Source organism: Dendrobates tinctorius, unplaced genomic scaffold (assembly GCF_039654945.1).
Source record: "Dendrobates tinctorius isolate UK_male_01 unplaced genomic scaffold, ASM3965494v1 ptg000293l, whole genome shotgun sequence".
Lineage (NCBI taxonomy): Eukaryota > Metazoa > Chordata > Amphibia > Anura > Dendrobatidae > Dendrobates > Dendrobates tinctorius.
In genome coordinates, this window is record NW_027361960.1 from 23714459 (window position 1) to 23786547 (window position 72089).

At 51.1% G+C, this 72089-nt stretch overlaps 1 long non-coding RNA gene across 1 annotated transcript; it reads left to right on the forward strand.

Annotated features, from left to right (window-relative positions):
• Positions 1-8569: 8569 nt before the first annotated feature.
• LOC141072922 (uncharacterized) lies at positions 8570-37688 on the forward strand. Its single transcript, XR_012226905.1, has 3 exons — positions 8570-10019; positions 36907-37149; positions 37563-37688. It is a non-coding gene; the product is annotated as an uncharacterized lncRNA (long non-coding RNA).
• The last annotated feature ends 34401 nt before the right edge of the window (positions 37689-72089 follow it).

Sequence of the window (72089 nt, forward strand, 5' to 3'; positions counted from 1 at the left end):
CACCCACAAAATCGGACCCTGACTGGCCCCGGCCACAAAATCGGACCCTGACGGGACCCGGCCACAAAATCGGACCCTGAGGGACCCCACCTACAAAATTGAACCCCGAGGGGCCCCAACCACAAAATCGGACCCTGAGGGGCCCCAACCACAAAATCGGACCCAGAGTGGACCTGCCCACCAAAATGGACCCAGTGGGCTCCACCCACAAAATCAGACCCTAAGGGGCCCCACCCACAAAATCGGACCCTGAGTAGACCCGGCCACAAAATCAGACCCTGAGGGGCCCCAACCACAAAATCAGACCCTGAGGGGCCCCGGCCACAAAATCGGACCCTGAGGGGCCCCAACCACAAAATCGGACGCTGAGCCACCCCGGCCTCCAAATCGGACGCTGAGCCACCCCGGCCTCCAAATCGGACGCTGAGCCACCCCGGCCTCCAAATCGGACGCTGAGCCACCCCGGCCTCCAAATCGGAGGCTGAGCCACCCCGGCCTCCAAATCGGAGGCTGAGCCACCCCGGCCTCCAAATCGGAGGCTGAGCCACCCCGGCCTCCAAATCGGAGGCTGAGCCACCCCGGCCTCCAAATCGGAGGCTGAGCCACCCCGGCCTCCAAATCGGAGGCTGAGCCACCCCGGCCTCCAAATCGGAGGCTGAGCCACCCCGGCCTCCAAATCGGAGGCTGAGCCACCCCGGCCTCCAAATCGGAGGCTCATCGACCCCGGCCTCCAAATCGGAGGCTCATCGACCCCGGCCTCCAAATCGGAGGCTCATCGACCCCGGCCTCCAAATCGGAGGCTCATCGACCCCGGCCTCCAAATCGGAGGCTCATCGACCCCGGCCTCCAAATCGGAGGCTCATCGACCCCGGCCTCCAAATCGGAGGCTCATCGACCCCGGCCTCCAAATCGGAGGCTCATCGACCCCGGCCTCCAAATCGGAGGCTCATCGACCCCGGCCTCCAAATCGGAGGCTCATCGACCCCGGCCTCCAAATCGGAGGCTCATCGACCCCTGCCTCCAAATCGGAGGCTCATCGACCCCTGCCTCCAAATCGGAGGCTCTTTGACCTCGGCCTCCAAATCGGAAGCTCAATGACCCCGGCCTCCAAATTGGAGGCTGAGCGACCCCAGCCTCCAAATCTTACCCAGAGTGGCCCCGCCCACCAAATCGGACCCTGTGGGGCCCCGCCCACCAAATTGGACCCAGAGTGGTCCCGCCCACCAAATTGGACCCAGAGTGGTCCCGCCCACCAAATTGGACCCAGAGTGGTCCCGCCCACCAAATTGGACCCAGTAGGGCTCCGCCCACAAAATCAGACCCAGAGGGGCCCCTGCCACAAAATCAGACCCTGAGGGGCCGCGGCCACAAAATCGGACCCTGATGGGCCCCAGTCACAAAATTGGACCCTGAGGGGCCCCAACCACAAAATCGGACCCTGAGGGGACCAACCACAAAATCGAACCCTGAGAGGCCCCGCCCACCAAATTGGACCCAGAGTGGTCCCGCCCACCAAATTGGACCCAGAGGGGCCCCACCCACAAAATCGGACCCAGAGGAGCCCCTGCCACAAAATCGGACCCTGAGGGGCCGCGGCCATAAAATCAGACCCTGAGGGGTCGCGGCCACAAAATCGGACCCTGAGGGGCCCCAACCACAAAATCGGACCATGAGGGGACCCAACCACAAAATCGGACCGAGGGGCCCCTGACTCAAAATCGGACCCTGAGGGGCCCCGGCCACAAAATCGGACCCTGAGGGGCCCAACCCACAAAATTAGACCCTGAGGGGCCCTTCCCACCAAATCGGACCCTGAGGGGCCCCGCCCACCAAATCGGACCCTGAGAGGCCCCACCTACAAAATCGGACCCTGACGGGCCCCACCCACAAAATTGGACCCTGAGGGGTTCCGGCCACAAAAATCGGATCCTGAGTGGCCCCACCCACAAAATCGAACCCTGAGGGGCCCCTCCCACAAAATCAGGCCCTGAGGGGCCCCACCCACAAAATCAGACCGTGAGGCCAAAGTGGCCCCTGAGAGGCACCCACAGTTAAATCGTATCCCGAGTTGAATGTCTTGCAGGGGCAGCAGGCAAGTCTCTCTTAAAGGGGCAGCCCGGGCACCATTTCAAACCACTATCTGTACTTCCTTCAGGAAATACACAACTAGTTCTTCTTCTTATTATTATTATTATTAAGTTGAATTCCGCAATTAATGCGGCCCGAACCGCTACACGCACAGACTCCGTTGAGGTGTCGTTTCGAAGCCAGCGTCCATGAGAGATGTGCTAAGTATTTTTCGTGTCGATCGGATTTGTAGTTTTTGCGCAATTTTCGTTTGAAAATTTTTTTTCCCTTCATTGGAATGCACTGTCTCCAATGCATTTGAATGGGGAAATGGCAAAACGTGCCCTGAGGCGATTGAAATGACAGTTGAGCTCATTGATATGCGCAGGCAGACCCAGTTACTATGCCAACGCCTACGAACTTCACTTGAACCCCAGCACAGAGCCTCTGCCACATAATATCAGCTCTTAAAGCGAAACCCACAGCACAAAGGCAAATCTAGCTTCATCACATGACACATGCCCCTGAGAGAGAATGTGTGCGCCAAAGTGGATTTAAAAGAAGCCCAGTGAGCCAAACTAGCTCTTAAAGGGCCAATGCGCCAAAGTGATTGCTAAAGGGCCAGCGCACTCAAATGAGTCTTAAAGGGCCGACACACCAGATCGGAGACTGAGCCACCCCGGCCTCCAAATCGGAGGCTGAGCCACCCCGGCCTCCAAATCGGAGGCTGAGCCACCCCGGCCTCCAAATCGGAGGCTGATCCACCCCGGCCTCCAAATCGGAGGCTGATCCACCCCGGCCTCCAAATCGGAGGCTGATCCACCCCGGCCTCCAAATCGGAGGCTGATCCACCCCGGCCTCCAAATCGGAGGCTGATCCACCCCGGCCTCCAAATCGGAGGCTGATCCACCCCGGCCTCCAAATCGGAGGCTGATCGACCCAGGCCTCCAAATCGGAGGCTGAGCCACCCCGGCCTCCAAATAGGAGGCTGAGCCACCCCGGCCTCCAAATAGGAGGCTGAGCCACCCCGGCCTCCAAATAGGAGGCTGAGCCACCCCGGCCTCCAAATCGGAGGCTGAGCCACCCCGGCCTCCAAATCGGAGGCTGAGCCACCCCGGCCTCCAAATCGGAGGCTGAGCCACCCCGGCCTCCAAATAGGAGGCTGATCGACCCCGGCCTCCAAATCGGAGGCTGAGCCACCCCGGCCTCCAAATCGGAGGCTGAGCGACCCCGGCCTCCAAATCGGAGGCTGAGCCACCCCGGCCTCCAAATAGGAGGCTGAGCCACCCCGGCCTCCAAATAGGAGGCTGAGCCACCCCGGCCTCCAAATAGGAGGCTGAGCCACCCCGGCCTCCAAATCGGAGGCTGAGCCACCCCGGCCTCCAAATCGGAGGCTGAGCCACCCCGGCCTCCAAATCGGAGGCTGAGCCACCCCGGCCTCCAAATCGGAGGCTCATCGACCCCGGCCTCCAAATCGGAGGCTGAGCCACCCCGGCCTCCAAATCGGAGGCTCATCGACCCCGGCCTCCAAATCGGAAGCTCATCGACCCCGGCCTCCAAATCGGAGGCTCTTTGACCTCGGCCTCCAAATCGGAAGCTCAACGACCCCGGCCTCCAAATTGGAGGCTGAGCGACCCCAGCCTCCAAATCTTACCCAGAGTGGCCCCACCCACCAAATCAGACCCAGAGAGGCCACACCCACAAAATAGGAGCCTGAGAGATCCCGGCCAACAATTCAAGCCCTGAGGGGCCCCACCCTCAAAATCGGACCCTGAGGGGCCCAATCAACAAAATCGGACCCTGAGGGGCCCCAGCCACAAAATCAGACCCTGAGGGGCCCCACCCACAAAATCGGACCCTGAGAGGCCCCACCCGCAAAATCAGACCCTGAGGGGCCCCGGCCATAAAATCAGACCCTGAGGGGCCCCGGCCATAAAATCGGACCCTGAGGGGCCCCGGACACAAAATCATACCCTGAGGGGCCCCACCCACAAAATCGGACCCTGAGGGTCCCCACCCATAAAATCGGACCCTGAGGGGACCCACCCACAAAATCGGACCCTGAGGGGCAAACACCCACAAAATCCGACCCTGAGGGGCCACACCCACAAAATTGGACCCTGAGGAATCCCGGCAACTAATTCAAATCCTGAGGAGCCCAGGCCACCGAATCGGATCCTGAGGGGCCCCACCCACCAAATCAGACCCTGAGGCCAAAGTGGCCCCTGAGAGGCACCCACATTTAAAACGGATCCTGAGTTGAAAGTCTTGCAGGGGCAGCAGGCAAGTCTCTCTTAAAGGGGCAGACCGGGCACCATTTCAAACCACTATCTGTACTTCCTTCAGGAAATACACATCTAGTATTATTATTACTATTCAGTTGATTTCCGCAATTAATGCGGCCCGAACCGCTACACGCACAGACTCCGTTGAGGTGTCGTTTCGAAGCCAGCGTCCACGAGTGGTGTGCTAAGTATTTTTCGTGTCGATCAGATTTGTAGTTTTTGCGTAATTTGCGTTTTAAAAAACATTTTCCTGTCATTGGAATGCACTGTCTCCAATGCATTTTAATGGGAAAATGTTGCCATAGTGAAAACACGGTGCAGTCGTGAGGTGGCAGTTATGCTGATTGATATGCGTAGGCCAGGGCCGGCGTCAGCACCCGGGCAAATGCCAGGGCCCTGGTGAAATGGGAGGGCCCACTCACGCTGTCTGGGATACCCGCTGGCCGCCGCCATGCCCCCATGTACTGACCCCAACCTGCGCCCTCCGCGAGGGACCCACGCAGTGACGCAGCCCCTTAGGCTGAGTGCAGACGACTTTTTGGTCCTGCGGATTTTTCCGCTCAGAATGGAATAAATCCACTGGTCAAATGACCTGCATTTTTCCTGCGGATTTCTTCCATTTTTCCTGCGGTTTTATTGCGGTTTTTGTACGGTTTTCCCCCTGCGGATTTGGAGACAGGGGAGATGGAAAACCGCACAAAAGAAGTAACATGCTGCGGATTTTGAACCGCAGGAAAACCGCGCGGAAAAATCCGCAGCGTCTGCACAGCGTTTTTTTTTCATTGATTTTAAGGCTACTGTACTTCACAATGCGGATATGCAGTGTTTCTGCGCGGTAAAATCCGCTGCGGATCCACTGGATATCTGCATCGTGTGCACACAGCCTTACTGCCAGCAATGATCATCGCTTCCTTCGGCTGTAATCTTGTGTGCGGTGCCGACACAGGACCTGTGATGAGGTCACAGGAGGGGAGGAGTCAGGGGTCACATGATCAGGGCGGCTGCAGGACTCTGCTGTGCTGGTCGCTTGTCATTATGGTGCTGGTCTGGATGGATGAGGTAACGTTTATGTGTGGGACAGTGGGCTCAGGGAGGGGTTTAACAAGGTGGATGTAGCAGAGCTGTTTGTGTACTTGTGTGGGGTCAGAAGGGGTTTACAAGGTGATGTAGCAGAGTCATGTGTGTACTTGTGTGGGGTCAGGAGGGGTTTACAAGGTGGATGTAGCAGAGCCGCGTGTGTACTTGTGTGGGGTCAGGAGGGATTTTACAAGGTGGATGTAGCAGTGCCGTGTGTGTACTTGTGTGGGGTCAGGAGGGGTTTACAAGGTGGATGTAGCAGAGCCGTGTGTGTACTTGTGTGGGGTCAGGAGGGGTTTACAAGGTGGATGTAGCAGAGCCGTGTGTGTACTTGTGTGGGGTCAGGAGGGGTTTACAAGGTGGATGTAGCAGAGCCGTGTGTGTACTTGTGTGGAGTCAGGAGGTGTTTTACAAGGTGGATGTAGCAGAGCCATGTGTGTACTTGTGTGGGGTCAGGAGGTGTTTTACAAGGTGGATGTAGCAGTGCCGTGTGTGTACTTGTGTGGGGTCAGGGAGGGGTTTTACAAGGTGGATGTAGCAGTGCCGTGTGTGTACTTGTGTGGGGTCAGGAGGGGTTTTACATGGTGGATGTAGCAGAGCCATGTGTGTACTTGTGTGGGGTCAGGAGGGGTTTACAAGGTGGATGTAGCAGAGCCGTGTGTGTACTTGTGTGGGGTCAGGAGGGGTTTACAAGGTGGATGTAGCAGAGCCGTGTGTGTACTTGTGTGGGGTCAGGAGGGGTTTACAAGGTGGATGTAGCAGAGCCGTGTGTGTACTTGTGTGGGGTCAGGAGGGGTTTACAAGGTGGATGTAGCAGAGCCGTGTGTGTACTTGTGTGGAGTCAGGAGGTGTTTTACAAGGTGGATGTAGCAGAGCCATGTGTGTACTTGTGTGGGGTCAGGAGGTGTTTTACAAGGTGGATGTAGCAGTGCCGTGTGTGTACTTGTGTGGGGTCAGGGAGGGGTTTTACAAGGTGGATGTAGCAGTGCCGTGTGTGTACTTGTGTGGGGTCAGGAGGGGTTTACAAGGTGGATGTAGCAGAGCCATGTGTGTACTTGTGTGGGGTCAGGAGGGGTTTACAAGGTGGATGTAGCAGTGCCGTGTGTGTACTTGTGTGGGGTCAGGGAGGGGTTTTACAAGGTGGATGTAGCAGTGCTGTGTGTGTACTTGTGTGGGGTCAGGAGGGGTTTTACATGGTGGATGTAGCAGAGCCATGTGTGTACTTGTGTGGGGTCAGGAGGGGTTTACAAGGTGGATGTAGCAGAGCCGTGTGTGTACTTGTGTGGGGTCAGGAGGGGTTTACAAGGTGGATGTAGCAGAGCCGTGTGTGTACTTGTGTGGGGTCAGGAGGTGTTTTACAAGGTGGATGTAGCAGTGCCGTGTGTGTACTTGTGTGGGGTCAGGGAGGTGTTTTACAAGGTGGATGTAGCAGTGCCGTGTGTGTACTTGTGTGGGGTCAGGGAGGGGTTTTACAAGGTGGATGTAGCAGTGCCGTGTGTGTACTTGTGTGGGGTCAGGAGGGGTTTTACAAGGTGGATGTAGCAGTGCCGTGTGTGTACTTGTGTGGGGTCAGGGAGGGGTTTTACAAGGTGGATGTAGCAGTGCCGTGTGTGTACTTGTGTGGGGTCAGGAGGGGTTTACAAGGTGATGTAGCAGAGCTGTTTGTGTACTTTGTGTGGGGTCAGGAGGTGTTTTACAAGGTGGATGTAGCAGAGCCGTGTGTGTAATTTGTGTGGGGTCAGGAGGTGTTTTACAAGGTGGATGTAGCAGAGCCATGTGTGTACTTGTGTGGGGTCAGGAAGGGTTTACAAGGTGATGTAGCAGAGCCGTGTGTGTACTAGTGTGGGGTCAGGAGGGGTTTTACATGGTGGATGGTGTAGTGCCGTGTGTGTACTTGTGTGTGGTCAGGAGGGGTTTACAAGGTGGATGTAGCAGTGCCGTTTGTGTACTTGTGTGGGGTCAGGAGCGGTTTACAAGGTGATGTAGCAGAGCTGTTTGTGTACTTTGTGTGGGGTCAGGAGGGGTTTACAAGGTGATGTAGCAGAGTCATGTGTGTACTTGTGTGGGGTCAGGAGGGGTTTACAAGGTGGATGAAGTAGAGCCATGTGTGTACTTTGTGTGGGGTCAGGAGGTGTTTTACAAGGTGGATGTAGCAGTGCCGTGTGTGTACTTGTGTGGGGTCAGGGAGGGGTTTTACAAGGTGGATGTAGCAGTGCCGTGTGTGTACTTGTGTGGGGTCAGGAGGGGTTTTACATGGTGGATGTAGCAGAGCCGTGTGTGTACTTGTGTGGGGTCAGGAGGGGTTTACAAGGTGGATGTAGCAGAGCCGTGTGTGTACTTGTGTGGGGTCAGGAGGGGTTTTACATGGTGGATGTAGCAGTGCCGTGTGTGTACTTGTGTGGGGTCAGGAGGGGTTTACAAGGTGATGTAGCAGAGCTGTTTGTGTACTTTGTGTGGGGTCAGGAGGTGTTTTACAAGGTGGATGTAGCAGAGCCGTGTGTGTAATTTGTGTGGGGTCAGGAGGTGTTTTACAAGGTGGATGTAGCAGAGCCATGTGTGTACTTGTGTGGGGTCAGGAGGGGTTTACAAGGTGATGTAGCAGAGCCGTGTGTGTACTAGTGTGGGGTCAGGAGGGGTTTTACATGGTGGATGGTGTAGTGCCGTGTGTGTACTTGTGTGTGGTCAGGAGGGGTTTACAAGGTGGATGTAGCAGTGCTGTTTGTGTACTTGTGTGGGGTCAGGAGCGGTTTACAAGGTGATGTAGCAGAGCCGTGTGTGTACTTGTGTGGGGTCAGGAGGTGTTTTTCAAGGTGGATGTAGCAGAGCCGTGTGTGTACTTGTGTGGGGTCAGGAGGGGTTTACAAGGTGGATGTAGCAGAGCCGTGTTTGTACTTGTGTGGGGTCAGGAGGGGTTTTACAAGGTGGATGTAGCAGAGCCGTGTGTGTACTTGTGTGGGGTCAGGAGGGGTTTTACAAGGTGGATGTAGCAGAGCCGTGTGTGTACTTTGTGTGGGGTCAGTAGGGGTTTACAAGGTGGATGTAGCAGAGCCGTGTGTGTACTTGTGTGGGGTCAGGAGGGGTTTACAAGGTGGATGTAGCAGTGCCGTGTGTGTACTTGTGTGGGGTCAGGAGGTGTTTTACAAGGTGGATGTAGCAGAGCCGTGTGTGTACTTGTGTAGGGTCAGGAGGGGTTTACAAGGTGGATGTAGCAGAGCCGTGTGTGTACTTATGTGGGGTCAGGAGGTGTTTTACAAGGTGGATGTAGCAGAGCCGTGTGTCTACTTGTGTGAGGTCAGGAGGAGGGGGTTTTACAAGGTGGATGTAGCAGAGCCGTGTTTGTACTTGTGTGGGGTCAGGAGGGGTTTAACAAGGTGTATGTAGCAGAGCCGTGTGTGTACTTGTGTGGGGTCAGGAGGGGTTTTACATGGTGGATGTAGCAGAGCCGTGTGTGTACTTGTGTGGGGTCAGGAGGGGGTTTTACAAGGTGGATGTAGCAGAGCCGTGTGTGTACTTGTGTGGGGTCAGGAGGGGTTTTGCAAGGTGGATGTAGCAGAGCCGTGTGTGTACTTGTGTGGGGTCAGGAGGGGTTTTTACAAGGTGGATGTAGCAGAGCCGTGTGTGTACTTGTGTGGGGTCAGGAGGGGTTTACAAGGTGGTTGTAGCAGAGCCGTGTGTGTACTTGTGTGGGGTCAGGAGGGGTTTTACAAGGTGGATGTAGCAGAGCCGTGTGTGTACTTGTGTGGGGTCAGGAGGGGTTTACAAGGTGGATGTAAAAGAGCTGTGTGTGTACTTGTGTGGGGTCAGGAGGGGTTTTACAAGGTGGATGTAGCAGAGCCGTGTTTGTACTTGTGTGGGGTCAGGAGGTGTTTTACAAGGTGGATGTAGCAGAGCCGTGTGTGTACTTGTTTGGGGTCAGGAGGGGTTTTGCAAGGTAGATGTAGCAGAGCCGTGTGTGTACTTGTGTGGGGTCAGGAGGGGTTTTACAAGGTGGATGTAGCAGAGCCGTGTGTGTTGTTTGGTGGGGTCAGGAGGGGTTTACAAGGTGTACGGAGCAGAGCCGTGTGTGTACGAGGTGTACGGAGCGGAGCCGTGTGTGTACGATGTGTACGGAGCGAAGCCGTGTGTGTACGAGATGTACGGAACGGAGCCCTGTGTGTACGGAGCTGAGCCGTGTGTTTATGGAGCGGAGCAGAGCCGGGGGTGTACGGAGCGGAGCCGTGTGTGTACGAGGTGTATGGTGGGGAGCATTTATACCTCCCGAGTCCCAACCATCCCGGATCCAGCGAGACAGTCCTGATTTTGAGAGAGAGACTGCCCCAGCCGGGAGCATACTTTCCCCGCGTCACACAGGAGTACACAGTGGAGCCCCAAGGAGCAATTTAAAACTTGCACGTAACGTTCTACCGGAAGTGACTTGCTGGAAGCTGACCAGAAATTAGGTAATTTCAGTAGGAGATTGTGACGGAACCAGGAATGCTTCAGATCCATCACCGTGTCCTCCTCTGACAGAGCGGACAGCGGGATCGCCTTGGAATCGGGGATGTCGGGCATGTGAGCGGATCATGATATGTCCTGCACCAGGAGGCTCAGGTGGGCACTACAATGGGAGCTGGGCTGCTATAGTATCTTTATAGAATTTTTCTTTCTCTGTTTCTTTCTCTCTCTGTTCTTTCTCTCTAATCTTTTTTTCTCTCTCTCTGTTCTCTTTCTTTCTTTCTCTTTCTTTCTTTCTGTCTCTGTTCTTTCTCTCTCTCTCTGTTCTCTCTTTCCTCTTTTTCTTTCTCTCTCTCTGATCTTTCTTTCCATCTGTTCTTTCCCCTCTTTCTTTTTCTCTCTACCTCTATGTTCTTTCTTTCTTTCCCCTCCTTCTTTCTCTCTCTCCCTGTTCTTTTTTTCTGTTGACGCTTTTTCTCTGTGTTCTTTCTCTCTCCGTTCTTTCTTCCCCTCTTTTTTTCTCTCCCTCTCTGTTCTTTTTTCCCGTCTTACTTTCTTTCTTTCTCTTTCTTTCTTTCTTTCTTTCTTTCTTTCTTTCTTTCATTCTTTCTTTCTTTCTTTCTTTCTTTCTCTCTCTGTTCTTTTTTTCTGTCCACTCTTTCTTTCTTTGTTCTTTTTCTTTCTTTTTTCTTTCTCTCTGTTCTTTCTTTCCACTCTTTCTCTATCTGTTCTTTCTTTCTTTCCCCTCTTTCTTTCTCTTTCTCTCTGTTCTTTTCTTTCTCTTTCTCTCTCTGTTCTTCCTTTCTTTCTCTTTGTTGTTTATTTTCTTTCTTTCTCTGTTCGTTCTTTCTATGTTCTTTCTTTCTCTCTCTCGCTCTCTGTATCTTTCTCTCTCTGTTCTTCCTTCCATTCTTTCTCTCTTTCTTTCTCTGTTCTTTATTTCCCCTCTTTCTTTCTGTTCTCTCTCTGTTCTTTCTCTCTTTCATGCGTACACTACTAATCAGTAGCCTCCTTCACATGAACGTGTTTTGCCACAGAGCGAGTGTCTGTGTGGATCACATGCGTGTCCGTGTGATCCATGCGGAGACAAGTCCGTTTTTGGCGGTCACCACGGATGTCACACGGCATGAGTCGTGGTATGTGTTAAGGGGGGGCCCACTGAGACTTTTTCGCCCGGGGCCCTCAAAAACCTGGAGTCGGCCCTGGCGCAGGCACACCCAGTTACTATGCCAACGAATACGAACTTTACATGACCCCAGCAGGACACAGTTTCTGCCAGATAATATCAGCTCTTAAAGCGAAACCCAAAGCACAAATGCAAATCTAGCTTCATCACATGATGCATGCCCCTGAGAGAGAATGTCCGCCAAAGTGGATTTAGAAGCCCAGTGCGCCAAACTAGCTTTTAAAGGGCCGATGCGCCTAAGTGATTCTTAAAGGGCTGATGCACCGAAATGAGTCTTAAAGGGCCGGCGCGCCAAATTGAAAGCTGAGTGACCCCACGCTCCAAATCGGAGGCTGAGGCACCCCAGCCTCCAAATCGGAGGCTGATCGACCCTTGCCTACAAATCGGAGGCTGAGCCACCCTGGCCTCCAAATCGGACCCAGAGTGGCCCCGCCCACCAAATCGGATCCTGAGGGGTCCCACCCACCAAATCAGACCCTGAGGGGCCCCACAGACCAAAGTGGCCCCTGAGAGGCACCCACAGTTAAATCGGATCCTGAGTTGAAAGTCTTGCAGGGGCAGCAGGCAAGTCTCTCTTAAAGGGGCAGCCCGGGCACCATTTCAAACCACTATCTGTACTTCCTTCAGGAAATACACATCTAGTATTATTATTACTATTCAGTTGATTTCCGCAATTAATGCGGCCCGAACCACTACACGCACAGACTCCGTTGAGGCCTCGTTTCGAAGCCAGCGTCCACGAGTGGTGTGCTAAGTATTTTTCGTGTCGATCGGATTTGCAGTTTTTGCGCAATTTGCGTTTGAAAAAACATTTTCCTCAATGCATTTCAATTGGAAAATGTTGCCATAGGGAAAACATGGGACAGTCGTGAGGTGGCAGTTAAGCTCATTGATATGCGCAGGCTCACCCAGTTAGTATGCCAATGCCTAGGAACTTCAAATGACCTCTCCAGGACAGAGTTTCTGGCAGATAATTTCAGCTCTTAAAGCGAAACCCAGAGCACAAATGCAAATCTAGCTTCATCACATGATGCATGCCCCTGAGAGAGAATGTACGCCAAAGTGGATTTAGAAGCCCAGTGAGCCAAACTGGCTCTCAAAGGGCCGACGCAACAAAGTGATTCTTAAAGGGCCGGCGCACCGAAATGAGTCTTAAAGGGTCGGCGCGCCAAATCGAAAGCTGAGTGACCCCAGGCTGCAAATCAGAGGCTGAGCCACCCCGGCCTCCAAATTGGACCCAGTGTGGCCCCGCTCAAAAAATCAGACCCTGAGGGGACCCACCTACAAAATAGGACCCTGAGGGGCCCCACCCATAAAATCGGACCCTGAGGGGACCCACCCACAAAATCGGACCCTGAGGGGCCTCACCCACAAAATCGGACCCTGAGGGGCCCCACCCACAAAATTGGACCCTAAGGAATCCCGGCCACTAATTCAAATCCTGAGGAGCCCAGGCCACCGAATCGGATCCTGAGGGGCCCCACCCACCAAATCAGACCCTGAGGCCAAAGTGGCCTCTGAGAGGCACCCACATTTAAAACGGATCCTGAGTTGAAAGTCTTGCAGGGGCAGCAGGCAAGACTCTCTTAAAGGGGCAGCCCAGGCACCATTTCAAACCACTATCTGTACTTCCTTCAGGAAATACACATCTAGTATTATTATTACTATTCAGTTGATTTCCGCAATTAATGCGGCCCGAACCGCTACACGCACAGACTCCGTTGAGGCCTTGTTTCGAAGCCAGCGTCCACGAGTGGTGTGCTAAGTATTTTTCGCGTCGATCGGATTTGGAGTTTGCGCAATTTGCGTTTGAAAAAACATTTTCCTCAATGCATTTCAATGGGAAAATGTTGCCTTAGGGAAAACATGGGGTTGTCGGGTGAGGTGGCAGTTAAGCTCATTGATATGCGCAGGCTCACCCAGTTACTATGCCAACGCCTATGAACGTCACATGACCTCTCCAGGACAGAGTTTCTGGCAGATAATTTCAGCTCTTAAAGCGAAACCCACAGCATAAATGCAAATCTAGCTTCATCACATGACGCATGCCCCTGAGAGAGAATGTGCGCCAAAGTGGATTTAGAAGCCCAGTGCGCCAAACTGGCTCTTAAAGGACCGACGCGCCAAATTGATTCTTAAAGGGCCGGCGCACCGAAATGAGTCTTAAAGGGCCGGTGCGCCAAACCGAAAGCTGAGTGACCCCAGGCTCCAAATCGGAGGCTGAGCCACCTTGCCCTCCAAATCGGACCCTGAGGGGCCCTGCCTACCAAATTGGACCCTGAGGGGCCCCGCCCACCAAATTGGACCCTGAGGGGCCCCGCCCACCAAATTGGACCCTGAGGGCCCCACCCACAAAATCAGACCCTGAGGGGCCCCAACCACAAATTCGGACCCTGAGGAGCCCCACCCACCAAATCGGACCCTAAGGGGCCCCAGCCACCAAATCGGACCCTGAGGGGACCCGACCACAAAATTGGACCCTGAGGGGCCCCGGCCACAATATCGGACCCTGAGGGGCCCCAGCCACAATATCGGACCCTGAGGGGTCCCGGCCACAATATCGGACCTTGAGGGGCCCCACCCACCAAATCGGACCCTGAGGTGCCCCGGCCACAAAATCGGACCCTGAGGGGCCCCGGCCACAAAATCGGACCCTGAGGGCCCCACCCACCAAATCAGCCTCTTATGGGCCCCGGCCACCAAATCGGACCCTGAGGGGCCCCACCCACAAAATCGGACCCTGAGGGCCCCACCCACCAAAGCAGCCCCTGAGGGGCCCCGGCCACCAAATCAGACCCTGAGGTGCCCCACCCACAAAATCGGACCCTGAGGCCAAAGTGGCCCCTGAGAGGCACCCACAGTTAAAACAGATCCTGAGTTGAAAGTCTTGCAGGGGCAGCAGGCAAGTCTCTCTTAAAGGGGCAGCCCGGGCACCATTTCAAACCACTATCTGTACTTCCTTCAGGAAATACACATCTAGTATTATTATTATTATTCAGTCGATTTTCCGCAATTAATGGGGCCTGAACCACTACATGAGCAGACTCCGTTGAGGTGTCGTTTCGAAGCCAGCGTCCACGAGAGGTGTGCTAAGTATTTTTCGTGTCAATCGGATTTGTAGTTTTTGCGCAATTTGCGTTTGAAAAAATGTTTTCCTCAATGCTTTTCAATGGGAAAATGTTGCCACAGTGCTGAGGCGATTGAAATAGCAGTTAAGCTCATTGATATGCGCAGGCACACCCAGTTACTATGTCAACGCCTATGAACTTCACTTGACCTCTCCAGGACAGAGTTTCTGGCAGATAATTTCAGCTCTTAAAGCGAAACCCACAGCACTAATGCAAATCTAGCTTCATCACATGACGCATGCCCCTGAGAGAGAATATGCGCCAAAGTGGATTCAGATGCCCAGTGCGCCAAACTTGATCTTAAACGGCCGACGCACCTAAGTGATTCTTAAAGGGCCAACGCACCAAAATGAGTCTTAAAGGGCCGGCGTGCCAAATCGAAAGCTGAGTGACCCCAGGCTCCAAATTGGAGGCTGATCGACCCTGGCCTACAAATCGGAGGCTGAGCCACCCTTTCCTCCAAATCGGACTCAGAGTGGCCCCGCCCACCAAACCAGACCCAGTGTGGCCCCGCCCACCAAATCGGACCCCGTGTGGCCCCGCCCACCAAACAAGACCCAGTGTGGGCCCACCCACCAAATCGGACCCGGTGTGGCCCCGCCCACCAAATCGGACCCGGTGTGGCCCCGCCCACAAAATTGGACCCAGTGTGGCCCCGCCCACAAAATCGGACCCTGAGGGGCCCCAGCCACAAAATTGGACCCAGAGTAGCCCCACCCACCAAATTGGACCCAGATGAGCTCCGCCCACCAAATCAGACCCTGAGGGGCCCAGCCCACCAATTCGAACCCTGAGGGGCCCCACCCACCAAATCAGACCATGAGGGGCCCTGCCCACCAAATCGGACCCTGAGGGGCCCCGGCCACCAAATCGGACCCTGATGGGCCCCACCCACCAAATCAGACCCTGAGGGGCCCCGGCCACAAAACTGGACCCTGAGGGGCCCCACCCACAAAATCGGGCCCTGGGGGGCCCCACCCACAAAATTGGACCCTGAGGCCAAAGTGGCCCCTGAGAGGCACCCACAGTTAAAATGGATACGAAGTTGAAAGTCTTGCAGGGGCAGCAGGCAAGTCTCTCTTAAAGGGGCAGCTCGGGCACCATTTCAAACCACTATCTGTACTTCCTTCAGGAAATACACATCTAGTATTATTATTACTATTCAGTTGATTTCCGCAATTAATGCGGCCCGAACCGCTACACGCACAGACTCCGTTGAGGCCTTGTTTCGAAGCCAGCGTCCACGAGTGGTGTGCTAAGTATTTTTCGCGTCGATCGGATTTGGAGTTTTTGCGCAATTTGCGTTTGAAAAAACATTTTCCTCAATGCATTTCAATGGGAAAATGTTGCCTTAGGGAAAACATGGGGTTGTCGGGTGAGGTGGCAGTTAAGCTCATTGATATGCGCAGGCTCACCCAGTTACTATGCCAACGCCTATGAACGTCACATGACCTCTCCAGGACAGAGTTTCTGGCAGATAATTTCAGCTCTTAAAGCGAAACCCACAGCATAAATGCAAATCTAGCTTCATCACATGACGCATGCCCCTGAGAGAGAATGTGCGCCAAAGTGGATTTAGAAGCCCAGTGCGCCAAACTGGCTCTTAAAGGACCGACGCGCCAAATTGATTCTTAAAGGGCCGGCGCACCGAAATGAGTCTTAAAGGGCCGGTGCGCCAAACCGAAAGCTGAGTGACCCCAGGCTCCAAATCGGAGGCTGAGCCACCTTGCCCTCCAAATCGGACCCTGAGGGGCCCTGCCTACCAAATTGGACCCTGAGGGGCCCCGCCCACCAAATTGGACCCTGAGGGGCCCCGCCCACCAAATTGGACCCTGAGGGCCCCACCCACAAAATCAGACCCTGAGGGGCCCCAACCACAAATTCAGACCCTGAGGAGCCCCACCCACCAAATCGGACCCTAAGGGGCCCCAGCCACCAAATCGGACCCTGAGGGGACCCGACCACAAAATTGGACCCTGAGGGGCCCCGGCCACAATATCGGACCCTGAGGGGCCCCAGCCACAATATCGGACCCTGAGGGGTCCCGGCCACAATATCGGACCTTGAGGGGCCCCACCCACCAAATCAGACCCTGAGGTGCCCCGGCCACAAAATCGGACCCTGAGGGGCCCCGGCCACAAAATCGGACCCTGAGGGCCCCACCCACCAAATCAGCCTCTTATGGGCCCCGGCCACCAAATCGGACCCTGAGGGGCCCCACCCACAAAATCGGACCCTGAGGGCCCCACCCACCAAAGCAGCCCCTGAGGGGCCCCGGCCACCAAATCAGACCCTGAGGTGCCCCACCCACAAAATCGGACCCTGAGGCCAAAGTGGCCCCTGAGAGGCACCCACAGTTAAAACGGATCCTGAGTTGAAAGTCTTGCAGGGGCAGCAGGCAAGTCTCTCTTAAAGGGGCAGCCCGGGCACCATTTCAAACCACTATCTGTACTTCCTTCAGGAAATACACATCTAGTATTATTATTATTATTCAGTCGATTTTCCGCAATTAATGGGGCCTGAACCACTACATGAGCAGACTCCGTTGAGGTGTCGTTTCGAAGCCAGCGTCCACGAGAGGTGTGCTAAGTATTTTTCGTGTCAATCGGATTTGTAGTTTTTGCGCAATTTGCGTTTGAAAAAATGTTTTCCTCAATGCTTTTCAATGGGAAAATGTTGCCACAGTGCTGAGGCGATTGAAATAGCAGTTAAGCTCATTGATATGCGCAGGCACACCCAGTTACTATGTCAACGCCTATGAACTTCACTTGACCTCTCCAGGACAGAGTTTCTGGCAGATAATTTCAGCTCTTAAAGCGAAACCCACAGCACTAATGCAAATCTAGCTTCATCACATGACGCATGCCCCTGAGAGAGAATATGCGCCAAAGTGGATTCAGATGCCCAGTGCGCCAAACTTGATCTTAAACGGCCGACGCACCTAAGTGATTCTTAAAGGGCCAACGCACCAAAATGAGTCTTAAAGGGCCGGCGTGCCAAATCGAAAGCTGAGTGACCCCAGGCTCCAAATTGGAGGCTGATCGACCCTGGCCTACAAATCGGAGGCTGAGCCACCCTTTCCTCCAAATCGGACTCAGAGTGGCCCCGCCCACCAAACCAGACCCAGTGTGGCCCCGCCCACCAAATCGGACCCCGTGTGGCCCCGCCCACCAAACAAGACCCAGTGTGGGCCCACCCACCAAATCGGACCCGGTGTGGCCCCGCCCACCAAATTGGACCCGGTGTGGCCCCGCCCACAAAATTGGACCCAGTGTGGCCCCGCCCACAAAATCGGACCCTGAGGGGCCCCAGCCACAAAATTGGACCCAGAGTAGCCCCACCCACCAAATTGGACCCAGATGAGCTCCGCCCACCAAATCAGACCCTGAGGGGCCCAGCCCACCAATTCGAACCCTGAGGGGCCCCACCCACCAAATCAGACCATGAGGGGCCCTGCCCACCAAATCAGACCCTGAGGGGCCCCGGCCACCAAATCGGACCCTGATGGGCCCCACCCACCAAATCAGACCCTGAGGGGCCCCGGCCACAAAACTGGACCCTGAGGGGCCCCACCCACAAAATCGGGCCCTGGGGGGCCCCACCCACAAAATTGGACCCTGAGGCCAAAGTGGCCCCTGAGAGGCACCCACAGTTAAAATGGATACGAAGTTGAAAGTCTTGCAGGGGCAGCAGGCAAGTCTCTCTTAAAGGGGCAGCGCGGGCACCATTTCAAACCACTATCTGTACTTCCTTTAGGAAATACACATCTAGTTCTTCTTCTTATTATTATTATTAAGTTGATTTCCGCAATTAATACAGCCCGAACCGCTACACGCACAGACTCCGTTGAGGTGTCGTTTCGAAGCCAGCGTCCATGAGAGGTGTGCTAAGTATTTTTCGTGTCGATCGGATTTGTAGTTTTTGCGCAATTTGCGTTTGAAAATTTTTTTTCCCGTCATTGGAATGCACTGTCTCAATGCATTTGAATGGGGAAATGTTGCTATAGACAAAACATGCCCTGAGGATTGAAATGGCAGTTGAGCTCATTGATATGCGCAGGCAGACCCAGTTACTATGCCAACGCCTACGAACGTCACATGACCTCTCCAAGACAGAGCTTCTGCCATATAATATCAGCTCTTAAAGCAAAACCCACAGAACAAATGCAAATCTAGCTTCATCACATGACGTATGCCCCTGAGAGAGAATGTGCGCCAAAGTGTATTTAGAAGCCCAGTGAGTCACCCTGGCTCTTAAAAGGCCGACGCGCCAAAGTGATTCTTAAAGAGCCGGCGCACTAAAATGAGTCTTAAAGGGCCGGCGCGCCAAATCGAAAGCTGAGTGACCCAAGGCTCCAAATCGGAGGCTGATAGACCCTGGCCTACAAAAAGGAGGCTGAGCCACCCTGGCATCCAAATTGGACCCAGGGTGGCCCCGCCCACCAAATCGGACCCAGAGTGGCCCAGCCCACCAACTCAGACCCAGAGTGGCCCCACCCACCAAATTGGACCCTGAGGGGCCGCACCCACAAAATCGGACCCTGAGGGGCCCCGGCCACAAAATCGGACCCTGAGGGGCCCCACCCACAAAATCGGACCCTGAGGGGATCCGGCCACAAAATCAGACCCTGAGGGGCCCCGGCCACAACATCGGACCCTGAGGGGCCCCACTCACAAAATCGGACCCTGAGGGGCCCCACCCACAAAATCGGACCCTGAGGGGCCCCGCCCACCAAATTAGACCCTGAGGGGCCCCACCCTCAAAATCAGACCCTGAGGGGCCACAGCCACAAAATCAGACCCTGAGGGTCCCCAGCCACAAAATCGGACCCTGAGGGGCCCCACCCACAAAATCGGACCCTAAGGGGCCCCACCCACAAATCCAGACCCTGAGGGGCCCCAGCCACAAAATCGGACACTGAGAGACCCCGGCCACAAAATCGGACCCTGAGGGGCCCCAACCACAAAATCGAACCCTGAGGGGCCCCACCCACAAAATCAGACCCTGAGGGACCCCAGCCACAAAATCAGACCCTGAGGGGCCCCAGCCACAAAATCGGACCCTGAGGGGCCCCACCCACAAAATCGGACCCTGAGGGGCCCCGCCCACCAAATTAGACCCTGAGGGGCCCCACCCTCAAAATCGGTCCCTGAGGGGCCCCGGCCACAAAATCGGACCCTGAGGGGCCCCGGCCAAAAAATCGGACCCTGAGGGGCCCCAACCACAAAATCGGACCCTGAGGGGCCCCAACCACAAAATCGGACCCTGAGAGACCCCGGCCACAAAATCGAACCCAGAAGGGCCCCACCCACAAAATTGGACCCTGAGGGGCCCCGCCCACAAAATCGGACCCTGAGGGGCCCCGCCCACAAAATCGGACCGAGGGGCCCCGCCCTCAAAATCGGACCCTGAGAGGCCCCGCCCACCAAATCGGACCCTGAGGGGCCCCGCCAACCAAATCGGACTTGGAGGGGCCCCACCCACAAAATCGGACCCTGAGGGCCCCCAACCACAAAATCGGACCCTAAGAGGCCCCGGCCACAAAATCGGACCCAGAGGGGCCCCGCCCACAAAATCGAACCCAGAGGGGCCCCGCCCACAAAATCGGACCCTCAGGGGCCCCGCCCTCAAAATCGGACCCTGAGGGGCCCCGCCCTCAAAATCGGACCCTGAGGGGCCCCGCCTACCAAATCGGACCCTGAGGGGCCCCGCCAACCAAATCGGACCCTGAGGGACCCCACCCACAAAATCGGACCCTGAGGGGCCCCACCCTCAAAATCGGACCCTGAGGTGCCCCGCCCTCAAAATCGGACCCTGAGGGGCCCCGCCTACCAAATCGGACCCTGAGGGGCCCCGCCAACCAAATCGGACTCTGAGGGGCCCCACCCTCAAAATCGGACCCTGAGGGGCCCAACCAACAAAATCGGACCCTGAGCGGCCCCAGCCACAAAATCGGGCCCTTAGGGGCCCCGGCCACAAAATCGGACCCTGAGGGGCCCCAGCCACAAAATCGGACCCTGAGGGGCCCAGACCACAAAATCGGACCCTGAGGGGTCCCGGCCACAAAATCGGACCCTGAGGGGTGCCACCCACAAAATCAGACCCTAAGGGGCCCCGGCCATAAAATCAGACCCTGAGGGGACCCGGCCATAAAATCGGACCCTGAGGGGCCCCACCCACAAAATCGTACCCTGAGGGGCCCCACCCACAAAATCAGCCATGAGGGGCCCCACCCACAAAATCGGACCCTGAGGAGCCCCACCCACAAAATCGGACCCTGAGGGGACCCACCCACAAAATCGGACCCTGAGGAATCCCGGCCACTAATTCAAATCCTTATTAGCCCAGGCCACCGAATCTGATCCTGAGGGGCCCCACCCACCAAATCAGACCCTGGGGCCAAAGTGGCCCCTGAGAGGCACCCACATTTAAAACAGATCCTGACTTCAAAGTCTTGCAGGGGCAGCAGGCAAGTCTCTCTTAAAGGGGCAGCCCGGGCACCATTTCAAACCACTATCTGTACTTCCTTCAGGAAATACACATCTAGTTCTTCTTATTATTATTAAGTTGATTTCCGCAATTAATGCGGCCCGAACCGCTTCACGCACAGACTCCGTTGAGGTGTCGTTTCGAAGCCAGCGTCCATGAGAGGTGTGCTAAGTATTTTTCGTGTCGATCGGATTTGTAGTTTTTGCGCAATTTGCATTTGAAAAATTTTTTTCCCGTCATTGGAATGCACTGTGTCAATGCTTTTCAATAGGAAATGGCAAAACGTGCCCTGAGGCGATTGAAATGACAGTTGAGCTCATTGATATGCGCAGGCAGACCCAGTTACTATGCCAACGCCTACGAACTTCACTTGAACCCCAGCACAGAGCCTCTGCCACATAATATCAGCTCTTAAAGCGAAACCCACAGCACAAATGCAAATCTAGCTTCATCACATGACACATGCCCCTGAGAGAGAATGTGTGCGCCAAAGTGGATTTAAAAGAAGCCCAGTCAGCCAAACTAGCTCTTAAAGGGCCAACGCGCCAAAGTGATTGTTAAAGGGCCAGCGCACCCAAATGAGTCTTAAAGGGCCGACACACCAAATCGGAGACTGAGCCACCCCGGCCTCCAAATCGGACAATGAGCCACCCCGGCCTTCAAATCGGACAATGAGCCACCCCGGCCTCCAAATCGCAGGCTGATCCACCCCGGCCTCCAAATCGGAGCCTGATCCACCCCGGCCTCCAAATCGGAGCCTGATCCACCCCGGCCTCCAAATCGGAGGCTGATCGACCCAGGCCTCCAAATCGGAGGCTGAGCCACCCCGGCCTCCAAATCGGAGGCTGATCCACCCCGGCCTCCAAATCGGAGGCTGATCCACCCCGGCCTCCAAATCGGAGGCTGATCCACCCCGGCCTCCAAATCGGAGGCTGAGCGACCCCGGCCTCCAAATCGGAGGCTGATCCACCCCGGCCTCCAAATCGGAGGCTGATCCACCCCGGCCTCCAAATCGGAGGCTGATCGCCCCGGCCTCCAAATCGGAGGCTGATCGACCCCGGCCTCCAAATCGGAGGCTGATCGACCCCGGCCTCCAAATCGGAGGCTGATCGACCCCGGCCTCCAAATCGGAGGCTGATCGACCCCGGCCTCCAAATCGGAGGCTGAGCCACCCCGGCCTCCAAATCGGAGGCTGAGCCACCCCGGCCTCCAAATCGGAGGCTGAGCCACCCCGGCCTCCAAATAGGAGGCTGATCCACCCCGGTCTCCAAATAGGAGGCTGATCCACCCCGGCCTCCAAATAGGAGGCTGATCCACCCCGGCCTCCAAATAGGAGGCTGATCCACCCCGGCCTCCAAATAGGAGGCTGATCCACCCCGGCCTCCAAATCGGAGGCTGATCCACCCCGGCCTCCAAATCGGAGGCTGATCCACCCCGGCCTCCAAATCGGAGGCTGAGCGACCCCAGCCTCCAAATCTTACCCAGAGTGGCCCCGCCCACAAAATCGGACCCTGAGGGGCCCCAACCACAAAATCAGACCCTGAGGGGACCCAACCACAAAATCGGACTCTGAGGGGCCCCTGACACAAAATCGGACCCTGAGGGGCCCCGGCCACAAAATCGGACCCTGAGGGGCCCAGCCCACAAAATCGGACCCTGAGGGGCCCAGCCCACAAAATTGGACCCTGAGGGGCACCGCCCACCAAATCGGACCCTGAGAGGCCCCACCCACCAAATCGGACCCTGAGAGGCCCCACCCACAAAATCGGACCCTGACGGACCCCGGCCACAAAATCGGACCCTGATGTGCCCCGGCCACAAAATCGGACCCTGATGGACCCCACCCACAAAATCAGACCCTGAGGGGCCCCGGCCATAAAATCAGACCCTGAGGGGCCCCGGCCATGAAATCGGACCCTGAGGGGCCCCGGCCACAAAATCGTACCCTGAGGGGCCCCGGCCACAAAATCGGACCCTGATGGGCCCCACCCACAAAATCAGACCCTGAGGGGCCCCGGCCATAAAATCAGACCTTGAGGGGCCCCGGCCATGAAATCGGACCCTGAGGGGCCCCGGCCACAAAATCGTACCCTGAGGGGCCCCGGCCACAAAATCGTACCCTGAGGGGCCCCGGCCACAAAATCGTACCCCGAGGGGCCCCGGTCACAAAATCGTACCCTGAGGGGCCCCACCCACAAAATCGGACCATGAGGGGCCCCACCCACAAAATCGGACCCTGAGGGGACCCACCCACAAAATCGGACCCTGAGGGGCCCCATCCACAAAATTGGACCCTGAGGAATCCCGGCCACTAATTCAAATCCTGAGGAGCCCAGGCCACCGAATCGGATCCTGAGGGGCCCCACCCACCAAATCAGACCCTGAGGCCAAAGTGGCCCCTGAGAGGCACCCACATTTAAAACGGATCCTGAGTTGAAAGTCTTGCAGGGGCAGCAGGCAAGTCTCTCTTAAAGGGGCAGCCCAGGCACCATTTCAAACCACTATCTGTACTTCCTTCAGGAAATACACATCTAGTATTATTATTACTATTCAGTTGATTTCCGCAATTAATGCGGCCCGAATCGCTAAACGTACAGACTCTGTTGAGGTGTCATTTCGAAGCCAGCGTCCACGAGTGGTGTGCTAAGTATTTTTCGTGTTGATCGGATTTGTAGTTTTTGCGCAATTTGCGTTTGAAAAAACATTTTCCTATCATTGGAATGCATTGTCTCAATGCATTACAATGGAAAAATGTTGCCATAGGGAAAACATGGGGAAGTCGTGAGGTGGCAGTTAAGCTCATTGATATGCGCAGGCACACCCAGTTACTGTGCCAATGCCTACGAACTTTACATGACCCCAGCAGGACACAGTTTCTGCCAGATAATATCAGCTCTTAAAGCGAAACCCAAAGCACAAATGCAAATCTAGCTTCATCACATGATGCATGCCCCTAAAAGATAATGTGCGCCAAAGTGGATTTAGAAGCCCAGTGCGCCAAACTGGCTCTTAAAGGGCCGATGCGCCTAAGTGATTCTTAAAGGTCCGGCGCACCAAAATGAGTCTTAAAGGGCCGGCGCGCCAAATCGAAAGCTGAGTGACCCCAGGTTCCAAATCGGAGGCTGAACCACCCCAGCCTCCAAATCGGAGGCTGAGCCACCCTGGCTTCCAAATCGGACCCAGAGTGGCCCCGCCCACCAAATCGGACCCAGAGTGGCTCCGCCCGCCAAATCGGATCCTGAGGGGCCCCACCCACCAAATCAGACCCTGAGGGGCCCCACAGGCCAAAGTGGCCCCTGAGAGGCACCCACAGTTAAAACAGATCCTGAGTTGAAAGTCTTGCAGGGGCAGCAGGCAAGTATCTCTTAAAGGGACAGCCTGGGCACCATTTCAAACCACTATCTGTACTTCCTTCAGGAAATACACATCTAGTTCTTCTTATTTTCCAGTAGATTTCCGCAATTAATGCGGCCCGAACCGCTACACGCACAGACGCCGTTGAGGTGTCGTTTCGAAGCCAGCGTCTATGAGAGGTGTGCTAAGTATTTTTCGTGTCGATCGGATTTGTAGTTTTTGCGCAATTTGCGTTAGAAATTTTTTTTTCCCGTCATTGGAATGCACTGTCTCAATGCATTTGAATGGGGAAATGGCAAAACATGCCCTGAGGCGATTGAAATGGCAGTTGAGCTCATTGATATGCGCAGGCAGACCCAGTTACTATGCCAACGCCTACGAACTTCACATGACCTCTCCAAGACAGAGCTTCTGCCACATAATATCAGCTCTTAAAGCGAAACCCACAGCACAAATGCAAATCTAGCTTCATCACATGACACATGCCCCTGAGAGAGAATGTGCGCCAAAGTGTATTTAGAAGCCCAGTGAGCCAAACTGGCTCATAAAGGGCCGAAGCGCCAAAGTGATTCTTAAAGGGCCGCCGCACCGAAGTGAGTCTTAAAGGGCCGACGCACCAAATCGAAAGCTGAGTGACCCCAGGCTCCAAATCGGAGGCTGAGCCACCCCGGCCTTAAAATCGGAGGCTGAGCCACCCTGGCCTCCAAATCGGACCCAGAGTGGCCCCGCCCACCAAAAACGGACCCAGAGTGGCACAGCCCACCAAATCGGACACTGAGGGCCTCCGCCCACCAAATCAGACTCAGAGTGGCCCCACCCACCAAATCGGACCCTGAAGGGCCCCACCCACCAAATCGGACCCAGAGGGGCCCTGCCCACCAAATCGGACCCTGAGGAGCTCCGTCCACCAAATCGGACCCAGAGTGACCCCGCCCACCAAATCGGACCATGAAGGGCCCCTCCCACCAAATCGGAAGCAGAGGGGCCCCGCCCACCAAATCGGACCCTGAGGGGCCCCGCCCACCAAATCGGACCCTGAGGGGCACTGCCCACTAAATCGGACCGAGAGAGGCCACGCCCACCAAATCGGACCCTGAGGAGCCCCGCCCACCAAATCAGACCCTGAGGGGCCTCGGCCACAACATCGGACCCTGAGGGGCCCCAAACACAAAATCGGATCCTGAGGGGCCCCACCCACAAAATCGGATCCTGAGGGGCCCCAACCACAAAATCGGACCCTGAGGGGCCCCACCCACAAAATTGGACCCTCAGGGGCCCCAGCCACAAAATCGGACCCTGAGGGACCCCGGCCACAAAATCAGATCCTGAGGGGCCCCAACCACAAAATCGGACCCTGAGAGGCACCGGCCACAAAATCGGACCCTGAGGGGCCCCGGCCACAAAATCGGACCCTGAGTGGCCCAACCCACAAAATCAGACTCAGTGTCCCCGCCCACCAAATTGGATCCTGAAGGGCCCCGTCCACCAAATCGGACCCAGAGTGGCCCCGCCTACTAAATCATCAGACCCAGAGTGGCCCCGCCCACCAAACCGGACCCTGAGGGGCCCTGCCCACCAAATCGGACCCTGAGGGGCCCCGCCCACCAAATTGGACCCTGAGGGGCCATGCCCACTAAATCGGACCCTGAGGGGCCCCACCCACTAAATCGGATTCTGAAAGGCCCAACCACTTAATCGGACCCTGAGGGGCCCCACCCACAAAATCGGACCCTGAGGGGCCCCGCTGACCAAATTGAACTCTGAGGGGCCCCGCCCACCAAATCGGACCCAGAGTGGCCCCGCCCACCAAATCGGACCCCGAGGGGCCCCACCCACCAAATCAGACCCCGAGGGGCCCCGCCCACCAAATCGGACCCCGAGGGATCCCGCCCACCAAATCGGACCCCGAGGGTCCCCGCCAACCAAATTGGACCCTGAGGGGCCCCGCCCACCAAATCGGACTCTGATAGATCCCGCCCACCAAATCAGACCCTGAGGGGCCCCGCTCACCAAATCGGACCCTGAGGGGCCCCGCTCACAAAATCGGACCCTGAGGGGCCCCGCTCACAAAATCGGACCCTGAGGGGCCCCACCCACAAAATCGGACCCTGAGGGGCCCTGTCCACAAGACTGGACCCTGAGGGGCCCCACCCACCAAATCGGACCCTGAGGGGCTCCGGCCACAAAATCGGACCCTGAGGGGCCCCACCCACAAAATCGGACCCTGAGGGGCCCTGTCCACAAGACTGGACCCTGAGGGGCCCCAACCAGCAAATCAGACCCTGAGGGGCCCCGGCCACAAAATCGGACCCTGAGGGGCCCCACCCACCAAATCAGCCCCTGAGGGGACCCGGCCGCCAAATCGGACCCTGAGGGGCCCCACCCACCAAATCGGACCCTGAGGTGCCCCGGCCACCAAATTGGACCCTGAGGGGCCCCGCCCACCAAATCGGACCCTGAGGGGCCCCGTCCACTAAATCGGATTCTGAAAGGCCCCAACCACAAAATCGGACCCTGAGGGGCCCCACCCACAAAATCGGACCCTGAGGGGCCCCGCTGACCAAATTGAACTCTGAGGGGCCCCGCCCACCAAATCGGACCCAGAGTGGCCCCGCCCGCCAAATCAGATCTAGAGTGGCCCCGCTCACCAAATCGGACCCCGAGGGGCCCCACCCACCAAATCGGACCCCGAGGGGCCCCGCCCCCCAAATCGGACCCCGAGGGATCCCGCCCACCAAATCGGACCCCGAGGGTCCCCGCCAACCAACTTGGACCCTGAGGGGCCCCGCCCACCAAATCGGACTCTGATAGATCCCGCCCACCAAATCAGACCCTGAGGGGCTCCGCTCACCAAATCGGACCCTGAGGGGTCCCGCTCACCAAATTGGACCCTGAAGGGCCCCACCCTCCAAATCGGACCCTGAGGGGCCCCAGCCACAAAATCAGAACCTGAGGGGCCCCGGCCACAAAATCGGACCCTGAGGGGTCCCGGCCACAAGATTGGACCCTGAGGGGCCCCAACCACCAATTCAGACCCTGAGGGGCCCAGGCCACAAAATCGGACCCTGAGGGGCCCCACCCACCAAATCAGCCCCTGAGGGGACCCGGCCACCAAATCGGACCCTGAGGGGCCCCACCAACCAAATCGGACCCTGAGGTGCCCCACCCACCAAATCTGACCCTGAGGGGCCCCGGCCACAAAATCGGACCCTGAGGCCAAAGTGGCCCCTGAGAGGCACCCACAGTTAAAACGGATCCTGAGTTGAAAGTCTTGCAGGTGCAGCAGGCAAGTCTCTCTTAAAGGGGCAGCCCAGGCAGCATTTCAAACCACTATCTGTACTTCCTTCAGGAAATACACATCTAGTTCTTCTTCTTATTATTATTTTCCAGTTGATTTCCGCAATTAATACAGCCCGAACCGCTACACGCACAGACTCCGTTGAGGTGTCGTTTTGAAGCCAGCGTCTGAGAGGTGTGCTAAGTATTTTTCGTGTCGATCGGATTTGTAGTTTTTGCGCAATTTGCGTTTGAAAATTTTTTTTCCCATCATTGGAATGCACTGTCTCCAATGCTTTTCAATGGGAAGCTTAAAACGTGCCCTGGGGCGATTGAAATGGCAGTTGAGCTCATTGATATGCGCAGGCACCCAGTTACTATGCCAATGCCTACGAAAGTCACATGATGCCCCCAGGAGAGAGCTTCTGCCACATAATATCAGCTCTTAAAGCGAAACCCACAGCACAAATGCAAATCTTGCTTCATCACATGACACATGCCCCTGAGAGAGAATGTGCGCCAAAGTGGATTTAGAAGCCCAGTGAGCCACCCTGGCTCTTAAAGGGCCGACGCGCCAAAGTGATTCTTAAAGAGCACAAAATCGGACCCTGAGGGGCCCCGGCCACAAAATCAGACCCAGAGTGGCCCCGCCCACCAAATCAGACCCAGAGTGGCCCCTCCCACCAAATTGGACCCTGAGGGACCCCGCCCACCAAATTGGACCCTGAGGGGCCCCACCCACAAAATCGGACCCTGAGGGGCCCCACCCACAAAATCAGACCCTGAGGGGCCCCAGCCACAAAATCGGACCTCGAGGGGCCCCGGCCACAAAATCAGACCCTGAGGGGCCCCGCCCACCAAATTGGACCCTGAGGGACTCCGCCCACCTAATCGGACCCTGAGGGAACTCATCCACCAAATCGGACCCTGAGGGTCCGCACCCACAAAATCGGACCCTGAGGGGCCCCACCCACAAAATCAGACCCTGAGGAGCCCCACCCACCAAATCGGACCCTTAGGGGACCCGCCCACCAAATCAGACCCAGGGGGCCCCACCAACAAAATCGGACCCTGAGGGGCTCCGGCCACCAAATCGGACCCTGAGGGGCTTCGACCACAAAATTGGACCCTAAGGGGCCCCGGCCACAAAATCGGACCCTGAGGGGCCCCACCCACAAAATCAGACCTTGAGGGGCCCCGGCCACAAAATCGGACCTTGATGGGCCCCACCCACCAAATCGGACCCTGAGGGGCCCTGGCCACAAAATCGGACCCTGAGGGACCCCGGCCACAAAATCGGACCCTGAGAGGCTCCGGCCACAAAATCGGACCCTGAGGGGCCCCGCCCACCAAATCGGACCCTGAGGGGCCCCGCCCACCAAATCGGACCCTGAGGGGCCCCGTCCACCAAATCGGATTCTGAAAGGCCCCAACCACAAAATCGAACCCTGAGGGGCCCCACCTACAAAATCGGACCCTGAGGGGCCCCGCTGACCAAATTGAACTCTGAGGGGCCCCACTCACCAAATCAGACCCTGAGTGGCCCCGCCCTCCAAATCGGACCCTGAGTGGCCCCGCCCACCAAATCGGACCCTGAGTGGCCCCGTCCACCAAATCGGACCCTGAGTGGCCCAGTCCACCAAATCGGACCCTAAGGGGCCCCACCCACAAAATTGGATCCTGAGGGGCCCCGGCCACAAAATCGGACCCTGAGGGGCCCCGGCCACAAAATCGGACCCTGAGGGGCCCCAACCACAAAATCGGACCCTGAGGGGCTCCGCCCACCAAATCTGACCCTGAGGGGCCCCGCTGACCAAATCTGACCCTGAGGGGCCCCACTGACCAAATCGGACCCTAAGGGGCCCCGCTCACCAAATCGGATCCTGAGGGGCTCCGCCCACCAAATCGGATTCTGAGTGGCCCTGCCCACCAAATCGGACCCTGAGGGGCCCTGCCCACCAAATCGGACCCTGAGTGGCCCCGCCCACCAAATCGGTCCCTGAGGGGCCCCACCCACAAAATCAGACCCTGAGGAGCCCCACCCACCAAAATCGGACCCTTAGGGGCCCCACCCACCAAATCGGACCCAGGGGGCCCCACCAACAAAATCGGACCCTGAGGGGCTCCGGCCACCAAATCGGACCCTGAGGGGCTTCGACCACAAAATTGGACCTTAAGGGGCCCCGGCCACAAAATCGGACCCTGAGGGGCCCCACCCACCAAATCAGACCCTGAGGGGCCCCACCCACAAAATCAGACCTTGAGGGGCCCCGGCCACAAAATCGGACCTTGATGGGCCCCACCCACCAAATCGGACCCTGAGGGGCCCCGGCCACAAAATCGGACCCTGAGGGACCCCAGCCACAAAATCGGACCCTGAGAGGCTCCGGCCACCAAATCGGACCCTGAGGGGCCCCGCCCACCAAATCGGACCCTGAGGGGCCCCGCCCACCAAATCGGACCCTGAGGGGCCCCGTCCACCAAATCGGATTCTGAAAGGCCCCAACCATAAAATCGAACCCTGAGGGGCCCCACCTACAAAATCGGACCCTGAGGGGCCCCGCTGACCAAATTGAACTCTGAGGGGCCCCACTCACCAAATCAGACCCTGAGTGGCCCCGCCCACCAAATCGGACCCTGAGTGGCCCCGCCCACCAAATCGGACCCTGAGTGGCCCCGCCCACCAAATCGGACCCTGAGTGGCCCCGTCCACCAAATCGGACCCTGAGTGGCCCAGTCCACCAAATCGGACCCTAAGGGGCCCCACCCACAAAATTGGATCCTGAGGGGCCCCGGCCACAAAATCGGACCCTGAGGGGCCCCAACCACAAAATCGGACCCTGAGGGGCTCCGCCCACCAAATCTGACCCTGAGGGGCCCCGCTGACCAAATCTGACCCTGAGGGGCCCCACTGACCAAATCGGACCCTAAGGGGCCCCGCTCACCAAATCGGATCCTGAGGGGCTCCGCCCACCAAATCGGATTCTGAGGGGCCCTGCCCACCAAATCGGACCCTGAGGGGCCCTGCCCACCAAATCGGACCGTGAGTGGCCCCGCCCACCAAATCGGTCCCTGAGGGGCCCCGCCCACCGAATCGGACCCTGAGGGCCCCACCACCAAATTGGACCCAGAGTGGACCCGCCCACCAAATCAGACCCAGGGGGCCCCACCCTCAAAATCGGACCCTGAGGGGCCCTGCCCACCAAATCGGACCCTGAGTGGCCCCGCCCACCAAATCGGACCCTGAGTGGCCCCGCCCACCAAATCGGACCCTGAGGGGCCCCGACCACAAAATCGGACCCTGGGGGCCCCGACCACAAAATCGGACCCTGAGGGGACCCACCCACCAAATCGGACCCTGAGGGGCCCCTCCCACAAAATCGGACCCTGAGGGGCCCCGGCCACAAAATCAGACCCTGAGGGGCACCACCCACCAAATCGGACACTGAGGGGCCCCGGCCACAAAATCGTCCCCCGACGCGCCAAAGTGATTCTTAAAGAGCCGACGCACCAAAATGAGTCTTAAAGGGCCGGCGCGCCAAATCGAAAGCTGAGTGACCCAAGGCTCCAAATCGGAGGCTGATAGACCCTGGCCTACAAAAAGGAGGCTGAGCCACCCTGGCATCCAAATTGGACCCAGAGTGGCCCCGCCCACCAAATCAGACCCAGAGTGGCCCCGCCCACCACATTGGACCCTGAGGGGCCCCACCCACAAAATCAGACCCTAAGGGGCCCAACCCACAAAATCGGACCCTGAGGGGCCCCAACCACAAAATCGGACCCTGAGGGGCCCCACCCACAAAATCAGACCCTGAGGGGCCCCAGCCACAAAATCGGACCTGGAGGGGCCCCGGCCACAAAATCAGACCCCCACCAAATTGGACCCTGAGGGACTCCGCCCACCTAATCGGACCCTGAGGGATCTCGTCCACCAAATCGGACCCTGAGGGTCCCCACCCACCAAATCAGACCCTAAGGGACCCCGCCCACCAAATCGGACACTGTGGGGCCCCGCCAACTAAATTGTACCCAGAGTGGTCCCGCCCACCAAATTGGACCCAGAGTGGTCCCGCCCACCAAATCGAACCCAAAGTGGTCCTGCCCACCAAATTGGACCCAGAAGAGCTCCGCCCACAAAATCAGACCCTAAGGGGCCCCAACAAAATCGGACCCTGAGGGGCCTCGGCCACAAAATCGGACTCTGATGGGCCCCAGTCACAAAATCGGACCCTGATGGGCCCTGGCCACAAAATCGGACCCTGAGGGGCCCCAACAAAATCGGACCCTGAGGGGCCTCGGCCACAAAATCGGACCCTGATGGGCCCCAGGCACAAAATCGGACCCTGATGGACCCCGGCCACAAAATCGGACCCTGAGGGGCCCCGGCCACAAAATCGGACCCTGAGGGGCCCCGCCCACCAAATCAGACCCTGAGGGGCCCCGCTCACCAAATTGGACCCTGAGGGGCCCCGCCCACCAAATCGGACCCAGAGTAGCTCCACCCAACAAATCGGACCCAGAGTGGCCCCACCCACCAAATCGGACCCAGAGTGGCCCCACCCACAAAATCGGACCCTGAGGGGCCCCAACCACAAAATCGGACCCTGAGGGGCCCCGGCCACAAAATCGGACCCTGAGGGGTCCCACCCACAAAATCGGACCCTGAGGGGCCCCGGCCACCAAATCGGACCCTGAGGGGCCCCGGCCACCAAATCGGATTCTGAAGGGCCCCAACCACAAAATCGGACCCTGAGGGGCCCCACCCACAAAATCAGACCCTGAGGTGCCCCAGCCACAAAATCGGACCTGGAGGGGCCCCGGCCACAAAATCAGACCCTGAGGGGCCCCGCCCACCAAATTGGACCCTGAGGGACTCCGCCCACCTAATCGGACCCTGAGGGAACTCGTCCACCAAATCGGACCCTGAGGGTCCCCACCCACCAAATCAGACCCTAAGGGACCCCGCCCACCAAATCGGACCCTGAGGGGCCCCGCCCACCAAATCGGACCCTGAAGGGCCCCCCACCAAATTGGACCCAGAGTGGCCCTGCCCACCAAATCAGACCCAGGGGGCCCCACCCACAAAACTGGACCCTAAGGGGCCCCACCCACAAGATCGGACCGAGAGGCCCCGGCCACAAAATCTGACCCTGAGGGATCCTGTCCACCATTTCAAGCCCTGAGGAGCCCAGGCCACCGAATCGGCTCCTGAGGGGCCCCACCCACGAAATCAGACCCTGAGGGGCCCCGCCCACCAAATCGGACACTGTGGGGCCCCGCCAACTAAATTGTACCCAGAGTGGTCCCGCCCACCAAATTGGACCCAGAGTGGTCCCGCCCACCAAATCGAACCCAAAGTGGTCCTGCCCACCAAATTGGACCCAGAAGAGCTCCGCCCAAAAAATCAGACCCTAAGGGACCCCACCCACAAAATCAGACCCTGAGGGGCCCCTGCCACAAAATCAGACCCTGAGGGGCCCCAACAAATTCGGACCCTGAGGGGCCTCGGCCACAAAATCGGACCCTGAGGGGCCCCGCCCACCAAATCAGACCCTGAGGGGCCCCGCTCACCAAATTGGACCCTGAGGGACCCCGCCCACCAAATCGGACCCAGAGTAGCTCCGCCCAACAAATCGGACCCAGAGTGGCCCCACCCACCAAATCGGACCCAGAGTGGCCCCACCCACCAAATCGGACCCAGAGTGGCCCCACCCACCAAATCGGACCCAGAGTGGCCCCACCCACCAAATCGGACCCTGAGGGGCCCCACCCACAAAATCGGACCCTGAGGGGCCCCAACCACAAAATCGGACCCTGAGGGGCCCCAACCACAAAATCGGACCCTGAGGGGCCCTGGCCACAAAATCGGACCCTGAGGGGTCCCACCCACAAAATCGGACCCTGAGGGGCCCCGGCCACCAAATCGGACCCTGAGGGGCCCCAACCACAAAATCGGACCCTGAGGGGCCCTGGCCACCAAATCGGATTCTGAAGGGCCCCAACCACAAAATCGGACCCTTAGGGGCCCCACCCACAAAATCAGACCCTGAGGAGCTCCACCCACCAAATCGGACCCTTAGTGGCCCCGCCCACCAAATCAGACCCAGGGGGCCCCACCCACAAAATCGGACCCTGAGGGGCTCCGGCCACCAAATCGGACCCTGAGGGGCCCCAACCACAAAATTGGACCCTAAGGGGCCCCGGCCACAAAATCGGACCCTGAGGGGCCCCACCCACCAAATCAGACCCCGAGGGTCACCGCCAACCAAATCGGACCCCGAGGGTCCCCGCCAACCAAATTGGACCCTGAGGGGCCCCGCCCACCAAATCGGACCCTGAGGGGCCCCACCCACCAAATCGGACCCTGAGGGGCCCCGGCCACAAAATCGGACCCTGAGGGGCCCCACCCACCAAATCAGACCCTGAGGGGCCCCGGCCACAAAATCGGACCCTGAGGGGCCCCACCCACAAAATCCGGGCCCTGAGGGCCCCACCCACAAAATCGGACCCTGAGGCCAAAGTGGCCCCTGAGAGGCACCCACAGTTAAACCGGATCCTGAGTGGAAAGTCTTGCAGGTGCAGCAGGCAAGTCTCTCTTAAAGGGGCAGCCCGGGTAGCATTTCAAACCACTATCTGTACTTCCTTCAGGAAATAGACATCTAGTTCTTCTTATTATTATTATTCAGTTGATTTCCGCAATTAATGCGGCCCGAACCGCTACACGCACAGACTCTGTTGAGGTGTTGTTTCGAAACCAGCGTCCACGAGAGGTGTGCTAAGTATTTTTCGTGTCGATCGGATTTGTAGTTTTTGCGCAATTTGCATTTGAAAATTTTTTTTCCCGTCATTGGAATGCACTGTCTCCAATGCTTTTCAATGGGAAGCTTAAAACATGCCCTGAGGCGATTGAAATGGCAGTTGAGCTCATTGCTATGCGCAGGCACACCCAGTTACTATGCCAACGCCTACGAACACCACATGACACCCCCAGGAGAGAGCTTCTGCCACATAATATCAGCTCTTAAAGCAAAACCCACAGCACAAATGCAAATCTAGCTTCATCACATGACGCATGCCCCTGAGAGAGAATGTGTGCGCCAAAGTGGATTTAGAAGCCCAGTGAGCCACCCTGGCTCTTAAAGGGCCGACGCGCCAAAGTGATTCTTAAAGAGCCGACGCACCAAAATGAGTCTTAAAGGGCCGGCGCGCCAAATCGAAAGCTGAGTGACCCAAGGCTCCAAATCGGAGGCTGATAGACCCTGGCCTACAAAAAGGAGGCTGAGCAACCCTGGCATCCAAATTGGACCCAGAGTGGCCCCGCCCACCAAATCGGACCCAGAGTGGCCCCTCCCACCAACTCAGACCCAGAGTGGCCCCGCCCACCAAATTGGACCCTGAGGGGCCCCACCCACAAAATCGGACCCTAAGGGGCCCCACCCACAAAATCGGACCCTGAGGGGCCCCGGCCACAAAATCGGACCCTGAGGGGCCCCACCCACAAAATCGGACCCTGAGGGGCCCCGGCCACAAAATCGGACCCTGAGGGGCCCCACCCACAAAATCGGACCCTAAGGGGCCCCACCCACAAAATCGGACCCTGAGGGGCCCCGGACACAAAATCGGACCCTGAGGGGCCCCACCCACAAAATCGGACCCTGAGGGGATCGGGCCACAAAATCAGACCCTGAGGGGCTCCGGCCACAACATCGGACCCTGAGGGGCCCCACTCACAAAATCGGACCCTGAGGGGCCCCACCCACAAAATCGGACCCTGAGGGGCCCCAACCACAAAATCGGACCCTGAGGGGCCCCGGCCACAAAATCGGACCCTGACGGGCCCCGGCCACAAAATCGGACCCTGAGGGGCCCCGGCCACAAAATCGGACCCTGAGGGACCCCACCTACAAAATCGGATCCTGAGGGGCCCCAACCACAAAATCGGACCCTGAGGGACCCCACCCACAAAATTGGACCCTCAGGGGCCCCGGCCACAAAATCGGACCCTGAGGGACCCCGGCCACAAAATCAGATCCTGAGGGGCCCCAACCACAAAATCGGACCATGAGAGGCTTCGGCCACAAAATCGGACCCTGAGGGGCCCCAACCACAAAATCGGACCCTGAGAGGCACCGGCCACAAAATCGGACCCTGAGGGGCCCCGGACACAAAATCGGACCCTGAGGGGCCCCGGCCACAAAATCGGACCCTGAGGGGCCCAACCCACAAAATCAGACTCAGTGTCCCCACCCACCAAATTGGACCCTGAAGGGCCCCGTCCACCAAATCGGACCCAGAGTGGCCCCGCCCACCAAATCAGACCCAGAGTGGCCCCACCCACCAAATCGGACCCTGAGGAGCCCCGCCCATCAAATTGGACCCTGAGGGGCCCCGCCCACCAAATCGGACCCTGAGGGCCCCGCCCACCAAATCGGACCCCGAGGGGCCCCACCCACCAAATCGGACCCCGAGGGGCCCCGCCCACCAAATCGGACCCCGAGGGGCCCCCCCACCAAATCGGACCCCGAGGGGCCCCGCCCACCAAATCGGACCCCGAGGGATCCCGCCCACCAAATCGGACCCCGAGGGTCCCCGCCAACCAAATTGGACCCTGAGGGGCCCCGCCCACCAGATCGGACTCTGATAGATCCCGCCCAACAAATCAATCAGACCCTGAGGGGCCCCGCCCACCAAATCAGACCCTGAGGGGCCCCACCCACCAAATCGGACCCTGAGGGGCCCCACCCACCAAGTCGGACCCTGAGGGGCCCCACCCACAAAATCGGACCCTGAGAGGCCCCACCCACAAAATCGGACCCTGAGGGGCCCCGGCCACAAAATAAGACCCTGAGGGGCCCCACCCACAAAATCGGACCCTGAGGGTCCCCGGCCACGAGATTGGACCCTGAGGGGCCCCAACCACCAAATCAGACCCTGAGGGGCCCCGGCCACAAAATCGGACCCTGAGGGGCCCCACCCACCAAATCAGCCCCTGAGGGGACCCGGCCACCAACTCGGACCCTGAGGGGCCCCACCCACCAAATCGGACATTGAGGTGCCCCGGCCACAAAATTGGACCCTGAGGGGCCCCACCCACAAAATCGGGCCCTGAGGGCCCCACCCACAAAATCGGACCCTGAGGCCAAAGTGGCCCCTGAGAGGCACCCACAGTTAAAACGGATCCTGAGTTGAAAGTCTTGCAGGTGCAGCAGGCAAGTCTCTCTTAAAGGGGCAGCCCGGGCAGCATTTCAAACCACTATCTGTACTTCCTTCAGGAAATACACATCTAGTTCATTTTGTACTCCCATTCTGTTTTCTTATACATTGACTGCACGGCCTGCCCTGCTACCAAGTCATACTGTATGCACCCCATTAAGCCTTTAAACCCACATACTGGATGAGCACAGGAAAATCCACTTTACATTATTAATTTTGTACTCCCATACTGCTTTCTTATGCATTAACAGCAAGGCCTGTCCTGCTATCAATGAAGCTGGAGCAGACTCGACCTCCGGTAATTGAATAACATTATTTTGTTTCCATCATGTTGGAAATGATATTTTGTGTGTTTAAGAGCTGTCGACTTAATTTATTTATTTATTTATTTTTCTAGTACGCATTGCCACTCGATCTGGAAGGCCTGTTATCGCCTCATCGGACGAATGAGTGGAACAGGCTGCCACGAGAAGTGGTGAGTTCTCCTTCAATGGAAGTCTTCAAACAGAGGCTGGACAGACATCTAACTGGGATGATTTAGCGAATCCTGCTTTGAGCAGGGGGTTGGACCAGATGGCCCAGGAGGTCCCTTCCAACTCTACGATTCTATGATTCTATGAGTCAGATGCGGCACAAAACTGTAAGTGTTTGACCGGAAAAAAGAACCATATGCCCCCATATGCTGCCACATAACTATGCCTCCATATTCCAACCCATAGGATATGGCCCCATATGCTACGCCACATAGATTATGCCACCATCTGCTGCCCCATACACTATGCCCCCATATGCTGCCACATAACACAATGGCCCCATATGCTGCCACATAACACTATGCCCCCGTATTCAGACCCATTGGATATGGCCCCACATGCTACGCCACATAGATTATGCCACCATATGCTGCTCCATAGAATAAGCCACCCATATGCTGCACCGCATAAAATGCCCAATATATTATGCCCCCCCTATGCAGCATCAAAAAAAAAAAAAAAAGCACTGCGGAATGTAAATCCTATATACTAATCTAAAAACTCTCAATTTCCTATACAGAAATACCAACATTACCGGATCTGATGGCAGCACACAGGAGGGCGATGTCAGCGTTGAACGAATTGGGAGTGATGCTGGACCGATTTGTGGCAGCACAACCCCAGGGTGGAAACCAGTAAATTAATTTTTTTTTTTTTTTTAATTTTTCTTGTACCTTAATTTTTTTTTTCGTTAAAATGACTATATATCTTGTGTATAGAAATATTTAAAAAGATAGGTTTTGTTAAAAAATGTTTAAAAAAGGAAAAGAAAATTTTTTTTTATAACCTTACAATATATGGTTAACATTAAAAAAGGTGTTTTTTTAAATACAATTTAAGATCTCATGTGTCACCTATTTTTTTGCATCCTAACCGAATGAATATTAATGTAATAAAAGAACAAACTGTTTTGTTGGGAAGATTAAACGTTGAGGGCAAATTGCAGGCTTTCCTTTACTACACACCAGCCAATGAACCCCAACTTTTCGCAGCCAATGAAGAAATGGAAACAGGGATCAAGTGTTATGGAAAAAGTATAATTTTATTACATTATATAAAACGAAGAAGAAAACAAAACAGAAAGGGGTTCATAAAACTACAAGTTAACCATAAAACTATAATTGAGTGTAATAACAGTTTGAGTCATTCAGTTGCTGTCTTGCAGGATTTAAGAACGGGGCAGGCTGATATTGGGGGGGTCCCAAAGTTCATGGTCAGTATTGGCTGAATCACCCTTCTTGGAGTGCTGGTTACATGGTCTTGCATCTGCGGCCATGAGTTTTGTGACATAGACTGGGCATCCACAAGAGTATAAGTGTCAGTAAGTTTGCCGACAGCAGCTTTATTTAACGTTTCAAAGATTAGCCTCTCGGCCTGTAGCCTTTGCGTTGCGTCAAGTGACCGAAGTCTATCGTCTACCATGTGTGCAAAGCCACCAATCGGTTGTTTGTCCTGCTGTACTAAAATCTTCTTAGCTAAATCATCAAACTCTGGAAATGGCGGAGCGGTGGCATTTCTTTTTCGACTCATTGGGAGACGCCTTTGTACAGTGTACGGTCCAGCTGCTTCACTTGCCTCCTCTGCAATGATGGTCATCCTGTCGTCGGTACCGTTTGATGTAGTTGGGGTGTCCTGAATGACACATGCTGTAGGTGACAGATCTTCTGTAGTATGCTGCAAGAACAGGAAAAACAGGTTAAAACACAGAAAAATAAAATAGTGTTGTATAAATTGATAAGAGGGTATACTTACATCGCCAAGAGGGGAGTCTGGCCGTGTCACAGTTTCTTCCTCTTCAAGAAGCGTCATTGAACAATGCATAGGCCGGGGGATTTCCTGGTCTCGTGTAAACTCCATCATGTGGTAATACTACAACTTTGGAACATACACATCATCAGTCCTCGCCCCCGACCTGGTTGACTTCTCAACCTTGTTTAATTCTTTCTTGTACACAGTCCGTAGTGCCTGTATTTTTTTTTTTAATAACAGCTTCATCAACCGTTTCGCTGGGATGATGTTCTTGATATAGTTGCACAAGTTTCTCATATGCCACTTTCTTTTTGTACTTATTACTGTAGTCCGGCGACTTCACCTTCCATAGGCAGGGCATGGACCGATACAAGTCAATGAATTGGCAAATGAAATCTTGGCTACTTGCAGACATCTGGAAAAAAGTAAAACAAAGGAAATGGTGAGAACGTTTCATTACAGGCCAGTGCTATAAAAGTGTAACGCAAAAAAAAAATTGTAATGGGGCAGGCGCGGTGTAAAAACTAAAATGGCTGCCCTGACCTATGCGTACGGACACAATGGACAAATAATAGGTAAAAAATAGTTTGAATTGCAGATACATGTTTGCTGAACTTTAAAAGTATCACGCTCAAAAATTTCAAGAATGGGGGCAGGCGCGGGGTCAAAACTAAAATGGCTGCCCAGGCCAGTGCGTATACACACAATGGACATACAATAGGTAAAAAAGAGTTTGAATCGAAGACACATGGTCGATGTGCTAAAAAAGTATTTTGCTCAAAAATTGCAAAAATGGGGGCGGGCGCGCTGTAAAAACTAAAATGGCTGACCTGACCTGTGCGTATGGACACAATGGACATTGAAGAGGTAAAAAATAGTTTGAATTGCAGATACATGCTCGCTGAACTATAAAAGTATCACGCTTCAAAATTGCAAGAATGGGGGCGGGCGCGGTTTGAAAACTAAAATGGCTGCTCAGACCTGAGCGTATAGAAAGAATGGACATACAATAGGTTAAAAAAAAGTGTGAATAGAAGACACATGGTCGCTGTGCTAAAAAAGTATCACGCTGAAAATTGCAAGAATGGGGGCGGGCGTGGTGTCAATACAAAAATGGCTGCCCTGACCTGTGCGTATGGACGCTATGGACATACAATTGGTAAAAAAGAGTTTGAATCGCAGATACATGGTCGCTGACCTTTAAAAGGTATCACACTCAAAAATAGCAAGAATAGGGGCGGGCGCGGCCTGAAAAATAAAATGGCTGCCCAGACCAGTGCGTATAGACACAATGGACATAAAATAGGTATAAAAGAGTTTGAATCGAAGACACATGGTCTCTGTGCTAAAAAAGTATCACGCTCTAAAATGGGGGCGGGCGCGGTGTGAAAACTAAAATGGCTGCCCTGACCTGTGCTCTAAAACTAAAATGGCTGCCACGTCGCTGAGCTCTTTAAGTATGACGCTCAAAAATTGCAGGGATGGGGCCGGGCGCGGTCTGAAAACAGAAATGGCTGACCAGGCCTGTGCATATGGACATACAAAAGTTTGTTTTAAAAAAGAAAGCAATGGGGGTGAGCCAAAAAAAAAAAGTAAAACAAAGAAAATTGCATATACAAACATTATTACTTTAGACACCAAAAAAAACATACCTTTGATGTTGGCAAATATCCGAAAATTATGGCGGAGAAAAAAAAAGTGAAGACTAGAGTTGAGCGAAACGGGTCGAAAAATTTCAAAAGTCGCCGACTTTTGGCAAAGTCGGGTTTCATGAAACGAAACCCGACCCTAGGATGAGGTCGGCCACGAGGTCGGCGACTTACGCGCCAAAGTCGCGTTTCAACAGTTTGTTTTGCTCTCTTTTTCAGCCAATCAGGATCCACGGACACTGTGGGCAACGTGATGACATAGGCACGGGTCACCACCATCTTTCAGAAGGGCATGCAAGTGATTGGCTTGCTTTGGTGGGCGTCACAGGGGTTATAAAAGGGCGTGCACGCCGACCGACATCTTACTTCTGCCGATCTTAGCATAGGGAGAGGTTGCTGATTCTGTAGGGAGAGCGTTAGGCAGGGAAGAAGAAAAAAAAACTGCTTCTGCTGCTAGCGATTTTGCCTGTACAACACACCAGTCACTGTGTGTGCAGTGCAAGGGGAGGCTATATTGTGGTGGATCAGTGGTGTTGGTTGTTAGGCTGCCTTCTAAGGCTTCCTGACAGCTGCATTGCTGTTTACCCACTGCTCTGCAAACTGCTTTTTTAAAAGCAATCCCAATTTTTTTTTTGTCCTGCTGAGGTACTGAGCGTGCATTTTTTCACACCATACAGCGGTGTACGCTCCTCACGCAGTACCGTGTAACGGCTGTTATCACAGCCACAGTGAAGCTATCTGTGTGTCACTGTGGAAGGATAAGTGGAGGACTTGTTCTGTTCTTACAGACCTACACTCTAGGGAGATTCCTATTCTGCCCAATTCTACATACACCTTGTAGTTTGTGATACACTAGCCAATTTCTGCCTGTGACATAGCGCTCTGATATTCAGTGGGCCTCACACAATCCAAAAGTGTCCAGTGTCCACTAGTGTGTGCAGAAATTCAAAATCTCTGTGATCCTGTAGTCACTTTTTTCACACCTGTGCCATCGAGCCTGTGATATAGCGCTCTGATATTCAGTGGGCCTCACACAATTCAAAAGTGTCCAGTGTCCACTAGTGTGTGCAAAAATTCAACATCTCCCTTATCCTGTAGTCACTTTTTTCACACCTGTGCCATCGAGCCTGTGACATAGCGCTCTGATATTCAGTGGGCCTCACACAATCCAAAAGTGTCCAGTGTCCACTAGTGTGTGCAGAAATTCAAAATCTCCCTTATCCTGTAGTCACTTTTTTCACACCTGTGCCATCGAGCCTGTGACATAGCACTCTGATATTCAGTGGGCCTCACACAATCCAAAAGTGTCCAGTGTCCACTAGTGTGTGCAGAAATTCAAAATCTCTGTGATCCTGTAGTCACTTTTTTCACACCTGTGCCATCGAGCCTGTGATATAGCGCTCTGATATTCAGTGGGCCTCACACAATTCAAAAGTGTCCAGTGTCCACTAGTGTGTGCAGAAATTCAACATCTCCCTTATCCTGTAGTCACTTTTTTCACACCTGTGCCATCGAGTCTGTGACATAGCGCTCTGATATTCAGTCGGCCTCACACAATCCAAAAGTGTCCAGTGTCCACAAGTGTCTGCAGAAATTCAAAATCTCCCCTGTCCTATAGACACCTTGTACCTTGTTTTACATTACTATATAGTTTGTTGGATTTTGTCTACATTTCTACCAAAAATGAGGAAGGCTGGTGGAAGAGGCCGTGGAATTGGGCGGGGGTTGGCAGCTGGTAATGATGGTGTTGGTGGTGGATCTGATGGTAGTGGCAAAAGCAAAATAGGACCGAATGCAGGAGGTGTTGAGCCTGCGTCATCGTCTGGCTCCACAAGGCCTCGAAGGCTTAGTTTTCTAGGAGTTGGCAAACCGCTTTTAAAGCCAGAGCTTCAGGAAAAAGTTTTGTCTTACATTGCTGACTCAGCCTCCAGCTCTATTGCCTCCTCTTCTGAAGTTGTAAAAAATAAAAGCACTGAGTCGTCATTGGAGGCTCATGTTCATGAACCACACCTTTCCTTGTGTCCTTCACCCCAACCAAGATTGAAGGATGACGCAGGCCATACTACTGATTACTCCATGGAGCTGTTTTCACATACCATGCCTGGATTATCAAGTGAAATGGTGAATTACCCAGGCCAAGATGAATCTGACATGGAGTGCGCTGATGCACAGCCGCTGATAGATGATTCTGCTGGTACATTCACTCAGAGCACTACATTGTCCTCGCAGTGTACAGAGCCAGATTCTGACCCTGATGAGACTCAGGTGCCCCTTCCCGCACACTATACCACCATACACGGTGACACAGAGGAAGGTGCACATGACATTGAAGAGGAGGTGATGGATGACCCAGTTGTTGACCCAGATTGGCATCCATTGGGGGAAGAGGGTGCTGCTTCCAATAGCTCAGATGAGGAGCATCCACAGTAGACATCGACATCGCAACAGCTGTTATCTGGCAGGCCCGGAGCACTCCAAAGACAGGTTCCAAAAATCAAAAGAGTTGCTGGACAGCTTGTCCAGAGGGTCAAAAGATCACAGCGTGCTAGGCCGCAAAATGTCTGCCAAAGTAGGAAGAGTGCAGTGTGGCACTTTTTTGAACAAAATCCTCATGATCAGGCCAAGGTTATCTGTAAGAAGTGCGCAAAGACCTTTAGCTGAGGGAAAAATCTTAAAAATTTGAATACCAGTTGCATGCTTAGACATTTAACCAGCATGCACTTGCAAGCGTGGACACAACACCAAACCTCAAGTGCCACATGTGCAACTGATCACAAAGAAGGTAGTCAGCAACGCTACATTGTTTCCCCCACTGTAAGCCCACCGGTTAGCACAGCAGAAAATGTTGAGGTGTCGTTGCAAGGCCACAGCAGTCAGGGAATCCCACTGTTATATCAACGAAATACTGAATCTAGGCCATCAGAAAGAACACCAACTCCATCACCATCATCAACCCTCTCTCAGTCCGCCCTGTCCACCGCTACTTCCATCATATGCAGCTCTCAAGTCCAGCTCACCCTCCCAGACACTATGAGTAGGTCAAGAAAGTACTCAGTCTCTCATCCGCGTACACTGGGTTTGAACGCCCACATTGCCAAACTAATCTCGTTTGAGATGATGCCCTATCGGTTGGTGGAAAGCGCAGCTTTCCGCGAACTCATAGCCTATGCAGTACCACGCTATGACCTACCCAGTCGCCACTTCTTCTCTCGCAAAGCCATCCCAGCCCTCCACCATCATGTAAAAGACCGCATTGTCCATGCACTCAAGCAGTCAGTGAGTGGAAAGGTGCACCTCACAACTGATGCATGGTCCAGTCGGCATGGCCAGGGCCGTTACGTGTCCATCACTGCGCACTGGGTTAATGTGGTGGATGCAGGGTCCACAGGGGACAGCGGTGGTGGGACAGTGCTGCCTAGCCCATGGTATAGGAAACAGTTGGCTGTAGGCGTTCGACCCTCCTCCTCCTCCTCCAGAAGCGAAAGCTCATCCACAGAGCGCAGTCGTACGAGCACTCCATCTGCAGCTGCCACTGTTGCACACGAGGTGTCCCCCTATTGAGCAGCTAGTGGAAAGCGTCAGCAGGCTGTGTTGCAGATGATGTGTTTGGGCGACAGACACACCGCCGAGGTGCTGGCCGAGTACTTGAAGCGATAAACTGAGTCATGGCTGGGCAGTGTACATCTTGAGGCAGGCAAGGTAGTTAGTGATAACGGCCGTAATTTTGTGGCAGCCATAGCCCTTTCAAAACTCAGCCACATACCTTGCTTGGCTCACACCTTGAACCTGGTGGTGCAGTGCTTCCTCAAAAATTATCCGGAGTTAACAGCCCTGCTCCAGAAGGTGCGAAGACTGTGCGTGCACATCCGCCGGTCGCCTGTACACTCCGTTCGTATGCAGAAGCTGCAGCGATTGCTCCACCTTCCCAACCACTGCCTCATTATCGACATTGCAACAAGGTGGAACTCCACCCTGCACAAGGTGGAGCGGCTGTGCGAGCAGAGGCAGGCCATAATGCATTTGTGGGAGGATACACGGCCAGGCACTTTGAGAGCAGACATGGAGTTGACAGGTGTGCAGTGGTCGAAGCTGAAAGACCTCTGTAAAGTCCTTCAGTGTTTTGAGGAATGCACACGGCTGGTAAGCGCAGACGACGCCATCCTAAGCATGAGCATCCCACTTACGCGTCTGCTCATGCAAACTTTGACGCACCTTAAGGAGCAGGCGTCTGCAGCCAATGTTGATGAGGAGGGAATCCTTGATGACATTCAGCCATTGTCTGCTCAGGGACCTCTCCTGGACGAGGTGGAGGAAGAAGAGGAGGAGGAGGATGATGATGGGGATGATTACTTAGGGGAGGAGGATGCATCTCGTGGGGCAAGTGAAAATGTTGGCGTGGCAAGGTCTGGTACAGGGTTTGTGCGTGACTGGAGGGATGTGGATTTGCTAGAAAGTGCTCCTCCAACTAGCACTCGCAGTGCATCATTGACACCGGGAACATTGGCCCACAGGTCAGATTATGCCTTGCAGATCCTAAAAAGGGACCCCCGCATTGCCAAAATGATGAACGATGACGACTACTGATTGGCCAGCATCCTGGATCCACGCTATAAAGGCAAATTACAAAACATCATGCCACAGGAGAACCTTGACCTAATATTGGCTAATAAACAAGCAACTCTGGTAAATCGGTTGCTTGAGGCATTCCCAGCATACAGCAGCGGTGATGGTTCTCACACGAGCCGTACGGGCCGGGGGCAGCTTGGCAGAGGTGTTCATGGTGCACACAGCAGAAGTGGCGTTGGAGACAGGGGTTTCATGACAATGTTGTGGACTGATTTTTCAAGTACCGCTCACACAACTGGTAATACTGCATCGATGGAAAGTGACAGGAGACAGCAGTTGTCAACTATGGTTACAAACTACTTTTCCTCCCATATCGATGTTCTCCCACACAGGTCATTCCCCTTTGACTATTGGGCCGCTAAACTGGTCACCTGGCCTGAATTGGCACAATATGCCTTACAGGAGCTCGCTTGCCCAGCTGCAAGTGTGCTATCGGAAAGAGTCTTCAGTGCAGCTGGATCAATCCTGACAGAAAAAAGGACCCGTCTGTCAACCCAAAATGTGGATGATCTAACCTTCATTAAAATGAACCATGCATGGGTTTCCAAGGATTTTGTCCCACCTTCCCCTGATGACACATAGAGTGACAGAAAAATGGCTTGCTTTGGTCCACCTCTTCCTGGGACTTGACCTATTTCACCTTTTGCATCAGCTGAATGTCCAACATCAACATATGCCACTTTCTAAAACTCCCTAACTGTGCTGCCTCCCCCCCATGGCCGGGGTCACCACCTAGCGCACGACACCGTGCGAATGCCGTTGCCCTGGACAGGTGGGTAGGCCGACTCTTGGGCGCGGGCACTGGCACAGGGTCCCTCATAGTGCAATCAAGTGTCTCTGACGGTGGTGGTGCACACCCGCCGTCAGACACACTGCCGTACTATGAGGGGCCCAGTGCCAGTACCGACGCCGACGAGTGGGCCCCCCTTGCTTGGGCAGGGCCCCAGCATTTGCAATCTTTACCTCTCCCTGCTCCTCCGCTGTGTAGTCTGGGCCTTCAAATCCATACTGTGCCTGACACCGTCTGAGCCTGCCTCCTGATGTATAGACATATATTTTGAATGTGTACGCTATCCATACATGTTATCCGGGGATACGGTACCCTTTCTCACCTTTGTGCAATCACGTGCAAGCCATACTGGGCCTAACACCGTCTGATCCTGCCTCCTGATGTATAGACATATATTTTGAATGTGTACGCTATCCATACATGTTATCCGGGGATACGGTACCCTTTCTCACCTTTGTGCAATGACGTGCAAGCCATACTGTGCCTGACACCGTCTGAGCCTGCCTCCTGATGTATAGACATATATTTTGAATGTGTACGCTATCCATACATGTTATCCGGGGATACGGTACCCTTTCTCACCTTTGTGCAATCACATGCAAGCCATACTGGGCCTAACACCGTCTGAGCCTGCCTCCTGATGTATAGACATATATTTTGAATGTGTACGCTATCCATACATGTTATCCGGGGATACGGTACCCTTTCTCACCTTTGTGCAATCACGTGTAATCCATACTGGGCGTAAGAACGGCTGGCGAGCTGTTAAGATGGGGCCCACCATACACTGGAACATTCCAAAGGTGGACATCAGACACTGGAGCAGCATTTACAGGGCCCATTATACACTAGAGCATTAGAAATGGGGCCCATTATGTTTGGAGCATTATTTGGGCCCACAAGACAGTGGAGCTTCATCCATGGGGACCAACATATACTGTAGCATAATGTGGAGCTCATCATATACTGTTTCAAACATTATATGGGACCAATGATTCTGTATGGAGAAATAGATGGGCCTCTTCATGAGATGCAAAAAGTGAAGTATTTTTCATTGTACTATACCGCTATTTCTCTGCCGTATCGGAGCATGATGAGTTGTGGTATGTGTTAAAGGGGCGCTCTTTCACCCAGGGCACATGAAAACCTGGAGCCAGCCCTACCCCCCCACAACTTTAGCCAAATAACCCCCATTTTTCATTGCGTAACTTGTATTATGAAGTTAATTAAGGTTGACAAGCTTAAGTAAGAAGAATTGATGCTTTTGGCATTCAAATGAGCACTGTAGGTGTGTTTCCTGTCCTCCTCTCACTGCCGACTTTTATCCCCCATTGACTTACATTGGGTTTCGTGTTTCGGGACGACCCCGACTTTTCCCTATAATCGGCCGATCTTGCTCGACCCGACTTTTGGAAAAGTCGGGTTTCACGAAACGAAACTCGACCCTAAAAAACCAAAAGTCGCTCAACTCTAGTGAAGAAGTAACTTGCACTGTTGCTTCTTCAGATGGAGCCAAAAAAGCATGTCTTGCGCTGATGTGTTTTCAACAGAGTCGCTCAAGAGGGACGAATTGCAAATTCAACCAAAAAATGCACTTGTGTCTCAAACAAGAACAATGCTGGTTTTGAAGCAAACCACAGCGCTCCAGAGTTATAAACTGAAGCGCTATTGCGGTCTCTTTTATGACGCCGCTGGCCAATGAGAGCGCAGCAGTGATCACCAATCAGTGCTGGGGGGCGTTCAAAAGGAAACGCTGAAGCACGCCCACCGGGGTCTGAATCGGTTACAATTAAGTTGTGTGAAAGGTACTCAACGACCAGCGACGTCGTTATGCAGATCGCTGATCTGTCTTGCGTCGTTGATGAGATTGGACTGTTTGAAAGCTATCTAGCGATCATGTAATGACGCACCAGCGAGCTTTGCCAGGTCGGATCGTTATCGTTATCGCTGGTGCGTCGCTATGTGTGAAGGGGCCTTAAGTGTGTTGGCTGGCAAACATGTTCCCCTGTGGGGTACACCTCAACCTTTTCCATAACAAGTATTTACGCCCAGCAAAACCACTCACCCTTGTTCATGTCACGACTCCTGGACTGGACCCTCTGGGCCGTGATATCAACCCACCCCGGGTGAGCCGACCTAGTGAGGACCACCCCCTATACAGGGAGCTTCAGGGGCAGACCCGGGGGAATAAAGTACCATGACTGCTGGAACTAGGTGGCCGGCTCAAAGTGGGCACAATAATAATAATAATAATAAATTTTATTTCTATAGCGCAAACATATTCCGCAGCACTTTACATTTCAGAGGGGATTTGTACAGACAATAGATATTACAGCATAACAATAATCACATAGATTATAACAAATACCAAGAGGAATGAGGGCCCTGTTCACAAGCTTACAGTCTATGAGGAAAAAGGTAGACACGAAAGGTGGGTGGTAACAGTTGCCCTGATTGTATGGACCAGCCATAATGTTAAGTGTGTAACAGTACAGACACAGATGGCTAATGGATGCATAAAGCATGTGGGAACATGATGCAGGGTACCTGGTTATGGTAAAACTTTTGGCTGTGCCACACAGGAATAGATTAGGTTAATGTGTTGAGGTGATAGGCCAGTCTGAATAAATGCGTTTTCAGGGCACGCTTAAAATTGTGGGGATTGGGGACTAATCGTATTGACCTGGACACAAGAGCCGATGTTTAGCAGGGTGAAGACGGGGGCATGCAGGGTACAGGAATATGTAAAGCGTGTACTCGGGACATGCTGGGTACGGAAGTGCATACAGCGTTTACACGGGGGCACGCAGGGTACAGGATGGTGCAGGATGCGTACTGGGAAGCACGCCTAGGTACAAGACAGAGCAGAGTATGTGCAGGGAAGCACAACTGGGTACAAGACAGAACAGAGTGCATTGTTGTGAGTTCATTCTCTGGTTCACCAGTTGTGCGTTCTCCTTCCAGACTCCCCCTGGTGGTAACAGGAGGTAGTGAGGCTGATTTGATCGGTGGAGACCTGCCACCTGAGCATGAGGATGACGATTGGACCTCAGGAGTCTCAGATTGGATTTAAGACAGCCGACGCCCTATTCAGTTACTGGTGATTCCTTCTTGCTTGTCAGCTCTTGGTTTTCAGCTCTGTTCCAGTTAGCTAAAGCTAAGTTTTTCTGCTAATGTTCACACTTGATTTTGTTGGTCTATTCAGTTTTTTGGTGTGGTCAGCCAGCCCCGGCTGGGGGCTGTGCTGAATTTCCACTCTTATTTATCTGTATTTTGCCAATTTGCTTTTTGTCCCTTACTAGTTTGGTCTCTTTTTGCTCTGTCTCAGAATATTTCAGAGTGCTGATATAGTGGGAGAAGTCTAGTGACTTCAGGGTTAATTTTGCTATCAGAAGTGTTGGACATTATTTTTGTAGGGTTTTTTGCAGGTTAGTTTGGGCCCCATCATTTGCTCAGCCTATTTTCCTGCCTGTGTTTGTGCCTTCATCTTGTTTCACCGTCAATACATGTGTGGGGGCTATCTTTTCCTTTGGGGTCTGCTCTGGGGCAGTTAGTTTTCCCCTTTTCATTCTTCAGGCTTATTTAGTCCTCCGGCTGTGACAAAGCGTCTAGGAACATTGTAGGTACGCTCCACGGCTGCTGCTAGTTGTGTGGTAGGATCAGGGATCTGCAATCTGCATAGTTACCAACCTCTCTGGTTTTCTGTGACTTAGCTTGTTTTGCTTTTTTCTCCTCGGTGACCTATTCATAACAATGCATACTGGGAAGCACGCCAGAGTACAAGGTAGTGGACCTGAGTACAGAGAGCCACCATGCAGGCACTAAGAAGGCCTAGCAAGGAAGAAAAAGTGATAATCAGGTGCCACCTAGAGGAAGAGGCAGCCTGATATAGGGAATGCGCGCCGGGACTTCCGGGTCAGTCCTCCAGGACCATAGAGATGTCAGAGTCAGTGCAGGTTCAGTAAGAGCTGCAGGTCGTGCACCCGATGGTACCTGGTACCGGCTGCACAGCCGCAGAGTCAATAGCGCGCGGCACGCGTGCGCACCCTACGGGACCTCAGCACCGGACGTGAGAACAGAAGTGAAGAAGTTGGGTGGCGTGCACCAGCTGTGGAGGTACTCTGTGAGAGCGGCGTAACAGTTTGGAATTCAACACTGGCTGTAGCAGCACGGAACAAGGTTAATCCTGTTTATCTAAAGGGGGTGGATGATGAGACATGGAGGAAGGCCTGATTTTAAACTATGCCCAATTTAAAGGAGCCCATCTCCTAGACTTGTAATGCCCATACACTAAGTGTATGGGCTGGCAAACATTTCCTCCGGGGGGGTAGATATTTACATAGTGTGGCCTTTTTTTTTGCGGGGGCTTCATAAACACCTTGCAAAACAGTAATGTGGTTTCATACACAGTTGCTGCTGGAAAGGTGCAGGTTTTTAGTAAAACTATGGCAGATGAATCATTGGATGAAGTGATCTGGAAAAGGGGCATGGTGATGACAGGAATGTGAAAGTACATGATTAATAACAGCAGTGGCTATGGGACGAAAGACATATAGGATACAGCCAACAATGATTCGTCGTTTAGCCACCATCAATTATCAGAATCGGTTTCATACCGGTCAGAAGATCGGTGTACCAGATGCGCGTGTAAGACTCGCTTTAAGAAATGCCCATCCCAAATATGTTGTCAAACATGCACGTGTCTGTATAAAGTGCAACATGTTCGTGAGATACTGAATTATAGAAAGCAGATCAGTGTAGGAGGAAACCAAACAAACTGTTGGATGCATGTGAAAAACTAAGTTTAAAGAGGAGTGCACCTTCCGTAACTATAAACACACCCGTGACACAAGCTTCTTAATCTTCACCCATACATATTACCAATAATATGCAAATGTCACAGTCTAATATTAATTGTCCAAGTGTAACCAACATTGTTAAAGGAATGCCACAAAACCTACATAACCCCGACCCTTTGAAAAACCGGATTTCCTCTTTGCACTATATGGACGATGATGGTATTGATGACCACTTATAAAACTTCCACATCCACACCAAGAAGATGAAGATCAAAGCTACAAAAAATGTTCCAAAAAGGCAGTGAATGTCTGGAAAATCACTATTTCTAGGGCAAAGTTTACCTCTTACTAAAATGGTACCGAATGATGCATACACAGCTCTCAGGTGTACTCAGCGTGAGATGCTTGAAAGATGATGTATTCTGATTTGTCCATGTCTATTTTTGAAAGTGAGCAGAAAAGAAGGATGATATAGCGGGAAGACGTGTGATTTTGGTCAGTAAGGAGATGATGTCAGGTACAGATAGGTAGATGCGTGTCTCATCGGCGTAGTGATGATATTGCAAACCGTGCCATTACATCATCTGGCCCAGGCTGAAAGTGTAGATGGAGAAGAGTAGGGGTCCTAGAACAGAACCTTGGTGAACAACAAAAGACAGGTGTCAAGGTGAGGAGGTGGTGTGGTAGAGGGAGACAATGAATGTCCCCCTAACAGTCTTCTTGTTTTTTCAAGACTCTGCTGATAACCCCAAAAAGGACATTTGCACCACCGGACATGACTGCATCAGCAGGGGTAGTAAAACTAGCCTTACCACCACCAGCATGATCAGGCACATGGCAGCAAAGATAAAGAAAAAAACGGCATGCTCCAGCAAATCTGTTATATGGGGAATATATCATAATAGAGACAATATAACAATCAAATACCCCATACTACTCACAATGCTGTGGACTGTATACAGACCAGTTGTCAGACTGACATAAGGGGAGAGGGAAGGCGAACCTTCCGAAACAACAATAAAGGTCAAAATTTATAGATAAATAAAATTGCTTTATTAGACACAGGGCAAGGAAATACAGGTAAGAATTATAGCTGATAGCTTGTCGCAAGAAGGCACCGTAATCTACATATGTTGCTTCAATACAACCAATATATAAGAAAGATAAAGAAAATAACCCTCATTGCATATACCACAAATTATAACATATTCAATAGAACCAAGGTAACACAGAAAAACACTAGGGGCAATAAATACGTCCCACATATCAACAAATGTGCAATAGCACACAGGTGATGTGAGAGGTGCCAGTGCCAGCCCCTAAAGTGCTTCAATATAACCCATGTACGGGGGTAAAAAGGTATATCCCTCATTACCCATAAAGTGGCAAGGCATAATACATTCAATAGGAACAATAGTAGCACAGGGAATGCACAGAGGTTGATCCCATATCAAATAGTAAACATCCTACATACCAAATCAGTGCAAGTGCACGCAGGCAAACATGAGAGGTCCGTTGCCCGCCCCGACGCGCGTTTCGGGAACCTTCGTCAGGGGACGCTGTAGTACATATTCGGACCTGCTATAAATAGTGAAGAGGCCGGAAAAAAAACTCCGATCGTAATAACCGGATGTGCGTCATCACTGCCCCGGCAACCATAGATCCGCCCCCCCGCACAGCACATGAATGGCCGTGACGCCCGGAAGACGCGGGGCCCCACGTGACCGGACGCCCAAAGCCACCATGCGCCGGCCGGGGGGCAGATCATCTGACCGCACTGAGCAGAGAGAACTGCGCATGCGCAAAAAAACAAAATAAACAAAAGCGCCATATTTACTCTGGGCACTAGTGCCCACCATGTGTGGAACAAAGCGGTACAGTTATTCGACCCACAAAGGGGCATATAAAATAACTAATGTCCAAAAGAGACTGGCAAATACATAAAAACAATGAAAAGAAAACAAATAAACAATATAATTAATATTCCAGATGGCGCTATATAATGTGTATAGGCACATGACACATAAATACTGCATACCATTAGCAAAGGGCCACATATGGAGCCAAAGAAGATGTATAAAAAAGATTGCCTAATCCTAAGTGCATGTTACCAAATTAAATTGGTGAAAAGGCATATTATATAGGCAAAGACATGGCGAGTAACCAGCAAAAGTCACCAGAAAGTAAATGGGTACATATGAATTATCATATTCAGAGGAGGAAATACAAAGGTAAAACTCAATTACATCTAGCTCTCCTCATATAAGGAATATGATAGCCATATATAGGTCCTCCCTATAATACAACAGATCATATCAAGTGAACACACACAGTATGTAATTATAGGCCATGTCCAGTGCCACATATACAATGTCTAAAACACACAGATGACATATTCTTGATGAACAATCACTCTTCAAAGACAGGATCTGTCCAGATGAAGAAGCGTATCCAGATTCACTTCATCCGTAGGCCAACAAGCATCTTAGACTCCAGGAATACCCATATACACATCACTAAAAAAATGATAAAAAATTTTTTTTAATTGTTAAAAATAAAAATTAAAACCATATGGCAAGACAGCAGCTATAAATCGAAAAATACCACAAACTGGATTCCTACTCCAAAAATGGGACGAAACTCAGATTTTCATTAAGCCCATGGGGATGCACAGTTTTAAGCGTCCAGATCCACCGGGACTCGAGGCGTGCTAGTCTAGAAGACAGAGACCTTGCCTTCTTTCCTCAAGGACACTGGGGAGCTTCTTAAGAAGGTTGATGGTCTGTGTCTTGATGATGACACGATATTGGCAACTGCCGATGTCGAGTCACTTTACACAAGCATCAGACACCAGGATGGGTTGAGGGCTGTACGATTTTTCTTGGAACAATCCAGTCTGTCCCCGCATCTTGGTGAACTTATTCTGGAACTTTTAGAATTTTCAATAACGCATAATTTTTTTGTTTTTCAGGGGTCCTTCTTCCTGCAGCTACAGGGGACGGCTATGGGGGCGTCCTTCGCGCCCTCATATGCTAATCTCTTCTTGGGGTTGTGGGAGAAGGACCTCTTCCTGTCAGATCGTCAATCATCAATGGACCGTGTCCTCTTGTGGACACGCTTCATTGATGATATATTTCTGATCTGGCAGGGCTCACATCTGGATTTAATTACCTTGTTTCGTGCACTCAATTTGAATGAGCTCAATATTCGGTTAACTTATATGTGGGACGCTAATAAAATCGAGTTTCTTGATGTTCTTGTGAAGAGGGACGCGACTGGGACATTGCAAACGGATATTTTTCGCAAGCCTACGGCTACAAATTCTTTGTTGTATGCCACGTCTTGTCACCCTCCACATGTCATCAAAGCAGTCCCAGTGGGCCAGTTTCTTTGCCTGCGGCGAATCTGTTCGTCCGATTCCGACTTTGAGAGACGTGCTAGTGAACTTACCGATAGATTTTTGAGTCAAGGTTATAGTCGGCGTTCTCTTAAGCGGGCATATAATAGGGCCAAATTTAGCTCTCGTTCTTCCCTTCTGTATGAGAATAGACAGGGAACCCTATCAGCAAAGTCACAGCAGACTAGATTTGTGACCAATTACAATTCTAAAGCTGATAGTATACGCAAGGTTTTGGAAAAATCATGGCCTATCTTACAAGTAGATCCCATTATCTCTAAATTAATACCTTCAAGGCCAGCTATGTCTCTTAGGAGAGCAAAGAATCTAAGGGATCACTTAACCCATAGTTTATTTGTGGGTGAACCTAAAACTACATTTTTGGATTTTGGATTTCGTCGACATGGATGTCGTCCCTGTGGTCGTTGTGTTGCTTGCCCAAATATTGATAGAGCTTCTACTTTTGTGGATTCAGGTGGCAAGGTGTATCATATTAAAAAGACCATTACGTGCGAGACTCGTATTGTTATATACTATGCCACCTGTCCATGTAGGCTCATCTATGTGGGATTGACATCGCGTCAACTCAAGGTGCGTGTGCGAGAACACATCTTGGGTATTGAGGCAGCAGCCGACCACACGGACGCATCCATGTTAAAGACGATTCCACGGCACTTTAAACTGTTTCATAATTGTGACAGTAAACTAATTCGTTTTAGAGGTATTGACTCGATAGATGTGGGCATTAGGGGTGGCAAAGTGTCTTCTAGACTAGCACGCCTCGAGTCCCGGTGGATCTGGACGCTTAAAACTGTGCATCCCCATGGGCTTAATGAAAATCTGAGTTTCGTCCCATTTTTGGAGTAGGAATCCAGTTTGTGGTATTTTTCGATTTATAGCTGCTGTCTTGCCATATGGTTTTAATTTTTATTTTTAATAATTAAAAAATTTTTTTATCATTTTTTTAGTGATGTGTATATGGGTATTCCTGGAGTCTAAGATGCTTGTTGGCCTACGGATGAAGTGAATCTGGATACGCTTCTTCATCTGGACAGATCCTGTCTTTGAAGAGTGATTGTTCATCAAGAATATGTCATCTGTGTGTTTTAGACATTGTATATGTGGCACTGGACATGGCCTATAATTACATGCTGTGTGTGTTCACTTGATATGATCTGTTGTATTATAGGGAGGACCTATATATGGCTATCATATTCCTTATATGAGGAGAGCTAGATGTAATTGAGTTTTACCTTTGTATTTCCTCCTCTGAATATGATAATTCATATGTACCCATTTACTTTCTGGTGACTTTTGCTGGTTACTCGCCATGTCTTTGCCTATATAATATGCTTTTTCACCAATTTAATTTGGTAACATGCACTTAGAATTAGGCAATCTTTTTTATACATCTTCTTTGGCTCCATATGTGGCCCTTTGCTAATGGTATGCAGTATTTATGTGTCATGTGCCTATACACATTATATAGCGCCATCTGGAATATTAATTATATTGTTTATTTGTTTTCTTTTCATTGTTTTTATGTATTTGCCAGTCTCTTTTGGACATTAGTTATTTTATATGCCCCTTTGTGGGTCGTATAACTGTACCGCTTTGTTCCACACATGGTGGGCACTAGTGCCCAGAGTAAATATGGCGCTTTTGTTTATTTTGTTTTTTTGCGCATGCGCAGTTCTCTCTGCTCAGTGCGGTCAGATGATCCGCCCCCCGGCTAGCGCATGGTGGTTTTGGGCGTCCGGTCACGTGGGGCCCCGCGTCTTCCGGGCGTCACGACCATTCATGTGCTGTGCGGGGGGGCGGATCTATGGTTGCCGGGGCAGTGATGACGCACATCCGGTTATTACAATCGGAGTTTTTTTTTCCGACCTCTTCACTATTTATAGCACGTCCGAATATGTACTACAGCGCCCCCTGACGAAGGTTCCCGAAACGCGCGTCGGGGCGGGCAACGGACCTCTCATGTTTGCCTGCGTGCACTTGCACTGATTTGGTATGTAGGATGTTTACTCTTTGATATGGGATCAACCTCTGTGCATTCCCTGTGCTACTATTGTTCCTATTGAATGTATTATGCCTTGCCACTTTATGGGTAATGAGGGATATACCTTTTTACCCCCCGTACATGGGTTATATTGAAGCACTTTAGAGGCTGGCACTGGCACCTCTCACATCACCTGTGTGCTATTGCACATTTGTTGATATGTGGGACGTATTTATTGCCCCTAGTGTTTTTCTGTGTTACCTTGGTTCTATTGAATATGTTATAATTTGTGGTATATGCAATGAGGGTTATTTTCCTTTATCTTTCTTATATATTGGTTGTATTGAAGCAACATATGTAGATTACGGTGCCTTCTTGTGACAAACTATCAGCTATAATTCTTACCTGTATTTCCTTGCCCTGTGTCCAATAAATCAATTTTATTTATCTATAAATTTTGACCTTTATTGTTGTTTCGGAAGGTTCGCCTTCCCTCTCCCCTTATGTCAGTCTGACAACTGGTCTGTATACAGTCCACAGCATTGTGAGTAGTATGGGGTATTTGATTGTTATATTGTCTCTATTATGATATATTCCCCATATAACAGATTTGCTGGAGCATGCCGTTTTTTTCTTTATCTTCATATTTATGCTGTGTTTTGCACAGGTTTTGGCGGCATTACTATGGACTTTTGTGCTAAAGAGAAATCCTGGCTTGGCCAAATTGAACAGTTGTTCGGTTCCAATGCTGGAATTCCACGATCTGACGATTCTAAATTGGATGATCTCTGCTCCTCCATTCAAGATCTTTTGATCAGTAGAACTAAACTATGGTGGAACAGGGCTTTCCTTGATAAATACATTACTAGTAAAATGATACCTCGGGGATTAAGGGTTAGGGTTATCCCCACCTTCCCCATTCAGGATGCACAGTTTATATCTAGTTGGGAAGAGGCGTGTGGCTCATGTTCAGCCCTTTTGATGAAATTATTGATTGGCCATAATACAACTAAAATTAATGAATTAGATAAACTAATTGATTCAGCTCAGAGTGAACTTCGATCTGTTAGTTCAGCAGAGAAAATTTGTGCTTTTGATCTTAAGCTTGAGAAAATACTAGATGTCACTGTTAAGAAGATTCAGAAGACTCAACAGAATAAATTTACCAGGGATCAGAGAGATTATCAGCAACATACAGTTTATCTGTGGAGAAAAGTGAAAAACTCCTCGCAAGCGTTACATCACTCTTCTTCTATTACATCTTTATTTTCGATGGGTAGTCAATCGGATATATCGTCAGCCTCCATGATAACACGGTCTGGAGCTAGGATGAATAGGTCACGCAACCATAATTTTCATCCATATCAGAGACGACACCCTCGCTCCTTTGATCGTCCAACTAATGATAATAAGGTGATTAATCTTAGTGAGCACATTCTCTCAGCTGCCGATATTTCACTACTTAGCCGTGGTCTGTCCTTTTCACCTACAGCTGGCTTTGACCCTTTTACAGCTATTAAGGACCTACATCTGTTTGCCCGTTCTTTATTATTTAAGCGACATTTTTTTGACAGACAATTATATGATCTCTTCCCTACAGAGGAAGAACAAGCTGCGGTGAGGACACTTGAGGAGCTCTCCAGTGGCACCTTGGAGGAGGGAGGTAAGATTCCCCCCTCGATTCAACTCCATTCCAGGAAGTTTCCCCCGCTCTCGACATGTGCGAGTATCGATATGTTTGTACAAGTGGTTACTCAAGATCTCCTTAAGATCCCCCAACATTTTTGTAGGGATAACTTGAGTAGAGAAGAGAGGTCTAGACTTCGTGTTCTTAAAGATCTCCATGATATTGAATTGAAACCAGTGGACAAGGGGGGCAATGTGGTCATTTGGCCTAAAGCAATGTACGTCGAAGAAGCCACTAGACAACTACATAATACAGCTTGCTATAAGAGGCTGACGTACAACCCCTTGTCCGCTTTCAATTCTCAATTGGATGATATTTTGATGTTGTCAATTGAGGCAAACATTATTACTAAGGATTTAGCTGATGCGTTAAGAGTCTTTGAACCGACAGTTTTGACACTCTATCTCCTCCCCAAAATCCATAAGGATGCAAAGGTGCCACCTGGTAGACCGATTATCTCTGGCAGGGGGAACTTCCTGGAAAATGTCAATCGATGGATTGACTTCCATCTTCAACCCCTTGTTGAGACCTTGCCTTTTTTCCTCAAGGACACTGGGGAGCTTCTTAAGAAGGTTGATGGTCTGTGTCTTGATGATGACACGATATTGGCAACTGCCGATGTCGAGTCACTTTACACAAGCATCAGACAACAGGATGGGTTGAGGGCTGTACGATTTTTCTTGGAACAATCCAGTCTGTCCCCGCATCTTGGTGAACTTATTCTGGAACTTTTAGAATTTTCATTAACGCATAATTTTTTTGTTTTTCAGGGGTCCTTCTTCCTGCAGCTACAGGGGACGGCTATGGGGGCGTCCTTCGTGCCCTCATATGCTAATCTCTTCTTGGGGTTGTGGGAGAAGGACCTCTTCCTGTCAGATCGTCAATCATCAATGGACCGTGTCCTCTTGTGGACACGCTTCATTGATGATATATTTCTGATCTGGCAGGGCTCACATCTGGATTTAATTGCCTTGTTTCGTGCACTCAATTTGAATGATCTCAATATTCGGTTAACTTATATGTGGGACGCTAATAAAATCGAGTTTCTTGATGTTCTTGTGAAGAGGGACGCGACTGGGACATTGCAAACGGATATTTTTCGCAAGCCTACGGCTACAAATTCTTTGTTGTATGCCACGTCTTGTCACCCTCCACATGTCATCAAAGCAGTCCCAGTGGGCCAGTTTCTTCGCCTGCGGCGAATCTGTTCGTCCGATTCCGACTTTGAGAGACGTGCTAGTGAACTTACCGATAGATTTTTGAGTCGAGGTTATAGTCGGCATTCTCTTAAGCGGGCATATAATAGGGCCAAATTTAGCTCTCGTTCTTCCCTTCTGTATGAGAATAGACAGGGAACCCTATCAGCGAAGTCACAGCAGACTAGATTTGTGACCAATTACAATTCTAAAGCTGATAGTATACGCAAGGTTTTGGAAAAATCATGGCCTATCTTATAAGTAGATCCCATTATCTCTAAATTAATACCTTCAAGGCCAGCTATGTCTTTTAGGAGAGCAAAGAATCTAAGGGATCACTTAACCCATAGTTTATTTGTGGGTGAACCTAAAACTACATTTTTGGATTTTGGAATTCGTCGAGATGGATGTCGTCCCTGTGGTCGTTGTGTTGCTTGCCCAAATATTGATAGCGCTTCTACTTTTGTGGATTCAGGTGGCAAGGTGTATCATATTAAAAAGACCATTACGTGCGAGACTCGTTTTGTTATATACTATGCCACCTGTCCATGTAGGCTCATCTATGTGGGATTGACATCGCGTCAACTAAAGGTGCGTGTGCGAGAACACATCTTGGGTAATGAGGCAGCAGCCGACCACACGGACGCATCCATGTTAAAGACGATTCCACGGCACTTTTAAACTGTTTCATAATTGTGACAGTAAACTAATTCGTTTACTTTCTGTTGACTTTTGCTGGTTACTCGCCATGTCTTTGCCTATATAATATGCCTTTTCACCAATTTAATTTGGTAACATGCTCTTAGGATTAGGCAATCTTTTTTATACATCTTCTTTGGCTCCATATGTGGCCCTTTGCTAATGGTATGCAGTATTTATGTGTCATGTGCCTATACACATTATATAGCGCCATCTGGAATATTAATTATATTGTTTATTTGTTTTCTTTTCATTGTTTTTATGTATTTGCCAGTCTCTTTTGGACATTAGTTATTTTATATGCCCCTTTGTGGGTCGAATAACTGTACCGCTTTGTTCCACACATGGTGGGCACTAGTGCCCAGAGTAAATATGGCGCTTTTGTTTATTTTGTTTTTTTGCGCATGCGCAGTTCTCTCTGCTCAGTGCGGTCAGATGATCCGCCCCCCGGCCGGCGCATGGTGGCTTTGGGCGTCCGGTCACGTGGGGCCCCGCGTCTTCCGGGCGTCACGGCCATTCATGTGCTGTGCGGGGGGCGGATCTATGGTTGCCGGGGCAGTGATGACGTACATCCGGTTATTACGATCGGAGTTTTTTTTCCGGCCTCTTCACTATTTATAGCACGTCCGAATATGTACTACCGCGTCCCCTGATGAAGGTTCCCGAAACGCGCGTCGGGGCGGGCAACGGACCTCTCATGTTTGCCTGCGTGCACTTGCACTTATTTGGTATGTAGGATGTTTACTATTTGATATGGGATCAACCTCTGTGCATTCCCTGTGCTACTATTGTTCCTATTGAATGTATTATGCCTTGCCACTTTATGGGTAATGAGGGATATACCTTTTTACCCCCCGTACATGGGTTATATTGAAGCACTTTAGGGGCTGGCACTGGCACCTCTCACATCACCTGTGTGCTATTGCACATTTGTTGATATGTGGGACGTATTTATTGCCCCTAGTGTTTTTCTGTGTTACCATGGTTCTATTGAATATGTTATAATTTGTGGTATATGCAATGAGGGTTATTTTCCTTTATCTTTCTTATATATTGGTTGTATTGAAGCAACATATGTAGATTACGGTGCCTTCTTGTGACAAGCTATCAGCTATAATTCTTACCTGTATTTCCTTGCCCTGTGTCCAATAAAGCAATTTTATTTATCTATAAATTTTGACCTTTATTGTTGTTTCGGAAGGTTTGCCTTCCCTCTCCCCACATGGCAGCAAAGCAAGACTTTGTTGGTTGAACACCAGGCTCCATGAACAGTGTCTGCGGGTGATACCACTGCTTCTTCCACTGTTGTGCGTGCAAGCCAATCCCTTGTCCACAGTGCATGCAAAGATGCCTCCTCCCTGCACCTGCCATTGACCACAGTCAAATAGCACCATCATCAAGCACGTCCACGTCCTTGTCCCAGTGCAGCCTTCAGTTGTCCATACGCAGCCAAAGCCCCACAGGCCACAGTACTAAATTAACAGATTTCTCCTCTGCTTGCATTCTAAATGTTGCATTTTAGGCTCGTGGGAAACGGACACTTTCCGCAACCTGATGGCGGTGACCGTAACAAGGTACTCTGTTCTCACCCAACACTATTTCTCCTGGTCTGCCGTCATGACATTAGACAAGCAAGCACGTGTCCCACAACATTACCCGGGCCATCAACAATGCAGGTACAGTAGGGTGTTTCATTTTGTATGGTAAAAATTAAAATGTAAAATTTTTGCAGACTTTGCTTACGCCCCGAGTCTCACTAATGTAAATAGTATATACGCCAAATTTCAAGACGATCGAACAATATTTAGAGGTTGCACACTTTTATCAGTTTAATAAAAGTACGAAAAAAAACAGATTTTCAATGTTAAGTATTTTTTATTAGAAATTCAAACAATTAAAAACTTAATTAATAGTGACAATAAACAGTAACATTGATAGGCAGTATCATATGTATTAAATGATTTACACTAATGTGCTGTGAAAGAAGCAACTCTTTCTTTTGTTCGCTTGGTGATGGCTTTTCTATGATACTTAACAACTCTTAACAAGAACTAAGAACTGTTTCTGTTGTTCATCTCTGATTGAAATAGTGGATAGCACTGCAGCCTGGCAGCGCTGGAGTCCTGGGTTCGAATCCCACAAGGACAACATGTGCAAGGAGTTTGTATGCTCTCCCAGTGTTTTCGTGGGTTTCCTCCGGGTACTCTGGTTTCCTCCCACATTCCAAAGACATACTGCTAGGGAATTTAGATTGTGAGCCCCATCAGGGACAGTGATGATAATGTGTGCAAACTGTAAAGCGCTGCGGAATATGTTAGTGTGGCGCCCCTGAGGGTTCAGTCACCACAGAGGTACTGCACCTCCTCCTGAGGTGTAGTATCCCACTAACCAGGTAAGATGGAACACCTGTCCAGCCTCCAACACCTGCATCCCACACAACATAGTAGTGTAGCAAAGCACCTTTGGTGGCTCCCTGCTTGGAACACGAAGAGTGCTGGGAGGTGGGTGGAGCTTAGACTGCACAAGAGAGCGGGAGAATATTAGGACTAGGTTAGTCTGTGAGAGAAGATCCCCTGAGAGTGATGGAGTGAAGGAGGTGCTGCAGCAGACTTCAGTGACCTGGAGCTGCTGGCACGGGAAAGAGGAATAGAAAGCCTGATTCTTCAGAAGGAAGATAGTTTAGTACAGAACATAAGGAGAAGAGAACTAAGGACTAGGGTCAGAGCAGAACCCTTCCTGAAGTTTGAAGCACATGGCCAGGGTCCGGTCCCTGAGACTGTTTGTGAAAGTAATGTTCCAGCAGCAGACACCGAAGGAATAGGAGCTGTGACCACTCTATTCCCACAAAAGACTCGAAGACACGGTGGCAACCTATGTGTGAGCCGGGACATGATGGATGGAGTCCCCGAAGCAGGCTACAGTCACTTGTCATGTGAGTATAATTCCAAGGAACATCTGAGAGGAGGAACTTGGGTTTAACACACAACTACAAGTACTTCAGTTTAAGCGCTAGTGAGGAGACGTTCAGAACAGGCACCCGAAAGGGAGAGCTGGAAAGGTTAATTCCATCTACCTGGGAGTTGGCTGAGCCCCTGATCTGGAGACTGCAGCATTGAAGCGGGCACCTGTCTGTGCCAGGAACGTGAGTAAAAGAACTGGAACTGCACTCAACTGTCTCATTGCCTTTTTCCTGCGCCAATCCACTCAGCACTGCTACATTTCTGTGCCTAACCCTGCATCATCTACTTCTCATTATCTCCTCATTTGCCAACCTCATCTACTCTGCCGTGGGACTACAGCCCTACCTGTGGAGGGCTACAACATCATTGCTGCACCACACCATCTGTCCCAGAGAAGCAACCCTGCAGCGCTGGTCAAACTGACCAGAAACCACAGGTGGCGTCACGAATCATCTCAATGATTTTATCCCCGTCACTCTACCCCTTTTACATTGACCGCCTGAGGCCACGGGCTGGGTCACTGCCGCTGTGGCATCTCCCATTGTAATCAACGGGCCCGGCACCGAGTACCCCACGGCCTCTGGGGGTGAGTCATTAGCGCTATATAAAAATAAAGATTATTATTATCAGAGCAATGCCCCTTTCCGCGGTGTCATTCACCACCTTAAGAGCATTGACGGAGCTTCTTAGTGTATCACTGAAATATTCTTCTACGTCGTGGATCCCAAACAATGTCTTTGTTTTACTTGTAACAAAATCACTGAGGTCTTTTCCTTCAAAAACTAAGTTTTTACCTTCCAACCGTTTCAGTTCCTTTTTCTTTGCAGGTTTGATTCTTAAATTTTCAAACATCTTATCCTTCTCAGCCTGACCGATACGTTCATCCAAAAATTCCAATCCTATGTTAGTTTCCGACAGATACCAAATGTGTGAGGGCACTTTCTCTGACATCTTTAACTGGATAATATTGCAAAAGTTGTAGCATCTCCAAATCATTCTTTGGAGCCCATTGACTTACAAATGCCTCGTGCCAAAAGCAAACATATTTTAGACAGACAAAACGTGCTACTTTTCTTATTCCTTTCAATTCGGTATTAGAAATATGCAATTGTGTAGTGAATAGCAGAATTTTGAGTACATACAGTATATGGCCTTTGCCATCCTCCATTCTTCAGTCAGTGCCCCTAGAACCCTAAATTCAAAATCGTTTTCATCCCAACCTCCAATATATAGAAGTGATAGTTGTAATAGCTCTTTGTAATCTTCTCTTGGATGACTGCCATCTTTCAAGACATTGTTGAGGTAGTCCACCATTTTCACGCGTTGAATGGGATTTTCTTCATCTAACATCGTGGAATAGGACTTCTTATCAACTGAATTCCACTGATTTTGGAACTTTTCCATGTTCTCAGCCATTTGTCTTCTGTTAATCGCCCGAGCTCGGAAAACGGTAGATGGAGATATGGAAATGCATGAAACATCGTGACCAAGGCTTTTTGCAGTTGCAATAAATGAAGTACTTGCTTGTCAAATGGAGAGTTGTTCGCAATCCCATGTAGCCGTAATTGTGTGATCAAGAGGTTTTAATCTTTTGACCTGCAGAAGATTTTTTTCACTGGTGTTGCAGAAAATTCATCCTCTTCGTGAATTGATGATGAGACTGAGTGTTCCACTATAACTGGCTTGCTCATTTTGGCGATTTCTTTATAATGTTTCATCTTGTATGCCTCCTTTTTTTGGGTATTTATTTTCTTCCTTTTAATTTGTGAGGCAAGAACCTTATCTACACCACTCATTGATGAACTCATAGGATCCTCTCTTTGTGACATAAGGAATGCTTTATCGTCTTCTAGTATGCTATTCATGGACATCACATTTTGCCTGGCAATATCAAATAGCTCAACAAGATCACCTTTCCAAATCTGCTGCTTCATATTTGCTTAGTCAGTGTTTCTTGATTTCTCTTTACCCAGATGTTGATATACCTTGTATAACTTCTGTATACGAGTTCGGATATTCTCTTCTGTCATGACAGGGATACTTGCTTTCTTCTACACTTCCTGTAGTTTAATACTTGTGGATTTAGCAGCACACGAGAGTGTTTCTTTCATTTCGTTGTGATGGTAAATAAAAACTAATCGCACTTGTTCCTTGGAAGGGAGTCGAGCTCCCAAAAATTCACCACCAGGCAACTTTTCAAGTAACCAAATTCCCTTTCTAGTACTCATTTTCAGTTTAACTACGTGCAAAACATAATAGAAACACAACATGCACATTAGTGTGATGTTGATGATTAGTGTTGAGCATTCCAATACTGCAAATATCGGGTATCGGCCGATATTCGCTGTATCGGAATTCCGATACTGAGTACCGATATTTTTACAATATCAAATACCGGAATCAGAAGTTCCCATAATGCAAAGAGCCAGTGTTGTGGCTGTGATTGGCTGCTGAAATGATGTCATCATGATGCGCGGTCTGTGCGCATCATGATGCGCGGTCCGTGCAGGCCTGCCGGGGGTCTGTGCGGGCTGCCGGGGGTCTGTGCGGGCCTGCCGGGGGTCTTTAAGGGCCTGCTGGGGTCTGTGCGGGCTGCCGGGGGTCTGTGCGGGCCTGCCGGGGGTCTGTACGGGCCTGCCGGGGGTCTGTGCGGGCTGCCGGGGGTCTGTGCGGGCCTGCCGGGGGTTGTGTGTGTGTGCAGGCATCGTCCGATTGGACTACAAGTCCCATCGGGCTATGCCTGCTACAATGACAGTGATTGACACATTAGCCAAATATGGGACAGTAGTAGTCCCATCTTCCGGCTAATGTGTTGAATGTAAAAAAAAAAAAAATACATACTACATACATACTACATACATACCACATATATACAACATTCATACAACATACATACATACTACATACATACTTCATATATACTACATTCATACAATATACATACATACTACATACATACTACATATATACTACATTCATACAACATACATACATAACTTACTTTTCTCAGTTCAGATTAATTTTTTATACTACATACATACTATATATATACTACATTCATACAACATACATACTACATAATACATACATACTACATTTATATTACATTCATACAACATACATACATACATACTACATATATACTACGTATATACTACATTCATACAACATACATACATACTACATACATACTTCATATATACTACATTCATACAGCATACATACATACTACATACTACATACATACTACATATATACTACATTCATACAACATACATACATACTACATACATTCGACATATATATACTACATACATACATACATACTACATACAACATACATACATACTACATTCATACAACATACATACATACTACATACTTACTACATGCATACAACATACATACAACATGCTACATACATACAACATACATACTACATACATACTACATACAATACATTCATACATTCATACAATACATACATATAGACACACAGTACATATAACATAGAGTACATACTCACCATCACTTGTCACTTTGATCCCCGAAGCCAGTGTCATCTCACTGTAAAAAATATTAAAATAACAAACAATCGATATACTCCCTGATCCGCAGAAATCCATGAGTGTCCCACGACGATCTCCTGCAGTGTATCACTGAGAGGTTACTATAGTTCACTGGTCTCACTTTATGGCAAAAGCTGCGTGGGAACTTTCTCACACAGCAATGCCAAAAGTGAGACTAGGGACTATTTTTTTACAGTGGCGGAGGAATACAGTGCGGAAGGATACCTACCTCCCGTCATTGTATTCCTGGGGCCCCTAGAGAGCGGTGGCATCTGCTGATGCTGCTGTTCTGCACGGGAGATCGTCGTGGGACATTCTTGGATTTCTGCGGATCAGGGAGTATATTGCTTGTTTGTTATTTTAATATTTTTTACAGATGACACTGGCTTCGGGGATCAAAGTGACAAGTGATGGTGAGTATGTACTCTATGTTATATGTACTGTATGTCTATATGTATGTATTGTATGAATGTATTGTATGTAGTATGTATGTAGTATGTATGTTGTATGTCTGTAGCATGTTTTATGTATGTTGTATGTATGTACTATGTATGTAGTATGTACTATGCATGTATGTTGTATGAATGTAGTATATATGTGGTATGTATGTAGTATGTATGTATGTTGTATGAATGCACGCACAGACCCCCAGCAGCCCGCACAGACCACCGGCAGGCCCGCACAGACCCCCAGCAGCCCGCACAGACGCCGGCAGGCCCGCACAGACCGCCGGCAGGCCCGCACAGACCCCCGGCAGGCCCTCACAGACCCCCTGCAGGTCTGCACAGACCCCCGAGAGGCCCGTACAGACCCCGCCCGCACACAGAGACACGCACAGTGTCCGCCCACGCACCGCCCACACTCTTCCCCCCTCCCGAACTGGATGTGCAAGTAAAGAAAGGTTTTTTTTTAATTCCAACATTTCTGTCCCATTAACTTGCATGGATTTCCGGTATCGGAATCGGCGACACCCGATACATTTTGGGTATCGGTCCGATCCGATATTTCCCAATATCGGAAAGTATCGCTCAACACTATTGATGATACATTTTCATGAATTTCAGTACTTTCAGATAAAAATGATCAAAGTGTGCAGCCTCTAAATATTAATCGATTTTGCAAAAAATTTTTACATGGATCTTTTATATGACTTAGGCAAAGGATTCAGGAAAAGTCATATGAAAATCATAACTTCGGAAAAATGAAACACCCTAAGATACAGGGAAAGTGCACCTAACCATGGCCCCGTGTACAAGTGCTTGTGGGCAGGGACGGTACATCTCGCTGGCGGCACACTGGGTTTGCGGAGAAGAAGTCATAAGCCAGTCGGACATTGGGAGACCTTGTCAGAGATGTATGGAGGAGACAGGTTGTGAAAGGCTTTGTATGTCATATTTAGGGTTTTGAACTGTAGCATATGAGCAATAGGAAGGCAGTGAAGGGCATGGCAAAGAGGAGAGGCTGGGGAATAACAGAGGGACAGTTGGATTTGTTAGGAGTGGCGGAACACACTAAATAAATAAATAAATAATAAAATGCGTTCGCTGCTCGGGGTCCACAGTGCAGAAGGTGTTAAGACTACTGCTAATTAATGGCAGATGCGCTACATGGTGGTATAATGCGCACGGGTTCAACTTCACCCGATGTGTGCAGGGCGGACTCTGTTAACTCACAGAGGTGCTGTAAACTAAACATAAACACCAAGCCTGTTAGACTCACAGGTCTCAGCGAAATTGCACATATGGTATATGGTCACAGGACACAGAGCCAAGACAGGGGACGGTGTCCATCTAGACCTACCGTGCGTGCGGTGTCACTATTGCAGACGCCGGTAAGTGCTGCTGAATGCAGCGGCAGCAGACACAGCCGCTATGCGATAGTGCCGTGAGAGACGTGACACCACCGGACGCTAGTGTAAAGGTGCGGTGTGCACAGTGGCCTATGGCTTGCCACTGACTGGCGCTGACTCTTTCTATAGCTCCCTATCCACATGCGTAATATCAGAGGGAGGGGAATCTTAATAAGTCAGTCACCAGAATCATACATCCATCACCATTCACACATCTAGCAAGAAGAGTCTATACTAGCGCCTGGCCGAGCAGCCATGCGGGCCTTTTATAACCGTGCGCTGCCTGGACCTTCCAGATCTCTGAGATGGACCAATCAGATCTGGAGAAGGACCTGAGCACGTGACTCCCGACCTCCAATGGGAGATCGTCTCGTGAGCATGCTCAGTGGAGCGGCAGAGGAACTTAGCCTCAGGAATGACTTGCTGCACAGCAGCATGTGAGGCTCTGGATTCCTGTTGTGTAGCTGCAGGAATCCGACGCTTAACAGGATTATTCTGGCAGCAGAGTTTTGGATAGATTTGCGTGGGGCAAGAGTGCTAGAGGGGAGGCTAGAGAGTATAAGATTGCAATAGTTGAGGAGGGAGATCATGAGGGCGTGCACAAACATTTTTGAATTTTCTTGGAATGAACAGATCCAGTAAATGTTTTTGAGTTGTAATGGGCAGGAGGCAAGGGCTTGAATCTTAGCTTGAAAGAGAGAGCTGAGTTGAGTATCATCCCAAGGGCACGAACATGTTGGAATATTTGTCCCAGTGTGCCGTCCCGGCATTACACAGTCACATGTCCAACAACATTACCAGTGCCCTCCACAATGCTGTTACTTGGAAAGTCCACCAAACCACAAACACGTGGACAAGTGCTTGTCGTCAAGGACGGTACATCTCAATGAGGGCACAATGGGTTAGCATAGTGGAAGCCGGGACCCACTCCAATCTTGGTATGGTGCACTTCCTCCCAAACCCCGAGTATTGCGTGCCCTATTTCAATCTGGGTTGCCCCCCACAGTCTACAGCTCCTGCACCTCCTCCTCCTCCTCTTCAGCCTCCAGCTAGAAAAGGTAGCACATCAGTCAGAAGCTGGAAGCACTGCAGCACTGTCAAATGAAAGTGGAAACACGCTGTGCTGAAGTTAATATGCTTCTGTGACAAACCCCAAAATGATGCAGCATTTTGGACAGCTCTGAAAGAGCAGGCACATCGGTGGCTGAGGCGGCTGAACTCACAGCCAGGCATGGTTGTGTGAGACAATGGCTGGAACCTGGTGGCTGCTCTGTGGCGAGGTGAGCTCACACACGTGTCATGCCTGGCTCATGCGCTTAACCAAATTGGTCATCGCTTTTGGAAAAGCAACACGGAGCTGGCAGATCTGCTTGGAAAAGTGCAACGCTCTAAATACCCATTTTAGAAGGTCAGCTACAGCTTCAACCGCCCTTGCCGTGATTCAGCAGTGCTTGCAGCTTATGGCTCAATGACTGGTGTGTGATGCCCCCAGCTCTTGGAACTCTACACTGCAGATGTTGGAAAGGAATTGTGAGCAGAAGAGGGCAGTTGGTGAATATAGTCTACCATCATCAACAAGGTTGTCGGTATTCAATTCTGTCTTCACAAATTACATGAGGAGTGAGGAGTGGACATGGATGTCTGACATATGTAACATCCTCCAAAACTTTAACGAATCCACAAAGAGAGTGAGTTTCAATGACACCATAATTATCGTCTCCATCCTGCTTATCTGTGTTCTAATTTGAAGATTGAGAGTTATTATACATCGTAAGCAGAATTATTAGGCAAGTTGTATTTGAGAGGATTCTTTTTATTATTGAATAACAACTATGTTCTCAATCAACCCAAAAGACTCATAGATATCAAAGCTTAATATTTTTGGAAGTTGGAGTGTTTTTTTTTTAGATTTGGCTATCTTAGGAGGATATCTGTTTGTACAGGTAACTATTACAGTGCAGAATTATTAGGCAACTTAATAAAAACCAAATATATACCCATCTCACTTGTTTATTTTCACCAGGTAAACCAATAGAGCAACACAAAATTTAGAAATAAACATTTCTGACTTTCAAAAACAAAACAAAAAAAATCAGTGACCAATATAGCCACCTTTCTTTATGATGACACTCAAAAGCCTTCCATCCATAGATTCTGTCAGACGCTTGATCTGTTTACGATCAATATTGCATGCTACAGCCACCACAGCCTCCCAGACACTGTTCGGAGAAGTGTAATGTTTTCACTCTCTTTTAAGACTGCTGCATCCCTCTGCAAGACATCTCACAATTTTTGGCTTTTCAGAGTCTGTCAAATCTTTCTTCGGACCCATTTTGCCAAAGGAAAGGAAGTTGCCTAATAATTAAGCACACCTTATATAGGGTGTTGATGTCATTAGACCACACCCCTCCTCATTACAGAAATGCAAATCACCTGATTTACATAATTGGCAGTTGGCTTTCAAGCCTATACAGCTTGGAGTAGGACAACATGTGTAAAAAGGATGATGTGATTAAAATACTCATTTGCCTAATAATTCTGCACCCAGTGTAAAGCGAAAACATATTTCCAGTTTAACAGCTTCAAACACAACAGTCCTAAGTAACAACGCTAACAATAATCCAATAATTAAACCAGAACAAAACTACCCTGATGGTGACAGCTTACAATCTACAGTAAGTAACAACAATAACAATAATTAAACCAAAACAAAACAATCCTGCTCCTGACAACTTACAATCTAAAATGGCATAAAAAATTCAGGGGTGTATTTACAAGAAGGTATGTACAATGATGTTTGCACAATTATATTGCTGAGATTAGTTCTAAGTGTTGGAGGCCTGAGAGCAAGGAGGAGGAGGAGGGCAATACTGATTGGTAACACTTCTAGACCCACGCTACAAAGAGAACTTTACATCTCTTATTCCAGAGGCAGACAGGTGTACTAAAATGTTGGAGGAACAGAGGGCCCTTCATGCAGAATTATTAAAAAAATTCACATCTGCAAATGTTTGGTAGCAGAGGTCAAAGTTTGATGGCCAAGCAAGGAGTACAGGCGAGAGAGACTCAACTCCAAGCCAGCAAAGGCAGTGGAACACTGGCAAAGTTTGGGGAGAGTTTTCTCAGACCCTCCCATCGCCCTGTCCCTGAGGTGCTGGGGACTCTCACATGGAGTGCAAGTTTTTGAAAATGCTGAGAGAGTACCTTGCCGACCGCACCAGCGTCCTCTGTCATTCTTCTGTGCCTTCTAATTATTGTTTATCCACGCAGAACATGTGGCATGATCTGGCTTTCTCTACTGCGCACATGCGCTGTACTCACGGTCAAGGAGCGCATGGCGCCTCGCTCTCTGGCGGTTACTGGCTAAATGGCAACTTGGTAAATGGCAGTACCACTTTTATTGGTGGTAGACAATGGGAACTGTCCTTTGCAGCGCCATTGTTGTAAGGATGAAGCACGCTACTCAGCCTCCTATGTGCTGCCAAAAATCTTTGATGCCTTGCCCGATTTATCTTAAGCTGGCCCCATGCCTCTAGGTCACCGGGTCTGTCTGCTGCATTCTGCTGCAGTGTAGGCGCTTCAGGTGCATAGTGCACTGACCCCTTTGCCTCCTCTTCAGCCTCCAGCTCAAAAAGGTAGCACATCAGTCACAAGCTGGAAGCACTGCAACACTTCCTAATCAAAGCGGGAACAGGCTGTGCTGAAGCTAAAATGCTTCTGTGGAAAACGCCACAATGCTGAAGAGTTGTGGACAGCTATGAAACAGCAGGCATATCGGTGGATGAGACGAGTGAACACAGTCAGGCATGTTTGTGTGTGACAATGGGTGGAACCTGGTGGCTACTCTTTGGCGAGGCTAGCTCACACACGTGCCATGCCTGGCTCATGCTCTTAACCAAATTGGTCAATGTTTTTTGAAAAGCGACACGGAGCTGGCAGATCTGCTAGTAAAAATACAACACTCTAAATACCCATTTTAGAAAGTCAGCTACAGCTTCATCTGCCCTTGCCGTGATTCAGCAGCGCTTGCTGCTTCGGGCTCACCGACTGGTGGGTGATGCCCTCAGGCCTTGGA